The sequence below is a fragment of the Pogonomyrmex barbatus genome, unplaced genomic scaffold (genome assembly GCF_055798465.1).
Source record: "Pogonomyrmex barbatus isolate J1 unplaced genomic scaffold, ASM5579846v1 scaffold25, whole genome shotgun sequence".
In the NCBI taxonomy this organism is placed as follows: Eukaryota; Metazoa; Arthropoda; class Insecta; order Hymenoptera; family Formicidae; genus Pogonomyrmex; species Pogonomyrmex barbatus.
Window position 1 is genome coordinate 264,020 of NW_028297122.1, and position 72,089 is coordinate 336,108.

The following is a 72,089-nucleotide window of genomic DNA, read 5'->3' on the forward strand; positions in this document are numbered from 1 at the left end:
TGACATGATTTTTTTTAAGAACCAAGAAATTTTATTTGTCAGAGAAGTTACGCATAGGCATATTTTTCTTACTAATAAAAAATTATATATATTTGAAAAACTTTTGTCAAATTTTTTCAAATAATTTATGTATTTTCATCTGTATCATCTTTTTTTTTTAGTTATGTGTAAGCCACGATTGCAAGACCTGAATTCGTATTATTTCTTATTTTTATAAGTTTTAGAATACTTTTTTATCTTTAAAATAATTTTTAACTCCAAATTTATTTTGATTTCTTGAAATTTTAATAAGAAAAAATTATTCCTTTTATTATATTTTAATTAAATAGCCGGTAAAAAATTTTTTGTGCAAAGACATATATATAAATATATATAAATATATATAAATACTTATAAATCTATATATAGATAAATCTATAAATAGATAAATATATATAATTATATATGAAATATGTATAATCATATACAAAAAATAATGAACAGGATAATTTTTGTATTGTTTCTTTTATAAAAAATTAAATTAAAAAAAAATGAGAAAACATTATTCACATATAATCATACATATTTATGATTTTTTATATATATATATATATATATATATATATATATATATAATGTGTGTGTGTGTGTGTGTGTGTGTGTGTGTGTGTGTGTGTGTGTGTATACACATACACATACACATACAGGATGTCCCACATTGATGCATTTCTTTTTTATGCAGTTCTTTTTAAGAACAGATTCTTTGGCATTCTAAGACGAAAATTCTAATACAAAAATGTCGAAGCTATAATAGTTTTTAAATTACTGGCGATTAAAGTTCACTAATCACAAAGCTGATATTTCGCGCGCTCAGACATGGTGATATGATAAGTGGTAAAGGTTCTACGAGAGTGCTCTTACAACATCGAAAATATCATAGAAATATACAATGACATTCTTATTAAGAAATTATTTCTATTTTGGAACTTATTTGTATATTACACAATTAATATCGCAATATAACATGGTAAAATATCTGTTTAATAACGACATTGTACCATGTGATAGCTGTCAAAAAAAATTCATAACTATATTTATTTATCTCATATAGTAATATCAAAATGGTCCAACAAATTTAGATGGTAAACTTTTTGTAGTAATATTATTATATATAATATTATATATTATACATTATTATTATTATATATATATATATATATTATATACTATATATTATTATATATATTAATATGTCAAATATTTGACTTTAATGCACTTATATCAAATTATCGATTTATATTTTTATTAATAATTATTTTAATAAATATACATAAGTTTATAAGCGATAAACTATAATAATTGTTTTATCTGAACTAGTTGTACCATTTTGACATTACCATATGAGGTAAATAAACATTGTGATGAATTTTTTTTGACAGCTATCACATCGTACAATATGTCGTTATTGAACAGATATTTTATGATGTTATGTTGCGATATTAATTGTGTAACATACAAATAAATTCAGAAACAGAAATAATTTCTTAATAAAAAATAAATGTCATTGTACATTTCTGTGATATTTTCGATGTTGTAAGAGGACCTTCGTGATCGGCTAATGGACGTCTTCGTTGGACGGCTAATGGACGTCCACCTAGGACGGATGGAATCCTAGAGCATCGTCCACCGTGGAGGTTTTCTGGCCCTCTAATAAACGTCTACCTGACTTTCATCGTGGAGATAAACGTTCGATGGAAGTTTAATAGAGGTTCAATGGACGACAACTGGAGGTTATGTTCTATGTGAGTGTAAATCTACATAAATATATAAATATATATAATTAATTTATAATTAATTATATATGATATATAATAATCATATATAATTATATCATATATAATATATATCATATATAATTAATTTATAATTAATTATATTAATTATATATGAAATATGTATGATCATATACAAAAAATAATGAATATATATATAATTTTTGTATTATTTCTTTTATAAAAAATTAAGTTAGAAAAATTGAGAAAACATTATCTACATATCATACATATTTATGATTTTATATATATATATATATATATATATATCATTGATGATTAAAGAAACACGCACGCACGCACGCACGCACGCACGCACGCACGCACGCACGCACGCACGCACGCACGCACGCACGCACGAAATTATATATAAACTTTTACATTTCTTCGAACTTAACTTTTGATAAAAGAAACAATGCAAAAATTATCTTTTCAATCATTTTTCTTGTATTTTCATTATTACTATTACACTAAACAGGAATTTTATAAAAGAAAAAACATATATGAACATAATATGAATGTATATATGAATGTATATATGAATGTATTTCGTATTTAATTATATACGTATATTTATATACATTTATACATTTTTTTATATGAAGAATTTTTACTGAATAGTGTAAAATAATTGCAAAACTGAATAAATTAATTATTTATTAAAATTTATTTCATATGTTTGTTTATCTTTTTTTAAACTTTTTTTAGTTATTTTAGATGTAATATATGATGTGTAATATATGATGTTAATATTATCCTGCTTGGAAAGCATGCGATCCAGATTCGATCCTTGACTGAGGTAATATTTTTCGCAATATATATTTCCGGTAGGGGAGATAATAAAAGAGAGTTTAATCGATATCAATAATATTGATCATCGAATTATTATAGAACCATTACGTTGAAAATCTGCTAAACCAAAGCAGCACGTAGTTGATAATATAATTAATTGAATTTATTTTATATTAAAAAATTTTAGTAATCAAGATCTTGCTTGCCGAGGAAATACCATGTTTCGTGTTATAGTTTGTCAGTTAATATGTACTCGGGCTATATCTATATATTGTTAATATTATGTTTTCTAAAAATATATGCTAATATAATGTTTCCTACAAATTATATCATTGATTATAATTGTGCCCGCGATTCAGATTCACGCCGAGAAAGCATTTAGCATTTCCGATCGTGATAGAGGCGAGCGAGCGGAGCGAGAAGAAGGGACGACATTCTCTTTCTCGCTCAACACATCGAATTATATTGTTAATCGAGCGCGCGTAGGCACACGGATAGACGGAGCTCTGTGTGTACATGAAGGAGGAAAATCGCCAGCGTGCTCGGGCTCGAATTCGCATCACTGTTGAGGAGGGGTGTTATATTTTTAATATTTATGTAATCCTTTAATAATATTTCTTCTAATGTTTTTTTCATAATAAATAAAATACTTATTTAAAATACGTTTATAATTTTTTAATACTTTTATCGTAAAGTATACCTTTGTTTTGTTTTAATTAAGTTAATCAGTTATAATTAAATGTGCGTGTGCATGTGCACGTACGTATACGTGTGCATGCGTGCATTATTAAATAAAAAAGAAATAGGATTTTTTCTATTAAAAAAACAGGTTTCTTCCTATATAATAAAAAATTTTTCATATAAGTACATGTAACGACGCGCCCGGATCACCCTCCTCCGTAATTAAAATTAATTGTAAAACAGCGTAAAATATTAGGAGATAGTGTCTCAAGTATCAAGTCAACCAAGAACACTGCCCTGTGACTTTACGCAAGTCGGCGAGATACGAGCATCCGAAATTATCGGATCTCAATAATGGCTAAAACTGATCAAGTTCTAAGTAGGCTTGATCGATAGCTTGTGTTCGACTTATATAATAAAAATATTTTTATTTTTCTGCTACGTACCCTACGAGCGGAGATATTGCTACGCAAACTTCGATTTGGAAATTTTTACTTTAAGAAACGTCATCGTCGTCGCCTGGTTTTCACCTACGGTTGCAATTTCTGTCACGAAGGCGCCACTGTTAACGTCCAATGTACACGCACTGACGGGAATGATGTCTGTGCGCGCAGCTGCTACACATACACACGAAGCGCGTACGTCCGTGTTCCGTGGAGTGCGAAGATCGCGGAGCAGAGAGAAAAAATAATGGGGGCAATTCGATGTGGCAATTCGATGTTACCTCCTTAAGGCTCCTGAATACTTAATTAAAAATTCCGCGTTGACGATAGCGACGTACGGTCGCGGTGAAAAATAGAAGCTTATTCATCCTTGTTTATCTCATCTTTGTCCTTGTTCAACTTTATACAAGTGACAAGTGCGGGCAACGAAATTTTACGTTACGCTTTATTACATTATTTTGTGCTTAATCGTGAAAACCTGAATTGTTTCGTGTTTATCAAAGTTGTAACAATAGAACACTACAAAAGTTATCTTTCGATTTTATATGTGAAAGCACTTTTCACCTCTTTCAACAGCTATCAAATTGTGCGTTTTCTGCCGGAATAGGCTTCATTTCACGTGCTTTTTACGACTATTTATTGACTGTCAGGAGGGAAAAAGATTGTAGCGTTCCATTTTTACAAGTGTCTTAAAGCCATCTCAAGTGTTATTTTATTGCAACATCTCTTTATTTACAGGAAAAGTGTAGCAAACTTTTACGTGTCGTTTCTCGTTTATGACATCACGATTCCAATATGGCCGCAGCGACTATTCAGGAGCCTTAACGCGAGACGATCGAGAGAGAAAGCATAATCGGACGTGATACCAACGATTTCGGTGTTTCTTTGCTGTCTCACACACTCGACACTAATGTGAGTGAGAGACCGCATCTCTATACTACATCGCGCTTTTTTTCTTTCTTTCTCGTTCTGATTAATTATTATTGATTATTTAATGATTATTTATTTATTCAATTGATTATTTAAATATGATTATTAATTATTTAATTATCGCGTAATAATCTTTTTATTATATATTTTTAAAAAAATTACGTGTAAAATTACAATTATTTTGTGGATTTGAACATTGAATGTCTTACAGCTATCTGAAACAGCCGATATTAAAAATTATTTAAAAAAGTAATGAATTCTGAAACTGTATTAAAAAATAAGGAAGATTATATTCAATAATAAAATAAAAATCTCAATAATAAATAATAAAAAATTATTAGTAAATAAAAATGTGAAAATCAAAATAAATATTTTTGAAATAAATATTGCGTTTTAAATTTAAAATTTGAATTTGCAATAATGTAATTATAAAAAGTATTATTTCTATACGAAAAAATATTATTTCACGTTACATTATATCGTATTATTTCTATACACTTACATTTAATTGTAAATATAATCCTACAATCTTATAGCACAAGAAGTTTATTTGCACATTGCAAATTTAAAATATAATATAAAATTTAAAAATACGCGTAAAATTGTGTACATGGGTCTCCAAATTATCTGCAATGATAGTTGTAATTTTACACATAATTTTTTATAAAATGTAAAAATTAATTAAATGTAAATAATTAAATCAATAATTAAATAATCATTATATTTAATTATGATTGCATAATAATTCTTCTATTTTATATATATATATATATATATATATATATATATAATATTTTGAAAAGAAATTTAATTCGTTATATTGTTCGTTCGTACCGATTTTATATCTATATAAACTAATAATTCGTAACACGTACTTCAAATTATAAATTATGCTAAGTAATCGGTCGAGTATTCTTCTTGTGCAATTACTTCTGATTGCAATTACTTGCAATCATAATCCATGCACTTATAAATGTTTTTAAATTACTACTAATATATCTCTTTTGATAAGCGCATATTTATCATTATTAATCTTATCGATCCAGCGGATCATTAGATACAATATGTTTCATGAAAAATTGGGAAACGTATCTTTAATTACAGTCTCTGCTCCTTATGTCACGATTCAAATTGACTGATTATTAATAAAAGGTCTCTATTGAATTCAAGATTCCGCAGTCTTCGCAATGATGTGTACGCACAACGAGAGTAAGAAAGTAGAAAACGAAAGAGTGAGCGAGATAGTATGCTTGCTCTTTTTCCGCGCGTCCGATTGGTGATCAACGATGAGTTGAGTTTCGCGGCGAATTTGATAATTTGTTTCGGAATTAAGTGACTCATGTTTGTATCTATTATGTTACAGATAAAGCTAAGAAGCAATATAAATAGTGTCTATTTTATCTCCAGTAAAGCTATAAGTGTTCAGATACTTGCAACTCTTGATATTATATACTTTTTTAAATAATTTTAAAAACATTATATACTTGTCTGTGCTAAGTATATATATATATATATATATATATATATATATATATATATATATATATATCTATAGCTATATCCATCTTTATAATTTATTCTTGTCTATAAAGTTTTTTCATTATTATCTATAATATATATTCATATTGTAAATTATTAACTAAATATTTTATGCAAATTACATTTAAAGATATTAAATTCTCGCAGATTTAAAATATAATATATAAGTAATATATAAGTAAGAAAAATATAATATATAAATATTTAGATTTAATGCATTATAGTTTTTATATCTTAACTAATAAATACTAGTAGATATACAAATAAATTTTCAAATAACAATTTAGTTCATTTAAAAACCTTTTATAACCCTTTACAAAATAAAACTTTATATTCTTCTTTTATTTTCTTATCTTTGTTACATCATAAACTATCTACTTTGAGCATATCTTTTTTACAATATTCGACATAAAATATAATCGACAAAAAAATATTACCATCAAAAGCAATATATACGACAAAAAATGCAGGCATGTATGTGAGTACTGATTGCGTATGTGATAAAATAATGTTAAATCTTATTTAACAAAAATATGGTTTATATAAAGTAAATGTCAATTATATTTGTTATATAAAAGGTGTCAAGCATAGGCGTGCTCCTTAAACAGGAAAAGATGTTTAAACTACAAAATGCATGATATCATTAAAAAATTACCTTTTTAAAAAAAGGGTGTCAAGTATAGGGGCGCGTTTGACAAAAAAAAAAGAAACTGTTGTACCAAGTTAAAAAATAAAATCTAACTGACAATATCTTTTATTTGAAAGAAATAAAAACTAAGTGGTATGTATCTCTGTATATCTAATCTCTGTATATATCTCTGTATATCTAATATTCAACCTTAATATGTATATCCTTTATATAAAAGATTTGATATCAAAAATGTGGCGCCAAGTTATAGTCTTATTGCCTCGAAAGTTAAATGTACAATTGCTTTTAAAAAAATGTAAATCAATTAATGATTCGTATCTTTGCATTCCCATTAAAATCTTTTTATTCTAAAACTCAAGTAATAGTAGCCTTAATTCTTTTTAAAAAATAATGATATCATAAAATTGCGTTTAATTTAATTAATATCATCTACATAAAAGATTTGATATCAAAAAAGTAGTGCCAAGTTATAGTCCCATTACCTCGAAAGTGTTAAATGTACAATTGTTATGATATCAAAATTGCGTTTAACCTAATTTATCTCAAATGATATGTATCTAACATAAGTGGTAGTATCTTTCACTCTATTTCAATATATGTATACATAATATTCCAGCATAACCTTCTGTAAAGAATTTTTAAATACATGTATATTTGAATCGAATGGAAAATTTAATTACAAAGAATTAAAGAGGTATTAGGATTAGGGCATTATGAGAAGTGTTTAAGAGAATAAACAACTCGCGGACGCCACTATAAACTTTGATATTTATATATTATAACATGTTCTACAAAATCTTCGTACACTATACCATACGTATTCCATTAATTAAGTTAAACGCAATTTTATATCATTATTTTTTAAAAAGAATTAAGGTTACTATCACTTGAGTTTTACAATAAGAAGATTTTAATGAGAATATGAAGATACGAATCATTGATTTACATTTTTTAATTGTACATTTAACTTTCGAGGTAATAAGATTATAACTTGGCGCCACATTTTTTATATCAAATCTTTTATATAAATGATATACATATTAGAGTTGAGTATTAGATACTATTTAAGTTTAATAAGATTGTGATATAATAATAAGACTATAACTTGGCGCCACATTTTTTATATCAAATCTTTTATATAAATGATATACATATTAGGATTGAGTATTAGATATATAGAGATTAGATATACAGAGATACATATCACTTAGGTTCTATTTTTTTAAAATAAAAGATATTGTCAGTTAGATTTTATTTTTTAACTTGGTACAGTTTCTTTTTTTTTTTTGTCAAGCGCGCCCCTATACTTGACACCCTTTTTTTACCTTTTTTTAAAAAAGATAATTTTTTAATGATAATTATATACGGGGTCCCCGACCGATCATCCGTCGGGGTGTCGACAGTACACGGCGATCTTCCGCGATCCCACCGTCGGATAATTCGCATCGATCACCAGACACAACAAACAAAATTCAAAAGAAGCAAATTTACGCGAACAACGCGTGAATCATTATAGACCGCGCGCCAAGCCGCTGGTCCCACTACCGATCGCGCCACCGAATGCCTTCGTGGAATCGCCGAGCCCGTTCGGCGAATTTCGTGAATCTTCCGGCGAGATCATTCCTGGAGTCGATCCCAGAATCCGAACTCGGCCGACCTGTCGTACCCGATTATTCTCGATCTACGGCCGACTCGGATATATTAACCGACTCCTGCGAATGATCTTGGCCTATTATCGGCGAGACAATAAACATATCCAATACTGATCTCGATATATCCGTTCCTATCCAAGAAAGCGATCTAGGGCGTTTCCTAGTGAGCTAGGAGCGCTTCTATCTCCAAAGCACGCAAGCTTTCTCTCAGACTAAGGCGCTTCTTAACTTGGGCCCCAAAGCAGGCTCTTACGTGCAAACTTTCATCGCTGGCAGAGCAAGGAGCTTCCTGATTCTAAACCACAGCATTTCTCAAAATCCTGATTCCAGCCCGAAAAATCCATTCGAAAGAATGTGACAAGATGCCTGACAAATAATCAGCTGATCGGCCACGCGACAGCGCGCATTCCAAGATCTCGCGCACCGCACGCCTATTATCGCGACGCGCCGAATTCACAGAGGCCAGCGAGCCGAAACTATTGTAACGATTCTCGGAATCTGCGAAGCTTTTCGTGGAACAGCGAACACGATTCTTGTTAAAAACTAAATTCCGGAAACGAACTGTAAATATTGTAAATAGAAAAACGAAGTTTACCAGTCAGTAGTTGTAAATAATTTCAGATTGTCTAAAATATATAACCTGTACATATTAAAATTCGATATTTCTTTTCTTTATTTTATTTCTCTCCGCAATCCTGACACAACCCGATTGATGCTATCCCGCAAAACATACCGCTCCGCAGACCGCGAAGAACGCAAAGCGTTTTATATATAAATAATATACTTACATATAATATATAATTATATACGAAATTTGTTCATATAGTTTTTTTTTGTAAAGTTTCTGTTTGGTATAAGAAAAATAATAATAGTAATGGGAAGTAAGAAATAATTCAAAAGATAATTTTCGCAGTTTTTCTTCTACAGAAAGTTTAGGTTTGAAAAATTGAAAAAAAATTGCCTATATATAATCATATATATACTTTTAGTCATAAATATTTCTGATTATATATAGGCGATTTTTTCTTCAAAGTTGATTTCTTGTACAAACTTCCTGTACAAGAAATTTTCGCACAAGATGCGAAAATTATCCTTTTAATTATTTTTCATCTTTTCAGTACTATTATATTAATTTTTTATATCAAGCAGAAATCTTATAAAAGAAAGAAACTAATATGAACTCATACCTCAGTGAGAAATATTAATGGAAACGACATCGAATCGATAATTTTCTTTTATTATAGACTAAAGTATTGATTAACATTGACAAAAATATATACATTTACCAATGTATTAATTTTTTATATATTCATATACACATGTAACACATAAAAAGAGATTTTCGAATAAAAAATTGTTTGTATAGGAACATGTATATAAAGATATATAAATATATATTATTATATACGAAATTTGTCCATATCTCAGCGAAAAAAGATAATGGATAGAATAATCTCCTTTTTCATATGTTACATGTACATGAATATATAAAAAATTAATATATTAATGAATGTATATATTTATGTCAATATTAATCAATATTTTAGTCTATAATAAAAGAAAAATTACACGAACGTAAATATATATATATATATATATATATAAAATTATATATACATTCTCATCTACATCTACTATTTGTCGATGTAGCACTCGCATCATATCTATTTTACGAGACATGATTTTATCGACAATACCGCAAAATAGGTGTGACTTGTAGTTCCACAGCTCAATTATAGACGTTGGTAGCGGTAGTGTACGGCGATTTCTATGATGTCACGAAAAAGGCTAGCGTGGCTATTCTCAGGTTCCTCTTTGTCGCCGGGCGGGAGTATTTTATCGCGCTTGCCGGAGGGCCGGGCTAATCACGGTGATTTTTAATAATTAATATCTCGATTATTATATCGTGAATATCACAAAATAGTATGGGACTTTTATGTTCATCTCGGTCCCATCTATTTTTACGAGCAGTGACAAAAGTCTCGCGGAACATCCTCTGTATGTGGTGTGTGTGTGTGTGTGTCTATATATATATATATATATATATATACGTATATATACATACACATATATAAATTAATAAATATAAATTAAACATACATTAATTATATATAAAATATTTATTACATAAATATTATATAAATATATAATATGTGTATATATGCGTGCGTGTGTGCGCATGTGTATTATATAAATTCAAGTCTTATATTTATATGCAATTAAATTATATATATATATATATATATATATATATATATATACATGGTATCACATGACAAATGATTTTACGTCAACGTAAAGAAAGATGTTGAAAAAAGAAAATGTATGAAAAAAATAATTTTTTTATTAAAAAAAAAAAATATATGTATGTGTATCTGAAATTGTGCATGAAAGAATCTAATAAAGAACTTTACTCTTGAATTATTTTTTTTTTTTCATTCCTTTTTCACTTAAATGATAAAATCTCTGAGCAAAGTTTCCAGCAATCCGCAAGTATTAAATTGATTAACATTCTCTCTTTCTCTCTCCCTCTCTCCCGTTCCTCCTTTTTCTTCATTATTTATTTAATCATTTGATTTGGACAAGAGTTCGACTTATTTAAATTCTTACTGATTGTGTTCCAAAATTTACTATCAGTATTAAAAATTTAGTATTATATATGTATATGTATATGTATATATATATATATATATATATATATATATATATATATATATATATTACAAATTTTCAGTACTGATAATCATTTTTGACACACTACTATCATGATTATACTTAAAGCTTCACATATATTGCTTTTATACATTGAAAAATACAAATTATGACATATCCCACGCTTATGTTTTAATATATTCACGACTGAAATATGTACCATGCATTTAAAACATGAATCAAACAAATCACACAACACTCTCCTTTTTACATTCCTCTTTCATCAGATTTTAATCATTAACAATTCGATTAGACTGTTAGCTGCAATTATGAATTTTATATACATATATATCAAATCAATCTTCAACCACATTACTGAAAAGTTACAAAAACTTGCAAATAATAAGATTAAAAAAAAAAAATCTGTATATATCCATCTACCGAAGAGATCACGTCTCTTTTTCTTATTAATTGATTAAATTAATCATCATTTGATAAGAAAATAATTAAAAAAATAATTAAATAATAGTATGAAAAACAGCTAATAAATAATTAGCTGCTAATTAGCCTAGGTAGAATGTGTATATTTGTATTCTTTAAATAAAGTAAAAGATAAAAGAACTGTCAATAAAGTCAACAAAGTTAAAGTAATTATTCCGGAAATGCTATATTCATAAAAAACAGTAACAATAAATATCATGATGTAAATAAAAAATATAACTGCTTTCATTTTGTCAAAGCTTAAAAGTGACAATAATAATAATACTATGTAAACAAGTGATATTATTAACAACAGAAAGTATTAATAACACGAAATGTATATCAATGAGACTGATAATGATTAGGTATGTCATGAGAAAAAGCGTTTCATTACGCCAAAAAAAAAAAAAGATAAATTGCTATAACTAATATTCGCCTATTATAAATACAATAATAATAACAGTATATAACTACTATATTTATGGTATCCATATTGATCCCAAACGGTAGCTGGACATTGTAAAAAGTGAAAATAAATTAGTTGTTAAACCGATGAACTTACTTTTATGAAAAAAGGATAAAAAAATGTTAAAGAGCAATTAAATTAACAAGAACTTCGAACTAATTGTATCGCATGTTGCAAAGCATCAGCGATATTCTGAAAAACAGGTACACCTTCACGCGTTGCATAATCCGATAGGTACATCCTTCCACGGTTGTAATCTTTTCGGGCTTGTTCAGTCAGCTAAAACATATTAAAAATAACTATACTTTTACTATATATTTTTATAATAATATTTCTATTATAACAAAAGAAAATTCCTATAAGTGTCTATAAATTCAAACAAATATATATAATGAAATTTCTTAGTTTTTAATATAGAAGTATTCATGAATTTTTAAAAATTTGTATTAAGTTTATTTCAAATATAACCCTTCAATACATAATTTGATGACCAATTCGAGTTAATAACTAAAGGACATTATATTATTTTATTACATATTTTACTATCCACATTATTATACTCAAAATACTTTAATTATTTTGTATGCTCACGGAAATATGTGCACGCACGCACGCACGCACGCACGCACGCACGCACGCACGCACGCACGCACGCACGCACGCACGCACGCACGCACGCACGCACGCACGCACGCACGCACGCACGCACGCACGCACGCACGCACGCACGCACGCACGCACGCACGCACGCACGCACGCACGCACGCACGCACGCACGCACGCACGCACGCACGCACGCACGCACGCACGCATGCACGCACATGTATATAGAATATCTCCTAAAGATCGTAACAACGTTTAAAGGTAAATTTCCGAGATCATTTTGAAACGAAAACTCTAATACCAAAATAGTGAGATTATAATGCTTTTTGAATTGTAAACATTTTAGAATTAGTATCGAGTCGCCTGAAATTTGTGCATTCAGATGTGATGTAATACACAGTACGAAAGATGAAAGCTGACTATCGCCTCCCTATTAAAATTCATATAAAGATTACAATTTTACAATTATACAAAGATAGTGAAATTGTTTGTACTGATATTCATATGAACTATCTCAACAGATTATATCTTCCTGAAAAGAAGAAAAAATATTTTTACATGAAAAGAGGAAAAAATATTTTTACATAACACGTAAAGCGCAAGCTTTGAGTGTCAAATGACACTCTTTTCAGAAATCTGCTAGTTTCATATCTTATAAATATTGCATACAAATGGATGACGCACAATTTCAACATTTATTATAAATAAATGAAACAAAATAATTTATTATTTAAATTATTTTAAAAATTATATACAAATTATTTTAAAAAATTTGTTATTTTTATTATTTATATATAAAATAGTTATTATTATTATTATTTATATAAAATAATAGTAGTATTTCGATTGGTTTTCAATGATAATAATTCTATTTTTTCTAAAAAATATTTGTAAAATATGAAAATAGCAGATTTCTGAAAGGAATGTCATTTGACAGCTTGCGTTTTACGTATTATGTAATATTTTTTTTTTCCAGTAAGATATAATCTACTCAGACAGTATATTTATGTGAATATCATAAAATAACTCATTATTTTTGCTTTATATCAATTTTAGGGACAATGGAACGACAGTCAGCTTTCGTTTTGCGTATTGTGGCATTATATTACATCTGAGCAAACTTTGGCGACTTTATTTGCTAACTTTAAATGTTTATAATTCTAAAAATAGTACTGTAGCCTCGACATTTTGATATTTATCTCAGAAAATGATTTCAGAAATCTACTCTTAAGCGTTGTTACGCCTTTTATGGGATCTTGTATAAAATGTCTTGTATAAAATCAGTCGTACTTGTTCATCGGACACGATAGAATCTTCAGCAAGAATTTGGACACACAGAACGAGCTTAGCGCGCAATCCAATCAAGTGAGCTGCCAACGCCATAATAGCAATGCCACGTGAATGCTGTGGTACGATTAATAGGATCAATCGAGAGTTCTTTATCTTTTGCAACTCCTGTGGCAATACTCTTACATTATATTCGTTTAGATTTGGTTGATACAGTGACAACCTCAATGACCTGAAAATCATAAATGAAAGCAGGCTATGTTTAAATATGAGATACAATCATCATTAAGATATTGATACTCACTCTATCAACGGTATAGCAGAAGATTCTAACCAAAACAAATCTTTGTTAACTACACCAATATAAATGTCTCTTTTATCATATTCTTGTACAAAGGAATTGGTCCAATCTGAAAAAAATTTAATTTGAATAATTTTATGCAAATTTTGCTTTCAGCCTGCTCTACGAAATAAACGAAATTGAGTGCTCAATCACGGGAAGTAAAAAAATGGAATATTGAGGCAAAGATGTGATTATTGAAGATCGTGGGAAATTGTTGAAAATCAGAAATACCTAGGAAGCGATAAAAAGGATGTACAATAGCTCGGCGTAAGAAATTTGAGGTCTTCCTACGTAATACATTCCATACAGAAGGTATCTCACTTTCACAAGAAATGCCGTTACTCTTCGTCCGTATCCACGATGACTTGCTGGCTAGTATGCAAAATTGCTCGAAATTGATTCGCAATTCAGTCGGGTCATCTTTTGCTAAAAATCCATCGTCTATCAATGTTTTGTATATTTCTATATAACACAAAACATACCATATTTTGAATACAATTTTTTTTAAGATTAAAATACAAATGTGTTAAATGTCATAAAAAAGATGCTCACATATATTCGCGCGAATACGCGCGCATATAGTGAGTATGGATATGTACGAGTATGGATGTGAGCGTTTGTATGTATATATGAGGAGTTTAATTGCAAAAGTCGCTAAATGCACTTTTTAAAAAAAAGTGAGATGGCAACACTGTTGTAATCATATTTAATATGTCTATGGTCGTGTTTAACAATGCCGATGCAAAAGCCTTCCATTTCTTAGTTAAGTGGGCCTAAAATTGAATATTATTTGCAAAACTCACTCAATTTTCCAAAATGTGAGTTGCAAAATGCGCTTATTTCAAACAATCTTGTTTCAATGCAAAACTCTTTCATTTCTGACGAATTTTTTTGGTTCACTTTCAAAACTCAGTTTTTTCCACTTGTCAGTATGACTTTCAGCCAATAATATGTCATCGTTCACATGATTTTTGATGTGTTCAATTTGCACGTGCTTCGCCGGCTTATGTTATTTGATTGTCAACAATTTCTGAATTAATCTTGGATTAGAAGAAATTAACGTCACATTTAATGTTAAATTTTCATCACAATTTTATAGCAGAGAAGAAACTATTCATGAATTTCAATTGAGGCAATTCTAGAATATAAAGTATTTCTTATTTCGGTTTTCGTATTTTTTAAGGCTTTGAACTGAAATATGAATTTTATTTTATTAGTTTTTGTTGTTTAGATACATTTTGCTAGCGTATCCAACGATAATTATTATTAAAATATAATCATTATATTATATAGTTATTTTGGAAGAAATAATGTTTTTGTGATTCCGAGAGAATATTTTTTGTTCCTTCTGATTATGTTCTTGAAATAAATAAGAAAAATAATCTTAGAATAAATAAAAAAAAGATGTTGTTTCCAAAAACCACTCTTTTAAAAGTTTTAATTTCAAAACTCTCATTTTCAGCATTAATTGTAAATTCTACTTTTTGCGAAATTAAAAAGGAAAAAAACTTTAAATGCACAGAGTTTTACCACGCTCGAACACATATCGAATAAGTCCTTTACACGTCCTTGCAATCGTGCTTTAATACTGTTGCTATATTTTAAAGATTTTAACTAAACAATTTTTTCTATTTTTCTCATTGAAATTGACAAAACTGCATTTAGCGAGTTTTGCAAGTGAATTCCGCGCGCGCGCGCGCGCGCGCGCGCGCGCGTGTGTGTGTGTGTGTGTGTGTGTGAAGATATATACATAAAGATTCAATTTAATTTGTCTGAGTTAATTATATCGAATAAAGTGCATCAAATAAAAAACTAAAACAGGAAAATTAATGAGATAGCCTGTAGACAATTTTGAACCAAGTTGCGCAAATTTACGGATACTCTAGAGAGGAGGGGACGAGGGATCAAATTTTTTAAATGACATCTCTCTATAAGTGTCATTCTACAACGAGCCATAAGTGAGAAATCATAAGTCAGAAAATATGAATTGACTAATCATAGGCGAGTATTCTTATTATATTTAATCTATAGTTGGTCAATTATTAGTTTCTGATTTATGATCTATTAATAATAGCTTATTATAGAAAACATAAGAATAACAGCAATCAATACAGACAAATTCAAAAAGTAATACTTTTATATGTTTATCTTATAAATTATGATAGTACTAAATTTTTGAAAATAATTTAGGAAAAATATTGATGTCTGTCCGTTCAATTTACCTATGCAAATATATCTGAAAAATGAGAAATTAAATAAAATATCAAAAACAAATTTTTATTGAGATTGTGTTAAAATTATTTTCAATGCAACAGAACTTTTCCTCACAATATTTATAGAGAAATAAGGGATTAAGTTCTTTTAATGACAACTAAAAAAATATCGCTCTGATACGGTTTTAATAAAGACTCCACTTTTAAATTTGTACAACTTTGACTCAAAATTGCCTACAGCCTTCATTAATTTTCCTTCATCTTAATTTTTTTCATTTAAAGCATATTATTCCATGTAATTAATCCGGACAGATTAAATCGAATATCCTGTGTGTTTGCTTGTGTGATGTTTGTGTGCCTGTGTGGTGTATATGTGCGTGCGTGCGTGCGTGCGTGTGTAAACATTACCAGACTTATTCACAGATTGAGCGTTGAGCAGATCCGAGAAAGACAGGTTATTACACATTGTATTTGCCTGCAACATCATCCAAGCCTAGAAATAGAAAAAAGATGTGTTGGTTTCAATAAATTTCTCAAGATACTATAAATGTAAATATACTTCATATATTTTAATAAGGCATACATACTTCCTCTAATTTTACTGTACCACTATCATTAACATCCATAGATCTAAATATTTCCCGTAACTTTCTGTAAAGAAAACTTCTTTATAAATTATTTGTAACTTATTTTATAATATTTCGAACATTTTTATATATGCTAATTTTTTAAATTAAGAATTGAGAAACTTTCTAAATAATAATAGGAACAAGCAACTATTGTTTAATGATATCATTTATTATTATATTATTTACTTAAGAACATTTTTGTAAATATTAACTCAAAAAGTATGTAGCATGCAAAATAATTTTATGAACACATATGCACGCATGCACGTACAGAGAGAGAAAGAGAGAGAAAGAGAGAGGAAGGGAAGTAGGAAGGGAGGGAGGAAGAGGCATTCCCATTTTTTTTAACAAAAATAGTTTTTTAACAAAAATTACGGGGATTTAGAATAAAATATTAGACAAAAGTTGTAAAATTCCGAGAATATGCATGCGTGTAAATGTATGCATGTGATCTTTAGTGAAGATCTAATTATTAGAGGAAAAGAATGAATACAAGAAAGTATAAGAAAGTAACGCAATTCTGTCAACACAACTCGTAGTCCGTCAACGTAGTCCGTTAAATTTATACTGTATTGAATATCTATTTAGCTATTTCTCAAGGAAGTGATCATAATAAAATGATGTGGATGTACTGTTTGATCATGAAAAAACTATATTTTAATCTTTGTCTCGTTTCATTATACATTAAGAAAGATGTTATACTGAATGTAACTTAATCTAAGACAGATTGGAACATTTGTTATTTATTTAAACAGAATTTTTATTTAACAATTTAATGAAATCCTACTTAGCTCGTATACTTTTTTTACTCTTTTGTTTCTTTAATTTCGTTAACCATTTGAGCCTTTACATATCTTTGTTTTCTTAAAAAAATATTTTACAAAATATTATAAAATTCATGCTATATTATAAATATTGATTAGCGGAGTACTGAAAGTGATATCTTTATAAGCGCAATTATAATGCTTCAAAATATATTTGTTAATTCAAGAAGTTTCAGCTCAAATGTGTTCATAATTATTGTGTTCAAGAAATGAGATATTCTCCAATTATATAGGCTTGTTATTTTAATAAATTTTTTTAACAGCAAAGATGCGAGAAAAAGATCTGTAAATATTTATGTTGCGTTCAAATACAAAAACAATAATTTAAATGCTTACATAAAATCTTTTTTTTGTTTTATATATAAAATACATTATTCAATTATATTTATAAGTACTATCAAATATATGAGGGTCGTCTGGAAAGTTTTGAGCCTAACATAAAAACAAATATTTTTTTAATCAAATTCAGTTTTATTTTTCAACAATCTCCTTTTAAGTTACTTTTTCCAGCGATGCTCCCACCCTTTTAACCTCTTTAACATTCAAATAATAGTTGGCGTCTTGCTCTGTGTGGATTTTCTCATTTGACGAAAATTTCTGTCCCTCCGAGCCAAACTTTGAGCTTAAGAAACAGGAAAAAGTCGTTAGAAGCCAGATCTAATGAATATGATGAATGGTTAATTAATTCGAACTGCAATTCATGAAGTTTTGCCGTGGCGTCCACTGAAGAGCCGGTGCGTTATCTTGATGGAATAGCACTTTCTTCTTCTTTAAATGTGTTTTTTCACAATTTCTGCCTTCAGTCAATTAATGATGCGTAGTACATCTCCGTTATTGTTTTACCTTTTTCAAGATAATCAATTAACACAATTTCATAACTATCCCAAAAAACAGTCGCTATCACCTTTCCGGTCGATGAAACGATCTTCGCCTTCTTCGGAGCAAGTTCACTCTTCGCAGTCCACTGTTTTGATTGTTCCTTCGTTTCAGGAATGAAGTAGTGGATCCAAGTTTTATCAATAGTTATTAATCGACGCAAAAAATCCGAGTCGTTTCGTTTAACTCTCTAACAGGGCCTTGGAAATGTTCATTGAAATGAGTTTTTGGTTCACAGTGAACAAGCGCAGCACTCAACGCGCGGTTAACTTATGCATGCTAATTCTTTAATCAATATATGAACAAACACGTTCTTTCAATATGCCCATAGCCTCTGTTATCTCTTCAAACTTTGATTGGACAGTCGTTCAGTACTATTTAGTGAACTTTTTCGATGTTATTGGTAATGATCGCAGTTGTTGGCCATCCCAAATGTTCATCATCAACCAAGCTGATACGACCATGTTTAAATTCAACTGTTCATCTTTTCATGGTAGCAAATGATGGAGCAGAGTCCCCATAACCATAAACAGCGTCTAACTCGGCTTTAATTTGCGTAAGCGTATTGCCTTTCAAATGCAAGAATTTAATCACGGTATGATATTCGATTTTTTCCATTTTTACAAAAACATTGACATCGACTGGCACAAATAACTATCAAACAATAACTGAGCGTCCAAAATAACTACAATTTTCACAGATATCTTTCAAAGCATGTACAATTGTAATACTAGAATGGTTTTGATGAGTAATTCCATCTTCATGTTGAGACTCAAAACTTTTCAGATGACTTTCGTAATCAGATATAATCAGATATTATTTGATTTATTTCTACAAAAATATTTAATGTTAATATTTAGCACTATAAAAATTTATAAAAATATTTAACTTTGTGACATACATTGCATCAGTAATAATAAAATTTCTGATTTTTTTTTATATTGTATAATTTTTTACTTATATAACTTTACTTATGCTGAAAAAAACTGAATACAAAACATTCATATTAATGTCTTCAACATCTCTATGAATAAATATTACATTTTTTGATCTTTTAATTGGCATAATTTTGACCTTAACTTTTCTTGCATTTTCACATATTGAGCTAACTAATTTATCAATTTTCTTTACTTACTTTACTTTCTTTACTTACTATTTATTATTATTATTTTATTACAATACTCTTTTTTTAAATAATTATATAAAATCAAGATTCTAGATGTTATTGATTCACTAATGAGAGAAATGTAACACTTTCTTAATATTGCCAATTTTACTATTTTTATTGATAACAGCCAAACCTATTTTCGAATGCACAATAAAAAGTAATTTTTCTATTTTGATTATAAAAGTTGGTACTAGTACTAGTATTAGTTTTTGATGATAATTTTTGCTTTAATGATATTCTCTTTCTATTTTTACGAGATTACAAGTTGACACCAATTTTTAATATAAAATCTTTTATAAATACGATAAACTCCTCCTCCAATATGAAAATTTTTCTACAAAATAAATTTTTTGTACAGAACAGAATTAGGAATAACGAGTAGCCAGTGCCGTTCTTTATCTTTTTAAAAAAGATAATTTTGTAGATATATGAATAACAAAACTATTGAAATTTATCCAACCTTTCATTTAATGTAACAAACTATATTATTACATGCCTATTATATTATCCAATAATTAATGAAATCTTAATATGAGTTGGACACATCAAGTTTTCATACATCAGTTTAATTTTAAAACTACTTTTATACAATTTAGCATTTACGAGGAGTCTATAATTATCTGTAATGATATAAATCTTTTTTATGTGGCTGTACTACTGATTGTACGCACGTAAGAGTTACATGACTTTCTGACCATTATAACAATGCAGATTTGACCTTCAAAAGTTAGTTGTTGTTATTATTATTATGAGGTTAATTATGACCGCTCCGTTTTTCCTTTACATTAAAGAAAAGTAACGGTTTTCTTTCTTTCTTTTTTTTTTGGAGGTACATATCAGGGGCCAAATTATTGAAAAACTCTAGCATAATATGGAAATAGTAGATATGCAACACATCACGTATGAATAAATTAAAAAGTTTAATAATCATTGCACAAGTCACACATGAAAAAAGAATCAAATATCCATCCATCACTGACAAACATTAACTCAGTAACATGGTTCTATCAGATAGACGTATTAAAAGATCATCCATTAATCCTCAAATCAAGAAAAGAAAAAAAGCACTACATGCATGACGCGTCTCTCAAAAATGTTATTAATATGATATATCAAATGCATTGAAAAGCAGGAGAATAATGTTGAAAAATGATGTTATTATAAGATTTCTATTATTATTGTAATAAAAATTATAATGATTTCCGAGTGATTGATTCACCCTCACAACAGAATCCGTGGCAAAATAATGTGATTATATTACACGCACGCACGCACGCACGTACGCACGCGCACGCACACAATACACACGCATACGCACGCACGCACGCACACATAATCTTTATAAAAATCCAATTTAATACAATATAATACTGAAAATTACTTAGTTTATGTATTAAAACTGTAATTAAAAGTATTTTTTATGTTAGAAATAAATAATTAAAATTCTTCCAATGTTAAATTTCTATAAGTAAATATAATAAGAATGTTGTATTTTATTAATGACTATAAATTGACGCCAGGTTTTGATATCAAATCTTTTGTACTAAAAATCTTTTGTATAATATTGAATGCATATACCTGACAGGCTTTTTCAACAGTAAATTTTTATAAATTCAAAATAAAATTAGAGGAATCATATTATGTGATAAAAAAATACATAATTCTATTTTTGAAAAACGGTGATCATAAAAAAATATCGATTTCATTAGAAATAAGTCAAATAATTATGTGATAAAATTCTACAACCTTTGTTTGAACTTTTTTGTTAATTCCTTCGTTTTGAAGACATTTCACTGTTTACATTAAAATGGAATACTTTGTATATGTGTGTATACGTGCGTGCATGCATAAGTGCGTGCGTGCGTGCATGCGTACGTGCGTGTACGACTATTCATTATTTCTATGTCAATCTGGATTTGATATAATTTACAACAATGCAAAAAGTTTCAATGCAGTGCTTATTTTATTAATTGAAAAATGATTGAAAATGACATCTTTCAATATTACATAAATTCTTGCTTGGCGAATTAAAGCCTTATGAATCAACAGTAATGTATTTGCAAACAGAAATAATAGTAGATAGCCAGATTGAATCAAGTAAATTATAGCTATATATATTTAATGAATATTCTCTAAACTCAATTTTCTCAAAAACAGAGCTCTATAGGAAAAAATTTTATTTTATATTTTCGACTTATTTCGACTTGAAAATTCACTTCCTTCTTGATTGTACCATGATTTCAGAAACATCCTGTATGTGATATAAGGATCCTGTATATGAGAATCTGATGTAATGATCTTTGAAATTCAACTTATCCGAATTATAGCAAGCAATAGTTGCTTGTTTTAAGTTCCATTATTCTATTATTTCAGACCGTCAAAATGTTCTTAAATTACCTTGTCTACATCGAACAGAAACTTACACTGCATCCGTTCCATTCTGAGTAAGCGAGATTTTTATAGGTTTAATGTCATCCTCGGTATACAAATCCATACAATCTTGCACATTGATCTCTTCACGTAACATCTATACATATATAAGATATATATATATATACATACATACATACATACACACATACATATATATACATACATACATACATATATTAATCACTAATTCCATTTATTTATTAATTAAAATCATTACCCTGGATGTACAGTGAAGGGCAACTGATACACTCTCAAATATCGGTATCCTTTGTCTTTCCGTCAAATATTGAAGTACTAACAATCCATTCATCAAATCGTAATATTCCCTGAAAAATAAAATACATATTAATAAGAGAAAAATCATAGTACTCGAATAATAGCATTAATTTATTAATTTTATAAATTAACATACTGTGTAGAAACTGTCTCTCCAAGTATAGTCTGTCCCTGACGATACGGATAAATGACAAGAACTAAGGACTCGCTACGTGTAGCTGCCAGTTGAGCTGCTTCAATAATGCCCGCGCTGTTGCGCGTTTGGTTGTCAATGACAAACAATAAGACTCGTGCTGTCTGTTTAGCTTCATACTCTTGGGCTATTAATTCTGGGCCCCATTGTGATACTTGCTGCAATACATAGTGATAATCTGATTATGATATCTTTTGTATATATGGGTATGAAAAAAAAAAAAAGAAAAGATAAACCACTTACAGGATTATAATAAGTAATACCAAGATTTTGAAGAGTCGGTATTGCTATATCTGATCTCCACGTAGTTGGATTACAAGACCCGCCCAAAAATACTTCATATGCCATTCTCTCTGAATAATTAATCCATAAGTAATTAATATATTGCCTTATTATTACATCGCTCAAGAAAACTAAATAATGAGATCTGAGACATAAAGATTATTTCTTGACTTACTTGAACTAATTTTAGAATTAGTGCCTTTTCCATCACCGTGTAATGAACAAGATGCATTCATAGGAATAGCTGCTGTTCTAAAGGTAAACAAGAACAAATATATATATATATATATATATATATATATATATAAAATACAATCTTAATCTTTAAATTAAAATACTGATCCAATATTATCACACTCAACATAGCAATTATTATATTTATAATAAGATTTATAAGCTGCTTAATCCTTCGTGTCAAATTTCTATAGAGATTTTTTGAAAGACTTGTATTCGGGGATTTTTCGAATCGCTGATTATGAATCAGAAGAAAAAAATTTTTAAATTCAAAATAGTCGGTTTAATATAGAAAACCAATAATTTAAAAATTTTATTTTCATAAAAATCAATACATGGAATTTTTTTGTGTCGCTAAATCTAAATCTCAATCTCAAAGTTTTGAATTTCAAAAATCCAAGATAACGGAATTAATATGGAAAATCAAAAACAAAAAAATATTAAATTTAAAAAATACAAAAAAATATATATAAAATAAAGAGAAAGAAAAATACAAAAAATGGAATTTCATCACTATTCCCTCGTCTTATATTTTGTTAAGAATGAGACTAGAACTGATAATCGCAAATGTATATACAATAAATGTTATTCTCTCGTATTTTGATTTTTGAAAGTTTTGATTCAACATTTCGCAGTAAAAATCTCCGCATAATAAGTTGAAGAATAATGCAACTATTTTTTTGATTTTTTATTATTTTAATTCTGTCATCTTGAACCTTCTTGAACCTTCAATATTCCAAGATGTTGGCCTCAAATTCGGATACAGCGATTAAAAAATCTAGGAAGTAAGTTCTAAAATAACAAGATTATTTTTTGGTCCACTATATTGATTTGGATTCCATCATCTTGGATTTTAAAATTGGAAAATTCTGATCTCAGATTAGAATTCAGTAACCCAAAAGATCCCCGAACACTATTATAACGATATTCAAATATTTGATAGAAAATACGATAGAAAATATTGATTTTATATTATTAAAAGAGTATTAATTTGTAACAAAAAAAAATAAACGTAGCAAAAATCTAACAAAATTTTGAAATACTTTAAAAAATCCTACATAATTGCCTAAATTGCTGTTTCGATATTATATTGATAATACTTTGGTTTAAAATAAATTTTTATCATAAAAAGCGTAAATTTTTATTGATTTATTTATAATAATTATGAAAGTAAAAATTTATGATATCCTACTTTTTTTACACTTCTAATATAGATAATCCTTATACTTAAAAAAAAATTCCTTTCCGGTAATTTCGAATTTTTGCTGTAGTGACTCTGACTTATCGGTCTGATTTATCCGCTGGGTCAAATTGATTGATGTAAACACGGTAGTGTTTCGGGTATCAATATAATAATAAATATGCGTGCATCCAAAAGGACACATTAACAGTATATTTAATAAATTGCTTACTACTATTGCATAGTATGCTTATTCTTTTTCTGCATGTCGATCGCCAACGTCGGTGGCCAACGATGTTGATATTCGCGGCGAGTTTGACAGTGCGTGATAATTTGTTTCGGAATGTAATAACTCATGTTTATGTCTATTATTTTGTAGGTAAGTTCTATTTTTTATTTTATTGTCTTTTATGTATGTATTTGTGTTTTTCTGCAGAAATGAAAGCAAATGTTCAGATACTACGGTTTGTATAGATTGTTGTGCAACTCTTGATCATATTATGATATATTTGTTTAAACAATATGTCAAAAAGATATATTTAATAATCTAATAAAATTGAATTTTTTAAATAAAACTTTATTAGAGTTATTTTGTCAATGAAACTGTGTTAATAAAAGTATAAAAAAACAAATTGTATTTGTATCAAAATTACATGTATCATACATTTCACAAAAAGAAACTATAAAGCAACATCCTGAAATACTTCAAATCTTAAGCAAATTAAGGAAAAAGTATTGATTATTATTTACACAAACGTTTCTAATTTCCTTGATATTAAAAATTGATATAATTCTGACATATTTTAGAATCAATATGTAAACAGGTAAAAATCTAATAATTTGATCTATATTTTTATCAAGATACATATTAATGTACATATTACTGTCATATATTACATAGTTGTTAAAATTTAATTTAATTTAATTTAAATAATTTAAAAAGATATCAAATCGTAATAAAAAGATATATTTAACTATTATTAATAAAACAGAATCTTCTTAATGAAATGTATTAATAATCATATAAGAAAAAAAGTATAAGAAATATATATTTTAAATATTGTAGTATCATTAATAAAACTGAATTATCTTTTCAATGAAACTGTATTAATAAAAGTATAAAAAAACATATTGTACCTAATCAAAATTATCATTTTTTTCAGGATTATCATTATATTAAATATTTTAACATCTATTTTTCTTACAGGTTTATGTAAAACTTATCAAATACTTAGGAGAGACATATGTTACATGAAAATTATAAACGGTCAAAAGAGATAAATGATATTCTAAATGAACCTGTTATGTGTACAAATAAATCTCTAAATTAACGACGGGATTAATAAAATTATGGATTTAGATGAGTATAAAAATATATAAACGTTACCATTTTATTACATGAACATTTCAATTCAACTTCAGATCTTTTTTAACTAATTAACTAATTTTAGTATTTTTTTATTTCACGATTTTTATAAAAATTTATAAATATTAATTGAATGGCAAAGATTAATGTTTAGAAGAATAGAAAGCCAAGTTGAAAAAATTTTATAATTCTTTTATTTCTTTTTATGAAAAAAAGATATTTATTTATTTATTTCAACGTTTGTTCTTCTTGCGGGTTAAATATAATAAAAGTTATATTATTAAATTACATGTTATATTCTATTTACATGTTAAATTCTATGAAAATTATCAACAGTCAAGAAACATAAATGATCTTAAATGAACTTGTGTATACATATGCAACTCTACTAACGATGGAGTTAATAAAATTATGGATTTAGATGAGTATAAAAATATAAAAACGTTATCATTTTCTTAAATGAATATTTCAATTCGACTTCAGATTCTTTTCAACTGATTAACTAATTTTAGTATTTTTTTATTTCACGATTTTTATAAAAATTTATAAACATTAATTAAATGGCAAAGAATATTAACATTATCATTTTACATAAATGTTTCAACTTGGCTTTCTCTCTGTAACTGTTTTTATAATCGTATAATTAATTCAGTATTTATATATATAATAAACATCACACTCCGAAACGAACTATGACTAATTATCGCCGCGAAATTCAACGATGTCGTCGACCGCCAATCGGACACGTGGAAAAAGACCAAATACATATGTTATCTCGCTCATTCTTTCGTTCTCTATTCTATTTACTCTCGTTGTGCGAATTATAAAAAAGAAAATCTCAAGTATAAAAATGTCGAGATGTGCTTTTCGAATATAAAAAGATGGTTAATACTACAAAATGTCTGGTATCACTATAAAATTACCTTTTTAAAAAAAGATAAAAAAAAGATGTCAAGTATAGTGGACGCTTAAAAAAAGAAAAAAGAAACTGTTGTTTTTAACCAAGTTAAAAAATAGAATCTAATTGACAATATCTTTTATTTTCTTTTTACTTCAATCAATGTGATAGTAGTTTTAATTCTTTAAAAAAAAATTATGTTATGTTAATGAAATTGCCATATCTAATGCAATTTTAGTTGTGATCAAGCTAAAAAATAAAATCTAAATGTAGTAGTATCTTTATGATTTTTGTATTCATTGAAGAGCCTGCCTATTCTAACTCAAATGATACTAGTTTTAATTAAAAAACAAAAACATTTGTTTCCATATTACCAACTCAACTCGAATGATATCATTTGTATAAAAGATTTGATATCAATGGCACCAAGTTATAATCCAATCTTCCTATTCTCATCCAAATGATAGCCTTAATTTTTTAAAAAAAGAAAATTTCGTTTCCACATTGTCAACTCAAATGATTGTAATGTGTAAAATTTATATAAAAGATTCGATATCAATAATTGGTGCCAAATTATAGTCCTACAAACATGGAGCTACAAGTCCATTTTAGTCAAATTATATATTTCAATTATATAAAAGATTTGATAAAGCACTGTTTTAAAAAAATAAACCTCAAGTAATAGTATCTTTAATTTAAAAATAAAACCAAATTATATCTTTCTATCCATTTAAGACTTCTTTTTCTAACTCAAGTAAGTGGTAGTAATTATTTAACTTTAAAATATTATTATATCACAAAATCGCTTTACTCAATCTACCCTTTTTATCACAAAAAATTAAAAAGTAATAGTATAAAATAAATGATAAAATTTTATTTAAATAAAAAAAATTTTTTATGTAAAAACACTTGGCGCTGCTCAGATCAAACAAAAATGTAAAACTAATGATAAAATTATTTAACTAATGATAAAATCATTATTTGAATGTTATAAATAAAGGCAAGATTTATTATTTAATATGATCATTACAATTATATATATTCACTTATTCGTGTTCTTTTTAGAGGTATGAGCAGTACTTAATTGTTTTTACATAAAAATTTTTTTTATTTAAATAAAATTTTATCATTTATTTTATACTGTTACTTTTTAATTCTTTATGATAAAAATGTAGGTTGAGTACAATTTTGTGATATAATAATACTTTAAAGCTAAATAATTACTACCACTTGGGTTAGAAAAAGAAGTCTTAAATGGATAGAAGGATATACATATAATTTGGTTTTTATTATTTTTAAATTAAAGATACTATTACTTGAGTTTTATTTTTTTAAAACAATGGTTTATCAAATCTTTTATATGATTGAAATATATAATCTGACTAAAGTGGACTTATAACTCCATGTTTGTAGGATTATAACTTGGCGCCAATTATTGATATCGAATCTTTTATACAAAGTTTATATATTACAATCATTTGAATTGGCAATGTGAAAACGAAATTTTCTTTTTTTGAAGAATTAAGGCTAGTATCATTTGGGTGAGAATAGGAAGATTGGATTATAACTTGGCGCCATTGATATCAAATCTTTTATACAAATGATATCATTCGAGTTGAGTTAGCAATATGGAAACAAATTTTTTTATTTTTTAATTAAAACTAGTAGAGTACATTTGAGTTAGAATAGGCTCTTCAATGAATACAAAGATCACAAAGATACTAGCATTTAGATTTTATTTTTTAGCTTGATCACAACTAAAATTGCATTAGATATGGCAATTTCGTAACATAACTTTTTTTTTAAAGAATTACCACATTGTTGAGTTGGAGTAAAAAGAAAATAAAAGATATTGTCAATTAGATTCTATCTTTTAACTTGGTTAATAACAGTTTTTTTTTTTTTCAAGTATCCACTATACTTGACATCTTTTTTTTACCTTCATCTATATTAGAAATTAAAAAGGATTCCATAGAAGTATATAATTTAATAATGGAATTAATAAATCGTAATTTTACAGTTTATTCTATAAAAAAATCCTTATTCATAACAAGTTCGAAAAGAAATTGCTTATCCGCGAAGAGTGGTGTCGCCGACAAATAGACGTGGTGGAGTTCTATTTCTTGTAATTAAAAAAAACAAAGGGACAGAAAAAGCACAACATTGATAAATATTTTTGACTCAAGTTTTAATGAGATAATGGTGAAGTAATATAAAAGCCCATAAAATATCTTGGAGATAAATATATTTTGACATAATTCCATTTTTGTGTAGAAATTAATTTAGGAATCTAATATTTTTGAGAAATATATTTGTATTTGCTAGATATATTATCTAAAAATTATTTCGTTTTTATTATGAATTCTTATAAACTAAAAAGATTTCTCTTTTTGTATCTGAAAAAGAACTTAGAATTGGTGACATAAAAGTGAAATTTTGTGAAACTCTTAAAAACTTTTTTAAATCAAAAACGGAATAGAAAAAAAATACATGTCATAATTCGAAGATTTAAAATAAATTATTTCTTTTTGTATTCTCTATGCTGTATTGTTGTTCATATGTTCATATGTTCATATTGTTCATTTGAACTTTATGTAAACAAAAATCGAGACTTAAGACTCTTGAGTAATTGATATGAATATAACATCATAATATTGCGACGCTATTGGAACGCGATGCGCGATGCTGTTGTGATGTCATAGGCGAGAAATAACACAGTAAAGTTTATTGCAACTAATTTGCAAAGAAATAGATATTTGATTAAAACGACGGTTTGAGGTGTTTGAAGTCTTTAAGACACTTGTGAAAATGGACGGCTGCTATCATTTCCCTTTCTGATAGTCAATAAATAAGCAAAAGTCAATAAATAAGTAAAAAAAGGCACGTAAAATGAAACCTGTTCAGGCAGAAAACACACGATTCGACAAAGACTGTTGAAAGAAGTGAAAAATATATTTTATATATAAAGTTCAAAGGTAACTTTAGCTGCCGTCCATTTTTACGAATTTGATAAATACGAAACAAGTCACATCTGCATGATTAAGCACATAATAACAAAATTAGTTGCAATAAAAAATTCGTTGTTCACACGTCACGTAATATAAAGATGAACAAGGACAAGAATAAGATGAACAAGGATGAATGAGCTTCTAATTTTTATCACGACGGTGTATCACTATTGTCAACGCGGAGTTCTTAATTGAGTATTCATCAAGAAATTTGTTAAAATAATTAAAAAGCGGAAAAAGATAGATTGTCGAGCGATTCATGATGCTGCAAAGGATTAAGAAGATATATATATATATATATATATATATATATATATATATATATAATTGCGACAGATTAAAATTTGAATTTTTATTTAATTGAAAGCATATAATATCAAAAAAATAAATAGCGCGTGCGTATTTGTAATGTTTATTATAAATAAGAAAACAATTTTATAAAGCACTTCAAAGATTTTATAATTATTTAAAGTCATTTCATATTTATGATAATGATTCAACCTTTCTTTCTATATTTCAAAATTGTAAGTACAGTACGGTTTAAAATTAATCTATAAAAATCTATTAAAATATATCAATATGAGAATCGTAAAGTTATTTCAAAAAATTAAATTAAAGCAAACTATCGTTTGCCTCGTTATCGTTTTGTCTTCGATTATGTTAAGGTTTATTTTATTTAATCAATTTTAATCTAAAAACTCAAGATTGATCTAAAAATTCGATTCAAAAATCAAAAGAAAATGAATGGAGCAAATGAGAGAAGGCGATTAGCAAAACGCAAAATTAAGTCTTCTATTACATAAGCGGCCATAAATCTTCCCTCTTGAAATTAGTTACCTTTCAGGCAGAAATGCCTCGGAAATATAATCCATTTTTTAAAAAGGCACATAAATTCGATCGATTATTCGAAATTTCCCATACAAAGAATATAAATTTCTTGTTTAATAAATAAATCTACACATTGTCTATCTCATTTATATCTACATTATTAATATAAAAATAATTTATTTATAGTATTTACAATATTATTCTAAACTTGGATAGTGTATCTTGTTGTAAAGCATTCACCTATCTTAATTTAAATCGCTTGGTATTGCAATCAGTATAAGTGATACACTTGTTCTTTCAGAAAAAAGAATATTCTTTTTTCTTGAAACTTGGAAAAACAGTCAGACTTTTAAGAAAAGCATGTAAAGTATATAATATCAATATTGATATACTGATATGCGCTGACTACACTATTCATTTATTTTCTTGTGTTGGCGATTTATATACTGTGACTTGGAATCTTTTTTGGACACCATCCCTGTATCGTCCATCTAGTTACACAACTGATTGATGAAAATATAATATTTTTTAATTAGGATGTCAGAAAACCTTACTTTTGGATCACAGCATGATAAGTTTTGACATGTTGTTTTCGTAATTAAAAAAATATTTGTTCTATTAAATTTGGCTGAAATATAAACCGAAACGTTCGGTATTGTAATTTTTACAATGTTACTACAATAACCTTCATTATTTTATTAAATAACTGTTTTTTTTAATTGTTGCGCTATTCTTTTGTTGCATTACTCCTCATTAGTATTACCTTTCTTTACTTCATGTATTACGTGTTATTTTTTTTAAATTATATCTTAGCATTGCACTTATATTTACTAAGAGCTTCTCATGTCGCATATATTGTTTTATTTGTACGTACATCCGTACGTATATACTTTAACAGCTGTCTTAATTATTCACTACATGCATACATTTACAGATAGCAGTTTGTATTCTTACAATTTTTATTCCGAAAATCATCGTAAAGAGTGTTGTAACTTTTTTGTGACCGATCATGCATAAGAAAAATATGAATTAGTCATTGCGATTGATTATTAGTAATTAAAAATATAAAAAATTACAAAACTAAATGAATATAAATTAATTTTGTAAAATGAATATAAATTATTTTTGTAAAACAATTTAGAAAATAATTCAAGCACAACAGAAAATTACAAAAAGAACTTTTTTAAAATAGACTGGGAGACAATTCCAAACAAGAATTTTAGAAATTATAAAGGAAACACACCACTCATTTGATTATTATTGAACATAGAGTGGATGGTAATTATAATTTTAATTGAAATGTTGAATTGATATAGAATATTTTAAGAGAAAATTAATTTCTGAAATGTTATATAAGAAAAACAATGGAATAGCCTTAATTTACAATGGAACACTTAATTTCTATATTACTCATATGCTTCTATGTTAAATAAATTATAAATATTGCTCTAATGTTCTTGTTATAATTTATTAGATTAATGCAATGTATTTTTATTATTCCTTGCGATTTGGACTTTTAATGATAACATAACTGTTTCCTGTCCGTTATTTTACTAATTGTTTTTAAAAAAGTCATTTTTGCAATTTTTTCATATTTATTTCTATTTACTAATAACCAATCACAATGATTAATCCATGTTTTTCTGATATATTTTTTGATTCCTTGTAAATTAAAACATATTTATTATTTATAATATTAGAATCAAAATTGGATGGTGTATCGCCTCATTTCAGAATGTTTACTAATCATACTAATTTATCATTTGGTTTTGTAAACAATGTGAACGATGCTCTCCCTCCCTCCCCTCAAACCCTCTCACCCCTACCCATCCACTTTCTCAAAAAAGTTTTTTACTTCTACCTGGAAAAATAATGGGATACACTGTATTCTCATTGAAAATGATTCCAAGTTGAGATTCTTAATCGTGCAGATGTGTCTCGTACTTATTAAATTTGTAAAAATGGACAGCAATTAAAGTTACCTTTGAATTTTATATGTAAAAGCATATTTCTCACTTCTTTCAATAGCTATCAAATCATGTATTTTTCTATTTGTATAAGTTTCATTTCACGTACTTTTACGGCTATTTTTTGATTATCAAGAAGAGAAAAAATAGTAATCGTCTATTTTCACAAATGTTTTAAAGTCATCTGAAGCGTTGATTTAATCAAATATCTATTTATTTGCAAATTACATGCAAATTAATAAATTTCACTGTGTCATTTCTCGCTAACATCACGAGTTCAATATAGCCGCGGAGACCAACCTAGGAACCTTAACTATTAGGAGCCTACACCAATTACTATCCAATCTTCAAATATAGTTTTATGTTAAAGCTGGAATTACAGCATATAATTAAATTGACAATCAATATAATAAATATAATTAACTTGATAATCAATTTAATATTATTTATGTACTAATGAATATTTAATAAATTTACAAAGATTTTATTACAACAAATTTATAAAACTATACACGTATATGTTCAACACAGGCACGAAATAAATATATATCTATCTACAATCAATTTTAACATAAAACTGCTTGTAATTGACAAAATTGAATAGTAATCGGCGCGAATAAAAAGCAGATCGAATGTCTCATATCTGGTTAATAATGCACTTTTTGTGAGCAAGTAGAATAGATAATAATCAATAGAAAAGTCCTCTATTTTTCAACTTTCGCAATACTTAACATTTTAAGTTATAAAAATATATATCGGAATGTGCATAAATCCATATGAAGATATAACAGGAAGTCGATGCTTTTTCATTTTTGTAGACAAACTTTGCTCGTAATCAAACTTATGCTTTTCATTCTAAAGGCGATGCTGAAGATACCGATTGAGCCGATTATTTTCAGACAAAGTAATCTTTTCATTGATCATACAGAATTAAAAATCTTTTTCTAGAATTGAAATATAGACAATAACACACTCGGGTCTGTATATTTTATATGAAAGAGGAAAAAAAAATTAGAAAATTACAGTTTTATTATCGATTTTTGAGGTTAAATTGACATTTTTCTATGAATAAAAGTTTAGACTTTGAAGATATAAACAACACAAACTCACCGGGACGGAATTACAAGAAAGAACATTACTATGCTTTTAAAAATGCGCCTAGGAGCTATATATATAAGAAAATACTTTGCCTGAAAATTTCATGGATATGTATGCGTACCTGTATGTATGATATATGTATGTATACATAAATGTATCTATGTATGTTTAGATGTGCATATATGCGAACGTTTCGTCGGAGTTCGCTCGTCAGTCCAGCATCCCCTTGACAAAAAATTCTCGCCGTACGCCTAAAAATCGTGAATGTTCGCAATGTTGGTTTGTCTCTTTGGACATATGCTTATTCATGATTTTTTATAACTTAATATCTCATTAATTATTGTGAAAACGATAGAGGATTAAGCATAATCTGTCTATCTGTCTACGAGAGATACATGAGAAATATTAATTATAAGATACTTTGTATATAATTGTATATATTTGTATATAAATTGTATATAAATTTATGAAAAGTATTCCTAGAAAAAAGTTCTGCCCAAAATGATCAAAAATATCAGAATTTGTTTATACTATTTTATAACATTTCGGAAGATAAATGTTAGCAATATTGTTAAAATAAGATTTATCATTTAAAACAAGAAATATTGCACAATTTTTTTATTTCAATAAAAAATAACAGTTATTCTAAATCATTAAGTTACATTAACCTGTACAACAGAAAAGAAATGTCAATTATATTATTGGTAAATAAAATTTTATTAGAGTGTGGTAATAGGATATACTAGATGCTAGCAGATTATTGTTTTGTAATTGAACGTACTTCCAAATATCAAATAATTTTGTAACAATAGACATCACATTGCGTTTCATTGTTTTTAAACATCCCCCATTATAATCAAATGCTCAATATTTTTGCCTGAAACATATATATTTTCGTTTACCTAATAATTGGTCAAAATAGATATATAAGAAAAAAAAATGTTTAGAAATAATTTTGCGAAGAATAGAAGTTGTTATAAGAAATTATATTTAATACTTTCAAAAATATTGATAAGTGCTTAGCAAACCTGTCAATATACTTTAAAGTTTTTTTTTTGTTACCCTCGCTCGCACAGACGTGCCAATTCTGTGGCAAATAGGCAGAATTCTTCTAACATTATACAGGCATCAATACATTCAGAAGAGTCTTCAGCATAATGCTGCAGCTTGTTGCGCAGCTGCAAGCAACTTGGAAGCAACAGCATCACGTAGATGTCTTGTATCTAAAACAATAAGCAATTTTTTATTCTTTTTGTTTACAGCATCATTAGATAAATCCAAATTAAATGTAGATAAAAAAAAGTTTTGCCATACTTACACTGGAAATACTGATGATTGTTGAGATTATATTCGATTAATATCTGATGATAAATATTAGTCATTATTTAAAACTGTGCTTCCAGAAATACGAACGTATATATGTTCTTCTTAATTGGAACTTTCAAGTTTTTCTGTAGAAAAAAAAACACAAGAAGCATTCAAATTCTCTAATAAAAATAAATGAAACTGTTTCATTAATTAGATAATTGTTTAATTAATTTGTTTTATTTTACACGTGTGTGCGCGCGCGTGTATGTCATGTGTGTGTGTGTGTGTGTGTGTGTGTGTGTGTGTGTGTGTCGTGTGTGTGGATCTATTTTATATTACTATGCTACCAATATAGTGCAAATAATATGTCATAGACATATTAGATATGTAAGATAGAGAGGATGAATATGGCGAAGAATGATTCCCTTGTATCCCTAAATTTTTACTCCTTTCGTCTATTACAATTTTAGACCATCCCTTTAAACCATCCCCCTAAGTCTGTGGTACATGCATGCTGTGCTACATGCGAAACATTTATCGCTGACGAAAATTGGAAAAGGTTATTAGATGACAATATTTTTTAATAGAATTTTTAAATATTTGAACTTTGCATTAAAATAGCATCCATCAAGAGAATAGGACCATCATCTCTCTGGAGTATCGGTCGTGGGGATTCGAAAGAATACATGTATATATGTATATTGTAATATATGTATATATATATATATATATATATATATATATATATATATATATGTATCATTATATTGTTGACGTGTTATTCTAAACACGTTATTTGCGATAAATATCATCACATGCCTCGGTAGTCGAAAGGATAAGATGCCTGTCCGGTAAGCAGGAGAGCCTTCGATTCCTGACTGAGATGGTATTTTTTCGCAAAATAATTACGAGTTTTCACGACTGGTTCGTGGTCGGGCCCCGTCGTGACGCACACCCTCCCTTCTTATTTTTTTCCCTTCGTTCATATTGAACGAATTGGAAAAAATGAAGACATCTTTCTCATTCAAATTCAAATTTGATTAAGCTTCATAAAAAAAATTAATGAATCCAATCATTATTAAGAGCTAATAATCATATCTACAGTCAATTTGACAATTCGCGTATGTTAACACGGAGTGGCTCACCATATACGGATAAATGTTGCACATAAACTTGGCCCAAGTCACTATTCATTGATACAGGATGCATCAGAAATTATAATACAATCGAGAAGAAAGTGATTCTTCAGTACAAAAATAAATTAAAAATATAGAATAATATTTTTTCATATACAGTTCTATTTTTGAAAAAATGGAGTTACATATTTTATCTGATTTACTTTTAAAAAAAATATTAAAAATGATTGTACACATTGCAAAATACTTATTTGACTCAAAAATAATCATATTATCTTATTACACTGTGCATAAAACGATTAAAATAGAATTATTAAAAAATTAATGCATGGAATGTTTTATATTTTGTATCGAAATATATCAGAATAAAATATAAATTAAAATATAAATTAAAGTAATTTTTAATATAATTTTGTTATTTTTTATAAAGAAAAAACAAACAATATTAATTGGAATTTAAAATTTTATTTAAAAAAATATCAATGACTTCAAAATTTCATAAAACGACTGTGAAAAAATGTTTTTTTTAAAGCGAATGATTTTGATATTTCTTCGTATTATCTTATTTGAACACACATAGAATAATTACATTCTAAACATTCTAAAAATTAGAGGAAATATCTTCTATATAAAAGTGGATGTAAATATAAATAGATAGATAGATGTAAATGGTCATATACCGTTTGTAATGTTTTATAAACGAAAGTTTTATTTTTATTTTCAATATTAAAAATTTTAATGCAAAAAAAAATAAATAGATTAATGCAAGAAAATAAGAGAGTATAATTATTTTTTAATCAAATATGCAATATATAATTACATACTCTTTTTTAAAGCAAAAATTTAAAAACATTTATGTGCATAATTTATATGCACGTAATAAAGTTGAGTTTGCTTAATAGACATCTGGTTTACTATAAGCTGATCTGTTTTATTTAATTTAATGTATAAAATATGTGCAATATATGTTTGTTCTCAGACATAATTCCACTCAGGTTTCAAAAGACAATATTTCTATGTGTATAAATTATTTTAACGAAGCATTTCATTATATACTTAAATATTAGAAATGTTTAACTATAGTAACTTATAATTTATAATAATAAAAATTTATAATTATAATTTATAATAATATGTCGCGTAGATAATTTATCATTTGAACAGTATCCATTATGTTTGAGAATTTATATAAACCTTTATTATTATAAACCTTAATATAATATTTAATTACTGTAACCCTAAGCACTAAAATATTTGTAATCATTACGAGCTTTGTAATCGATCACTAGAATTTCTAATACTGTTTTAATACTTAAAATGAATAATTAATTACTAGCGTATTAGTATTAAATTTCTATAAGAAAAAAAAAATATGATTGAACATATGCAAAGTAATGATAAAAATAATGATTAAATTCGTTACCATTTAAAAAATAATTACGCGTTATCATTCTGTTCTGTTATTAATAGAAGAATATAATCATCAATCATCAATTTGTTACTGAGACAAAATAACTGTAACTGTAACAGTGTTATACATTATGCAAAATTAATAACTTTCATAAAATTTTCATCAGATATGAAAAAATATTAAATATTTAAATATTTGAAAGATTTGATCTGACCTATTTTAATTAATTAAAAATATTTCAAATTTATAATACTGTGAACAAAACTTCGAGTATCTCTACATTCTTATGATATTTAAAGCTCCTGAGTACTCACCGCGGCCATATTGGAATCGTGACGTCATAGGCGAGAAATGAGACAATAAAGTTTGTTGTAGTTTTACAAATAAAAAGATATTTGATTATATATTGATATTTGACTAAATAACACCTGATATAGCTTTAAGACACTTGTGAAAATGGGTAGCTGCCCATTTTCCCTTCCTGATAGTCAAATAACACGTAAATAGTAAAAGGCACGTGAAATGAAGCCTATTCAGGCAGAAAACACATGATTGAAGCTGTTGAAAGTGGAAAAAATGCTTTTATATGTAATGTCCAAAGATAATTTTAGTTGTTCATTTTTACTGTAAGTATCTGGTAAGTACGAAACAAGTCACATCTGCATGATTAAGAACATAATAATGATATAGCCGAATAATAATGAAAATAGCCGCAATAAAAAATTTTGTTATCCGCACGTAACTTATAAAGATGAACAAGGGCAAGGATAAGATGAACAAGAATGAATGAGTTTCTATTTTTTCACCGCAACGGTACGTCAACGCGGAGTACTCAGCTGAGTACTCAGGAGCCTTAAGGAAATTCTAAAATAAAAAACAAATACCGACAGGAGAGTGTCTAAATATGCACATCTATATACACATGTATTCATATATATGTACTCAGAGAGCCGTCTGTCGAAAGCAAATTTTGCCAAGTATCTGCTACAATAAATTTTGTTAACAGAATATCTATAGATTTGATAGATGCAGTAATTAATATGTCATATGATCCCAGGAAAATTTTAATAAAAATATAACAGAGCCTGATAATCCAATTAGATGGCACAATGTCAGAAATCAAATAAAATCTGTTCATACAATTTGACGATAGATTGGTAACAGAACAAACAAAGCATAATCTATTACTATAATTCTGATGACAGATTATCGATAGGAGCCGAGCAAAACCTGCGCTATCACTGCATGATAATTTATACAATAATTACACTAAAGCGAAATCCAAGATAGTATCCGTTTCTCATACGTAAAATTTATCAGCATCTCTACATAATTAAAAACTATGTAGAGTTATAGTATATAATTAAAGATTAGATATATAATTATTTACATTAATGCTTTTGTATGCACTTACTCTCTCTGTGTGTGTGTGTGTGTGTGTGTGTGTGTGTGTGTGTGTGTATGATTGTGTTTTCGTAGTTAACAAATATAATACTTACAAAATCAAATTAGTAGAAAAAAACAAGGACCATAATATACTTTTATTATATCTTAAGAATATTCTCAAAATATATTTCTAATGTATAAGTTATATATACATGTACAATAATTGTAAGGAGCAGATAGAACGAGTTAAACTGAACAAAGTACTGAAAAAAAGTATTGAAAAAAGTCCTCATTTTGTAAACTTTAAAATAATTAATGAGACTAATTTATAAGTATCTGTGAATGAGCTATCAATAAATGAGCTTCCAGCTTAAATAGGGATCTCAGTGTTACGCGCATTCACAATTAGGAAATACGACAAAGTATTTCGAAATATGCACTAGCGGATGCTCTATTATTTGTAGATCATATTTCCAAATATTTCATCACGTGCAATTATAGTACGCATAAAGCTGGGTTGTCTGTTGATGCGGACTCACGCTCATTCGCGGACCTTTATAAATCTTTTATTAATTATTTGAAGTTTGTAAAATAAACAAAGATCTTTTTACTCGATTTAATTCGCTTTATCTACCTACGAGAAACAATACAGCTCTAACTGGACACTCCATATATGTATATATAAAACTAAATTAATTTATACTAAATTTAATTTTTAATAAAGAATATATTAATTTCTCCATTAATAAAAAATTGTTCTTTTAAAATAAAAAGTAGAAAAAGAATAAAGACATCATTTTAAAGACGTTGTCATACGAATAACGTCGTAATTTAAATAACGAATACAATAAATATAAATACAATACAACAAATCTGTTGGATTTCTGCTATTAATTTGCTGGCAAGTTATATCGACAGACTCTTCGGTTTCTATCGTTAATCTACCTTTATAGATTATATATATGAACAAGATTTCGCCGGTTGAACGTAAACTAAATGTGAATGCAGGATTACATGTTTTAATCAAATTTGCTGCCAATACTGCTAACTATATCTGCTATTTTGCTTCCAGGATACATACACTCATACATTTATGGATATATGTATATGCAAAAAATTTTCAATTTATGTATCATATTGAATATCTAATTTTAAGAATTCAATATTATTCCTTTGTATAATCTGCTTATCTTAGGTACCAATTTCGTAAATATATACACAATATTTTTTTATAGAACAATCATTATCATGAGTTCACAGATCTAGATATTAAACTAAAAAATGATAAAGATTTAAATTTAAAATACTCTCTTGTTTTTAGTATAAAGTTTCCTCTCAGATATTAATGTACTTTACTATTATTTAATTAATATACTTTAATTATAAAAAAGACTTTTCAAATTTATAAATGCAATACAAAAAATTGACATAAAAAAATCACGTTTACTCAAAACAAACAATTTTAATATCTCCTTAATATAAAGTTATAGATATGAACTTATAATGAGGCAATGAGGGAAAAGGTAGAAGGAAAGGAAGAGATATCGAGGAAGAAGAAAGGATTGGAAAAAGAGGAGAAAAAGTAGAGTATGAATGGAGAAGAGAAAAATGAAGTGAATGGGGGATTAATTATATTAATGTTTTCGTTGTTCAATAATCATGTCACCAATCTACTATCAAGGTATATACACCATGTATATCATGTAATTACATCATAATTTCTAATAAAGAACACATAATTAATTAAATCATATAAATGATTGAAATATTTAAATTAAAAAAATAAATAAATATTCTATTTACATCAGGAAAGTTGTATTTCAGATGCTTCACATGATAAGCATAATAACCATATGTTGTTGCCTCAAGATCGCAATTGATAAATCTCATGTATACACGTATACTATGCAATTACTTCGTTAAAATTGATTTTATATTACAGAATATATTGGAATTCAATATCAAGAATGTTATTTAAGATTGTAAAGTTAAGATGTAAAGTTAAGATGTAAAGTTTGCTCAATAATTTTAATCTAACAGAAACATAATTTACTTTTATTTTTATTACAAACAAAGGAATTTTATCAAACTTTAATAATGTTCGTTGAAGGCATTTACACCCTGTCCTTATATTTACTCCCTGTGTATATTTTCTCTCGATTATTTCTCGCTTTGTCCTATCGTTCTTATTGATGACGATTTGATAAAGTAGAGAAAGTATTGTAGCAACATTGAAATAAGCCGTGTACACTAACCTTGATTGTATTCAGTGTTGCATGCCCATGCACAAAGATCATCGTAGATTGCAATAAGAATGAAAAAAATAACAATTTTCCAAACGCATACAACGAGACGGCACGTACTATTCGTTTATATTCTTGCTCTCATTCACTTGTATTCTTTCAATCTCTCTGTCTGGCGTGCAAAACGCGTGGATAAACAATCGTATATTCGCGAGCGCGCGCGGAGACGAGAAAAATTAACGATGGTGGCAACGCGAGCAGTCTCGCCGCGCACTCCCGCTATTGCTCATACTTATTTATACACTGTTATATTTAAAATGAAAGAGAGGCGCGCCGATGGCTGTGTCGTTGTCGTCGTCGTCGTGCGCACGCTGATTTTTGCTAGGGAAGGAGATGATGACAAGAATGGCTGTGCGGGCGATCGATCATATTTTCACCATGCTTGCCGTCGACAATGCATGTTACAACCAACAAACGCCAGCAAACGAGCGGTGATGAAGTCACTCGGCGTCCAAATTGTGCCAAGTTGTTGATGCTCTCACAGATCTCACTTTTTATACACACACACACACACACACACACACACACACACACACACACACACACACACACACACACACACACACACACTATATATATATATATATATATATATATAAACATAAGAATTTTTGAATTCTTGTGTGACCGATCTTGAATGGTATATATATATATATATATATATATATTGATACGTCGAATGTTGACATATACCTGCACAGTAAGTCCTTTTTACGAAAATTCCAAGTAATTTTTCAGATAGTTAAATCGTTAATAACGTCTATATGCGACACCAGATGCGTGAAAGCCCTTTTTCATTTTATGCACAACAGACACTGAAGCAAGCGTATGAGCGAAACGATCTCACTGAAGTCAGCCACCACAACAGAGTGGGCGACATTTTATCACTTGTTGTCTTTCCCGCGACGAGAAGAAGATAACTGTATGCGTGCATGCGTGCGTACATGCGTGCGTGCGTGCGTGCGTGCATGCTCCGTGCGTGCGTACGTATGTATGTACGTACGTGCGTGCGTGCGTGCGTGCGTACAACATCCGTGCATGCGTGCGAGCACTCTGTCGTCTCCGCGTGTCGACTCAGCGAACAGACTCAGGGAATGACGTAAACTTCCAACAATGAAGCGTGATGTCACACATGGTGAAGTTCGTATAGCTCTCCGAATTGTTGCGATCCGCTCGGCACGCTCGTACGTGCGCGCGCGCATATGTCGTATGTGTGCTTCAAAGACCTTGAATTTTGTGATCACTCGCTCATGTCTGTGACAGTAAGCACATCTACTTCAGCTCCGCGCACAGTAATGACGTCATCAACAATCGCGTCGCGCAAGAACGAAATCGCCCGTGTAGTCATAAGGTGCGTTCCTTTATTCACTCCGAGTGCTCATGCTATGACGTAATGAAAGTGTACTGTGGCTATCGTTCCGTTTTAATTTCGTGCGCTTTTTAACTATCCAAGATTATAAAGTGGAACTCAGTTGCAGTATGTTTTCTGAAGCTCCAACTAAAATAATAGCTGGCATATCTAATATTAAAGAAAATATAATTTTATTGTATATATTAAATATAATATAATATATATATATATATATATATGTGTGTATAAAATAATAATAAAAAATAAATAATAAAAAACTAATAATAATAAATAATTTCATAATATTATATAATATCATAATAATTTTATTATATTATATTATTTCATATTTATACGCTTTATTTTCTTCAGCATCAATCAAGGTTATTTCAGTCTCCATGGAAGCAGCCATTTTTGTGCTCTGACTGCTTTACCTCGTTGGTTGCAGTAGCCGCGACAGGAAGTACGTCAAAATTAATGACGTCATAGAATTCAAGGGATTACACAATTTCCATAAAAAAGAGGGGATAATGTTGGTAGTAACAAAAATCCTTAGACAACACAATTTAATTTCTGTGGATTGGTGATACTGTGTAGGCAATAATCTGTTAGTTGCGGAAGTCTTTTTGACATGTGCATATATGCATATGTCATATGACGTGCATATAAAATAATAATAAAGTATTTTCTAACGTATTTTCTATAATAATAAAGTATTTTCTAAAATAAAGTGTTTTCGAAAAAGTGTTTCCATTTTATAATACTTTATTAGTTACTTATCTGATATTTATCCCTTCTCCATTTGCTTCTCCTTATTTTTCTTTTTCATCCTTTTCTTTTATAATTATATTATTTTTCTTTTAATAATATATTTACGGTTTATATTTTCTAACCGTAAATATAAAATATATTGTAAAAGAAAAATAAGGATGAAAAAGAAAAATAAAGAGAAGCAAATGGAGAAGGGATAAATATCAGATAAGTAACTAATATTCTTATAAAGTGGAAAATAATTTATCTATATACACACACTATGACTATAGATGTGTTGGACCGATACTTTTTTTCGGAAATACTTTATTTTATAAAATATTTTATTATTATAGAAAATACGTTAGAAAATACTTTATTATTATTTTATATGCACGTCAATGACATATGCATATACGCACATGTCAAAAAGACTTCCGCAACTAACAGATTACTGCCTACACAGTATCACCAATCCACAGAAATTAAATTGTATTGTCTAAGGATTTTTGTTACTATCAACATTATCCTTTCTTTTTTTATGGAAATTATTGTGTAATCATTCAAGATAGTACTTTCGTAGTGCACTGCTCTCTATATCGGAACGCTATTCGTAGTACTGGGCATCGATCACATAAGTTTTCCCCTAGAACGAAAGTGAGGAGTCTCATGTAGATTTCATCATTTTGTGATCACGTAATTTTAATTCCGGTAAAAGCGTGACATATTTAGCATGAAACTTTTCATCAGCTGACATAGTTAAACAGTGAAAATCTAGTGTTTCTTAACTTACATAGCATATTAATTGGTAAAATGGCCGCAGTTTTTTTGAATTTTAAATCTAGCAATAAAAATTAAAATTAAAATCAGAAAATTTTAATTTTAATTTTTAATGACTAAGAATGTATTCCGTTATAAATAAATATTTAAATTTTTTACGGAGATAAATTGCTAGTATATATAACACATTATTGTCAAGATGTAAACTAAGAAGATGTAATACTTAAAAAATAGAGTGAATCAGAAAGGAACAAAATATTGTAATTACATTTTTTATTATTTATTAAACTTGCCATAAATAAACGTCATTTAATCAACTATAACATTTTCAGAAAACTTATCTAATATCACATTTAAAATAGTTACCATTTCCGTCATTTATATTTTCTTTATCAGCTTTATTACTTGAATTGTGATTTGTAGTTTCTATGATTAAAGAACGTTTTTTTCCTGCAAAATTTGATGTGTAGATTCGGAGTTCTTTTCGGGCCGTTGAGTGGTTCGGACGTCCTTTGTTCTCACATAAATTTTTATATGCGTCATCACGCTTTTTCTTTGATTTTTATTCACGCATTTGTCGTCTTTCTCTCAATTATATTTTTCGAATTGAATCGTGGCCTGTATTGGTGCCGTATGGCAACCTTGGCCAAATATAAAGTATAAGAAATAAAAAGAAAATGTGTAGACTCTTTTGTTAGATACAGATTTATTTAACGACTCATTATTTATTCTTCGATGAATTGCAGCTCATCACTTGGACATCTTCAAGCGGGCTTAGCTCTCAAAGCTGACTTATCTTTTATGCTTCTTGAAATACAGAAACTGAAATAGAGAAAGTTTTTAAATGAAAGTTTATATATTTCAAATAAATTAATAAATTGTTACAACTTACAATTATTAATAATTGTCTTACTTATTGCCGTTGATGTATTTACTTTCTTTGCACGGATAGCAATATCTATTCCTAAGTTCGTACCTCTTTATTTTGCTAAATATTAACAGCCATGAAGTTGCCTTCAGTATAATTTTCAGTATAATTTTTGGAATATTTTGATGTGAATAAGTCTTCATTCTCAAGTTTTCACTTCTAGTTATGTTATTAATAATTTCTTTCGCTACATGATCGCAGTGAAAATGACAAACGGTGAAACCGTGAGATGGCCACCGAAAATCTAAAAGTGAACTATGTCACTGAAAACGTAATCGTACATGAAATACGTAATCGATGCCCTGTACTGTAGTACTCGGAGTGAATAAAAGAATTAAAAAGAACGCACCCATATTCGTACTCGGACGTGTCATAATTAAAAAAATAATTCCACGTAGATAAAATTATGTTTGATGCGATCAGAAACGATTTTCGATCGATATCATATGCGGATTTTATGAAGTTTTTTTCTTGCGCATACAAGTATATTCACGAATAAAACATCATATTTCTTTGTTTAATTTAATTTAAATTTTCTGCTAATATAAGCAAAAGCGCGATGATTTTTTAATATTGTCATAAAAGTATAATTGTTATCTTTGCTGTAACATTGTAAAAATTCAAATAGTATCTAATATTCAACCTTAATATGTATATTATTTCTATAAAAGATTCGATATTAAAGATGACATAATTATTTTCTTAATACAATTGCATAATATATATTCCAAAATTCCCTTAAAAATTCAAAATAATTAAAAGTTTATTATATTTTTAACAATAAAACATTATGAAAAATCTATTATAAGATTTATCTAAATCGCATTTATTTAAGTATTCAAGATTAATTAATTACCCAAATGACACTAGTATTAATTCTTTAAAAAAGAAAACTTTATTTTCACATTGTCAACTGAACTCATATAATTGTAATAATGTAATAAAAATATAAAATAAAAATATAAAATAATAATAAAAAAATTATCTTTTTAAAAAAAAGTAAAAAAGAGTGTCAAATACAGGGACGCGCTTGAAAAAAAAATTGTTGTATCAAGTTAAAAAATAGAATTTAACTAAGAATATGTTTTATTTTAAAATTTTCTAAAAAAAAATTATATTAAATTGCTATACTTAACTTAATTCTAGTTGTGATTAAATTTAAAAAATAAAATCTAAGTGCTAGTATCTTTGTGATCTTTGTATGTATTTTCATTGAAGAGTCTTCCTATTCTAATCCAAGTGGTACTAGCTCTAGTTAAAAAAAAAATTGTTTTCATACTGCCAAACTCAAATGATATCATTTGTATAGAAGATTTGATATCAATAAATGGCGCCAAGTTATAATCCCACTATAAAAATTGCGTTATTCTACTATTAGGTATACAAAAAAGTTCTGAGTTTTTTTTGTAAAATTCAATCTTTATTCAAAAACAAACAAAAAAATATTAATCAGCGAAATATTCCCCGTTTGCATCAACGACCTTTTGCCATCTTTCGGGTAGCCTGCGAATTCCTTGACGATAGAAGCTCACCGGCTTCAAAGCGATAAAGTCATCAATGCATTTTCGTATCTCTTCAAATCTCACGAAATGTGTATCAGCCAAATGATGCTGCAACGACCGGAATAGATAGTAATCGGAAGGCGCCATGTCTGGGCTATACGCCGCGTGCGGGAGAAGTTCCCAGCCTAACGCAAAGATATGGTCCTGAGTCTCTTTCGCAACATGTGGTCGAGCATTGTCATGAAGCAAGATCACTTTACGACGTCCTTGGCCAGTAAATGGCCTTTTTCTTTTCTTCTAATGCATCGATCAAATTGGTCAATTATTATTGGTAGCGGTCTGCCGTGATTGTTTCACCCGGTTGTAACAACTCGTAATACAACACACCTTTCCAATCCCACCAGATACAGAGCAAAACCTTCTTGGCGTGGATATTGGGCTTTGGCGTCGATGTCGAAGGTTGACCAGGGTCAACCCATGATTTTCTACGTTTAGGGTTATCATAAAGAATCCACTTTTCATCGCCTATAATGATTTTGTGCAGAAAATCTTTTTTCCGGAACTTTGAAAGCAAAGTGAGCGCAGTGTCACACTGACGATTTTCTTCGGACAATTCATACGGAACCCATCTGCCTTCCTTCTGAACCTTTCCCATCGTATGTAAACGTACGGAAATGCTTTGCTGCGTAACGCCAAGCTGTTCTGCAAACTCCTTTTCAGTTTGCGCAGAGTTTATATCCAGCAGTGCTTGCAATTCGTCCGTTTCAATCTTTTGAGGGCGTCCAGCACGCAGTTCATCTTCAAGACTGAAATCTCCTTGGCGAAATTTTTGATAGCATCTTTTACATGTAGTATGATTTACAGCGTTCTCTCCATAAGCAGCACAAATCATTGTAGTGGCTTCAGCAGCATTTTTCTTCAGATGAAACGCGAAGTGGATGGAAAATCGAATATGCTCTTTTGTTATTGCCATCGTGAACACTATTGATTTTTGAGGTTATATGCATCAAACGCCAAACCGTATTTTAGAAGGTAATTTTAGAAGGCATTTTAGAAGGCCAAATGTCAACGCTTTAAAACCGCAAAAGGGCGGGAAGATATATAAAATTTAAATTGTTATTTCGGTTGTATGAAATCTAAAGCTTAGAACTTTTTTGTACACCTAATATATACGCATTGTCCTTTAATTCGTGTGGGAGATTATTATTGCTAATTTTTATTGGTTGGTGGTTGCTATAATATGCGAAATTCGCAGTTAGGATGCATCACTCGACTATTCTTTTTTATACGTATCTTCACGTTGTTTCTATTCAGTATTTTTAATATTTTATGAAGTCTTGTGTAGTGATCTTCAAATTTCCCTGGTTTAGGTCTCTTTAGTAAGAACACGGGAGTAATCTCTGGGTTTAAACATTTTCGGATGAATTTTCTTGTCATAATATTTCTTCGATTTATTCTTTGCTTCCACAATATTTTCTCGGGCGTTTCTTTGTATGATGTGTAATTGTGTAACTAGGTTTACTAAATATTCGTGGTAACTTATTAACTATTCTTCCGGAGCTACTGATTCAAGAGATGGAATCCTAGCTTTTTTCGAAAACTAATTTATAAGGAGTATGCTTAGTAGCTTCACACTTGCACGCTTGTGTTATAATTAAACATCGCGACATCCGATCCATCTATCCCATTGTCTTTGGCGTACTGTTTAATATATAATTTTAAATATTCTCCGAGAGCGTGATGCGATCTTTCCGTTGGACTGTGGGTGAAAGGCAGTTGTATGTAATTTGCGAATTTTAAAAATTTTTGTTAGTTTCTTCATTAGTTTGCTAATGAAATTTCTTCCTTGATTCATTAAGATTGCCTAGGCGCGCCTAAAGATGAATATACAGATGAATTTATTTACAAAAGTTTCTGCTATCGTTTCGGAAGATTGATTAGGCAACGGTATTTCCATGAAAAAGTTGATCTTATAGGATTAAAATATATTCAGTTCCATTCTCAGTTTTTGGTAACGGTCCTATGATATCCATTGCTACTTTGTCAAAAGCAGATCTGGGAGTAATTATCGGTAATTATCATTGGCTGTTTTGTTTTTACATGTACTAGTTTCTCTAACTGACACTGCAAGCATTGTTGTGTGTATCTTTATATATCAAATTTTAAATTCTCCCAGTAATAATTATGTTTAATTTTATTATAAATTTTGGTGACGCCTCTGAGTCCATCTGTTGGTAAACAATGCATCTCGCTGATTATATCTGAATGGAAGTCTTTGGGAGGATATTTTATTAGACTGTGGCAAATAATTAATTGATGGGCGCGTTAATAAAAATTAATTGTATCCTTGCTTTTATATTACTTCACGGTACGTTATTAATCATTTCGGTTTTTGCAATGCTTATAGTCTCTAGTTTCAATTCATCGGTTAGTTTACGTAAGTAATTTTCAAAGCTAGTTTTTCAAAACTAAAGTTATTTGAGTTAAAGTTATCGTCAGACCTTCTTGTTGTTTTTTACTGACTGTTATGATTAAATGATAATATAAGTTCTTATATTTCTTATAACTTGAGCTTCTCCTAGAGTAAGATTGTTTAATTTTGGTAATTCATTTTGCTCGAATAATTTTTGCGAGTCAGAATCTAATGGTTTACTGTTTGTATCAACAAAATACGCTAAATTATCCTTGCGTAAGAAAAATAATTCACGAGTCAATAATATTATTCTTTATCATCTGGTCTTTAATAATCGTAGGCTTGCTTTCTCTTGCTTCACGATCTTCGTAACTGCTTACGTCAGCCTCGTTGTTATCTCTCGTCATTCTCTTCTTCTTCTTCTTCCGTCTCTTCCTTCTTCTTTCTTTCAATAGATGTATCTCTATTTACAGGGCTGGCCTTTCTTTTAATTTTAATTTTATTCCGAGATTTCTGTTTTAGATTTTTAAATAATTAATTCTTCTTTCTTTCATTATTTGGCTTCTTGTTTGTATTCTTTGAAATGTCATTGGATTATGAATTAATGCCTTTTCTTCGGTTTGCAATTTTGGTGGTTTATTTAATTCTTGTTGAATAAACGGTATTGAATCTGAGTTTTCTTGGTCATTATCTAGTAGAATTAGAATTTAGAATTAGAATATTTATTATATGTTTCCCCCAGGGTTACATAGATTTATCATTTATCATATATCATATATCATATATTTATCATATAGATTTATCATACATAGCTTATTCTTAACCTAACTTAACCTACTACTGTGATCAAATATAAACGAGATTTTTAAATTTAAACTGCGCGGGTTCATCGATTCTGATAAATTTTTTTTTTATTAAGTTGGTAGTAGTCTTTGACATCTGTGTGAAATTTCATGTTATTCTCTTCATTTGTTTAATAGTGAACGCTCGTTTTTGTGAATATCCAAAAGTATTTTTTTCGATTTTTACGATGTGTGATTCTGTTGGGCAAAGAAATTGTATTTTATTTTGTTTGCGGAATGAAATTTCTGAAACGTTCAGAATGTTGCAGAAGGCTTTTGGTGACCAGGCTCTATCAAGACCAAGAGTACTTGACTGGTATAAAATGTTGAAAGATGGTCGAGAAAGCGTAGAAAACGAATCACATCAAAGACGACCAAAAACATCAACTGATGAACAACATGTGAAGCAAATCAAGGATTTGGTGCTCCAAAATCGTCGATTGACAATTAGAGAACTTGCCGATACTGTAAACATTTCATTTGAATCAGTTCAGACCATTTTAAAAGACCATTTGTGCTTGAGAAGAGTCAAATCTCGTTTGGTTCCGAAAACACTCAATTTTTTGGAAAAACAGCGTCGCGTTGAACTGTAAAACAATGATTTCTGACTACCAGGACAAGATGAAACGCATGATAACTGGAGATGAGACTTGGATTTAAAACCGTACGACCCGGAAACAACCGACCAATCGAGTGAATATCGTGCAAAAAGTGAGGCAAGACCAAAAAGATCGCGCCAAAGTCGCTCAAAAATCAAGGTTTTGTTAACAGTTTTCTTCGATTATCGTGGTGTGGTGCATTATGAATTCCTTCCACTGGGCCAAACTGTCAACAAGGAATATTATTTGAGTGTTATGCGTCGTTTGCGTGAAGCTATTCGCCTCAAGAGGCCAGATTTATGGACAGACAACTCCTTTAGTTGCGAGCTCGAACATATGCCCAGAACTGTTTTCATAAAGTAAATAATGAAACGTTCCTTACATAAACAAGAGCGAAACAGAGCGAAACGCACGCGCATTGCTCTCTGTCTCTCTATCAAGATCATATCCTCGTAATACACTCACGAGCTGTAATTCTACATTTATGTAATATGTCGTTATCATAAAAATAGCCAAACACTGATTACGTTCTAAAATTTGTTTTAAAATAGTATGATTAATAAAAATAGCTTATGAAAGATGAAAAGATTATTTATATAATATTTTACTTTGATATAGCGCAGTGAATTATACAAGTGAATGCTTTAAAGTTACAGTGAATAGCAAAAAATAAAATGTTTCTTTTTCATACACTTTTTCATTCATTATTTCAAACATGAATTAAAATATTTTGATTTTATTTGGATTAATAATTAATCTGACATGAATGAATTTTAATCCGATTTAAGATAGTTACAAATAATTAGATTTACTTAAAATGCATACATTCTATCTAACATTATTCGAAGCTTATTAGATTTTAGGAAAATATTCCATTTTCTGTACTCACTTTCTTCTCTTTTAAAAGAATGAATTTTCTTGGCGCTGCTGGCGAAAAGCGCAATATAAAATTCAATTCGCTCTACATCAATTACTTATGCCGATTGGCATATAAAATTATACATTTGAGAAGATAATATGAGAAATATTGTAAAAATTAAAAAAAATTTTACTAATGATTCATGTTTAGAGATTCAGGCGTTATAAAAAATGCAAACGTCATTTAATGCATTATTCATAACGTTTCTTTTTAAAATACGCACTTTTAACAATTGTAATCTTTACGTCAATCTTTCATTCATTTATGGAAAATAATGATTATAACGCGTAATACAGAGAGGATTATTTTAAGGGTGGTTAAGCGACATTTTGCGGGGACGGACTATTAGACTACAAACCACGAGAGAAGGTGGTCGAACTCTCGAATGCCGTGTCTTGCCGCCGGTGGTCACCGATGGGAGATCATTCAAAACCCCATGCCTTTCTCCCTGCCCTAACTCCCCCTCAGTTTATTTCTCTGCAATTCCTCCCTTATCATATACCCCGGCGTCCTTCATCCCATCTCAACAACCACCTCATATATCTCTCTTGCATCTTTGATTCCTTTCTTTCCAACCCCAAACCTCCACTCCATACGATATCACCGTCCATACCAATGCGATGAAAAGCCAAACCCTTTTCCCCCAATCCTCCCGGAACCTTCTCTTTCCAATTCCCCATACCTGCCCCAGCACCGCCGCTCCCCTCTTTATCCTTTTCCTTATCTGTGCCTCCTGCTCCCATTTCTTTGGAATATGTATATCCCAGGTATTTGAAAGTCTTCACCTCTTCCATCTTCCTTCCCTCCCAATTCCATCTTATTCTCCTCCTCCCCTCCCCCCACTTTTCCAATTTCGCCATCATCGAGCTCATCCCGTTCTCCTTCTCCGATAACAGCACTAAGTCGTCCGCATACATGTACTGTTTTTCTCCCAACAGCCTCACCCTTCCTCAGCCTCCCCTCTTTATGTATTCCTCTATATCTGCTATCAGGAGATTGAACAGCCCTAGGCTCAGCGGGCAGCCCTAACCCCCCTGGCCGTCCAAAACGCCCACTCATCTCCCCTCCCATCTTCACCCTACATCTTATCTCCCTGAATATATTCTCGCATCTGCCTACCAAGCCTTTCTTTACTCCCCTCTTTTTTCTCATCTCTCTTCCCAATATCTCCCTATCCACAGAATCAAACGCGGCTTTCAGGTCGATGAAGAACGCCACCAATTTCTTTTTTCTTTACTTAGCTGTCTGTTTACCAGGTAATTCAATACATAGATGTTGTCTAGTGTGCCCATCCTCTTCCTGAAACCCGTCTGATTTTGTGGAACTAAGCTTTTCTCCTCCACCTCCCTCTCCAACCTTTCTCCTAAAATCGTGGCGTAAACTTTGTACAAGACCGGCGCCAAGGTCACTCTTCTTATAGCCTTCTACCCTTTCCCCCTCTCTCTTTTTCCTAATTGGCACTATTATCCCGTCATTTACTCCCTCCATATCTCCTCCATCCTCCCTCTGAATAATTCCTTCCCATCTTCCATCTCCATCTTCTTTTCCCTCCCTTCCTTTTCCTTCTTACTCTTCCGTCCTCCCCTTTTAGCCAAACCATCACCGGAAAATGATCTGACTCTACCTTTTCCTCCACCCTATTAATCTTTTTTATTTTCTCCCACACTTCCCGGTCCCCTATTACGTAGTCTAAAACCGAATCCTCCCGTCTTCCTGAATATGTCCAGGTCCTCTCCCCATCCTCCTTCCCACATCTATTGAATATACACTGCCCCACCTTCTCCATCTTGCCTATCAGCCACTTATCCTCCCTACTTACCTTGTCATCCTTGGATCCTTTCCCCTCGCCCTCCTCTCTTCCATCTCACCCTCCCATCCTCCCCGGTTTCATATTAAAATCTCCCCCTACTATCGTCCTTATTCTCTCACTGTTCCGTTCCGCCCATGCCCTCAATTTCTCCCACTTCTTCTCTAAATCCTCATTCACATAAATCCCTACGATTCTCCACTCCTCTCTCCCTAACCTGTTCACCCTAGACATCAAACCCTCCTCCTCATCCTCCTCCTCTTTTACTATCTCAATCCCTCTCCTCATCCCCCATCACCATTACCCCCATCGTCCTTCCTTTCCTACTCTTCCTCTTCGCTACACCTTCCACTTATACCTCTTCGGCAACTTACCTCTTAGTTTCCCCCAACTCTTTTCCTCTACCCATGTTTCCGACAAAATTACCACATACCAATCTTCTAGCCCTCTCCAGAAGTCTCCATCCTTCTTCCCGAGCCCTGCCACTTTCTAGAACGCAATTCTGCAACATTCCTTTCCCTTCCTTCATCCTCTTCCCTCCGTCCCCGCCCCCTCCTCCCTTCCCTTTTTTTCCTCTTCTTCCCTCGCTTTACTCTGCCCTCTTTCCTACTCCCCCCGAACTTTCCCCTCTCCCTCCCCCTTTTCTCCTTCCTGCCCTATCTTTCAAAATCCCTTCTCTTTCCCCTCCGTCACCCTTACAGGAGATCTCGGGGTTATCTTGCTTCTTTGGAAGCATTGTCCCCAGGAAGAAAAGTCTTCCTTCTCCTTTCTATTCGTTCCTCCCCCCACTTTCTCTTTCATTGCCCTTTTTCTCTTCATCATTCATTTCTACCCCCACGCTATTCGTCCTTTCTCTTTCTTTCTCTTTCCCTTCTGCCTTCTTTCTCCTTCGCCACCCCTCCTTCGTCACCTTCCCTTTCACCTCCTTAATTTCCTCCTTCTCCATTCCTTTTTTTCTCCGTAATCGCTCTTCTTTCTTTTGCTCCAATCTTCCGCCTCCTTCATTTTACTACTTATTTTCCCGTCTATATATATATTCCGCAGCTTGCTACTCATGCGCGCGCGCTTTACGATTTCCACGCCGTGTTCTACACGCCCTCTCTTGAACTATTCAATCTCTGCTCACTACTTTTTCGCGCCAAAAATGCCTCTCCCTTCAGCCCCCTCGCCCTCGCCCGTCTCACCTAATCTCTCTCCACTGTCACTATCACTCCACTCGCCCACCCTTCCTCGGCTCTCCGCTCACGCTTCGCACTCCCCAGATATTCTCTCTCTCTCTCTCTCTCTCTCTCTCTCTCTCTCTCTCTCTTTCTTTTTGAGGCAGACGTGTGTTACATCGCTCCGTGAAAATCATAGTTTTTACCTAAGAGGTGGAGGGGAAACAAGAACAAGAGTTTCCACAGTGGTGGTAGTATCGACTATAAATATGTGTGTGCGTTATCTAGTCGGAATGTGTTGAATAGTCCAAGAAAGGTGAGAATTTATATGTGACATTTTGGTGCTTGAAAGACAGGTGTCAATATTAAAGTGCCGACGTGGATTATTCGGCAACCGCGGACGCTAAGATAACTAATTAGTGGAACGCGTGGTGATTTATCGACATTGAGGAGAACAGTCGGTAATGAGGACATGCTTGAATCTGATTATGCAGAGTATCGTTGCTGTGCGTGTAAGAAGGAAATAAAAAACGTTGTGCTGCAGTGTACGGCCTGTGTGAAATTCTTTCATCCGGGATGTGCTTTCAAGCATAAAGTATATAATAAGCAGGATGAATTAGTAAAATAAGAAGGACCATTTAAAGAAATCATTGGCGACAGTGATAAGATAGAAACGAAAAAAATACCTGCAGCGAGTGGCAGTAGAGACAGATTGGGATCAACAGAATCGACGGGTTCGACGGGAACAGCAGTGACTACAGATGCGAGCAAACAAACTGGAATGGAGATGAAAATTGATTGGTTGATTAGAACAGTGAGGGAGATAAAAGATGAAGTAGCATGTAAGAATGAAATTAAGACGATGATCGCAAAAATCATTCAAGGGAAGAGTTGGAAACTTTTAGGCGTGAACTTGAAGAAGTGAAGAGGAATATGCAGGAGAAAACTACTGGAATATCAGGACATGGATTAGAAAGTTATAGTGCGGCAGTAAAAAATAAGAAGAAAGAAAGTATCTTAATTGTCCAACCGTTAAAGGAACAAGAGAGTGAAACTACCAAGAAATTAGTAAAAGAAAAAGTAGATATAAAGAAGATGGAGGTAGGAATAACAAAGCTGAGGAAAGAAAGTAAAGGTTCGGTCATTCTGGGATGTGAGAGCGAGGGAGAAATGGAAAAACTGAAAGATACAGTACGCGAGAAGCTAGGTGAAGACTTCAAGATCACAGAACCGAAAAAAATAAGACCAAAAATAAAAGTTGTAAATGTTGGAGAAGAAGAAATACAGCTGAAAGATGAAATCTTGATACGATCAAGAAGCAGAATACAATCGACGGCAGAGAAGATGAAGAATTTGGCATAAAAATTGTGAAGAGAATTGCTAAGGGCGATTCCTTAATACTAGAAGTAAATGAAATGACTCATGAGCTAATGCTAAGAAGAGAGAAAATAAATATCGGATGGAGGAAGTATCGTGTGTTCAATCATTACAGTGTTAAGAGATATTTTAAATGCTGGGATTACTACCATATTGCCAAAAAACGCGGCAGGAAACATGTCATAAATGTGCTGGGAATCACAGAGCAGGCGAGTGTAAGGCAAAAAAGATGAGATATGTAAATTGTATGCACAAGAATAAAACATACAATTTAAAGATAAATGACGAACACGATGCTTTAAGTAGAAAATGTCCGATTTTGATCAGAGCGCTGGAGGAGGAGAAGAAGAGAACTGACTGGGAGTCTACTAAATAGCAATCACGGAAGGAGTCAATTGTATACACGAATACACAAAGTCTTATGGCGCACAAAGAACGAAATTCAAAATTACATGAAGGGAATGAATCTGGCAATTATGGCGTTATCGAAGACCAGACTCATCCCTGAAATCGAAGATAGTGAATTAAATGTGCCGGGATATGATTTAGATGCGATGGGGAAAACAGAAACACAGGAGGCGTTGTGATTTATATAAGAAAGGATATCAATTATCAGGTAATAGCGAAGAAGAAGATAGAATCTAATTGCTGGTGCGTTGCGGTTGAGATGAGAGACAATATATACAAAGGCGTGATTATAGTTATGTACCATTCACCGAGTGCTTCAGATGGCGATTTTATAAAATTTCTAGAGGATATAGTGGATCTTCTAGTAACGAAAGGTCAATGTATTATGCTAGGTGACTTTAATATAGATTTAATGACGGATATGTTTTATGCGAAAAAATTAATAAATGAAATGTCATGCTTGGGCATGAAGCAATATGTAGATAAGCCGACGAGGATCACAAAAAACAGTCAAACTTTGATAGATTTAGTTTTCGCAAATACCAAGATAAACTTTAAAGTATACGATAATCCAAAAGTATCAGATCATTCATGGATAAACGTTGAAATTAATATAAGTAATAATAAGATAAAGTATAGAGAATTTATTAGTAGGGATTTTAACAAATTTCAAATAAATGAATTTTTATACGAAATAGGGAAAAGATTGGAACAAAGAGGTAATTTAGAGATAAATGAAAGAACAGAGAAGTTTGTTCAGAATATGGTAGTGGCATTAGATATCATAGCACCAAAGAAAAAGTTTAAAATTCCAAAGTTATGGGAAGGAAAGAAATGGTATTCGGATGATATAAGATTAGCTACAAATAAAAGAGATGAAGCATATGTGAGAGCGATATATATGTGCAATGAACAAGATTGGCTGCAGTTCAAAATTGAAAGAAATACGGTAGTTAAATTAATCAGAAATAAAAAAAAAGAATACTATGAAAAAATGATAGATGATAATAAAAATGATCCTGTTCTAATGTAGAAAACCTTAAAAGAAGTTATTAGGTGATACAAAAAAGTTGTGAGCTTTTGTTGTAAAATTCAATCTTTATTCAAAAACAAACAAAAAAATATTAATCAGCGAAATATTCCCCGTTTGCATCAACGACCTTTTGTCATCTTTCGGGTAGCTTGCGAATTCCTTAACGATAAAAGCTTACCGGCTTCGAAGCGATAAAATCATCAATAAATTTTCGTATCTCTTCAAATCTCACGAAATGTGTATCAGCCAAATGATGCTGCAGCGACCGGAATAGGTAGTAATCGGAAGGCGCCATGTCTGGGCTATACGCCGCGTGCGGGAGAAGTTCCCAGCCTAACGGAAAGATATGGTCCTGAGTCGCTTTCGCAACATGTGGTCGAGCATTGTCATGAAGCAAGATCACTTTACGACGTCCTTGGCCAGTAAATGGCCTCTTTCTTTTCTTCTAATGCATCGATCAAATTGGTCAATTGTTATTGGTACCGGTCTGCCGTGATTGTTTCACCCGGCTGTAACAACTCGTAATACAACACACCTTTCCAATCCCACCAGATACAGAGCAAAACCTTTTTGGCGTGGATATTGGGCTTTGGCATCATGTCGAAGGTTGACCAGGGTCAACCCATGATTTTCTACGTTTAGGGTTATCATAAAGAATCCACTTTTCATCGCCTATAATGATTTTGTGCAGAAAATCTTTTTTCCGGAACTTTGAAAGCAAAGTGAGTGCAGTGTCACACCGACGATTTTCTTCGGACAATTCATGCGGAACCCATCTGCCTTCCTTCTGAACCTTTCCCATCGTATGTAAACGTACGGAAATGCTTTGCTGCGTAACGCCAAGCTGTTCTGCAAACTCCTTTTCAGTTTGCGCAGAGTTTATATCCAGCAGTGCTTGCAATTCGTCCGTTTCAATCTTTTAAGGGCGTCCAGCACGCGGTTCATCTTCAAGACTGAAATCTCCTTGGCGAAATTTTTGATACCATCTTTTACATGTAGTATGACTTATAATTCTCTCTATATGCAGCACAAATCATTGCAGTGGCTTCAGAAGCATTTTTCTTCAGATGAAACGCGAAGTGGATGGGAAATCAAATATGCTCTTTTGTTATTGCCATCGTGAACACTACTGATTTTTGAGGTTATGTGCATCAAACCGTATGGCATTTTAGAAGGCCAAATTTAGAAGGTCAACGCTTTAAAACCGCAAAAGAGCGGGAAGATATATAAAATTTAAATTGTTATTTCGGTTGTATGAAATCTAAAGCTCAGAACTTTTTTGTACACCTAATATAAGAGGAGAGACTATGGGTTCAAGAGAAATTAATAATATAGATTTTGAAATATTAGAGAATGTAGGTGAATGTATTTTAGCGAATAAATTTAATATATTTTATATACAGAGTATTAAGGAAATAATAGACTTTATAAGAAAAAATGACAGTAAAAGTACAAAAACTATCTTTGTTATAGAAAGCAGAGGCATAATTGAAAATTTCGAATGCATAAATGTACAGAAATTAGAAAAAATTGTTATGGCGTTGCCACAGAAGAAGGGAACAGATGAGGGGATATCTAGCGATATATTAAAAATAAATTTTCAAATGATAAAAGATGAACTATTAAGAGTAATAAATAAGTCATTAACAAATGGTATATGTCCGGAGGGATGGAAAATATCTACTGATAATACCGATTCCTAAGATAGAAAATCAAAGAAAGCCTGTGAATATAGACCAATTAATATATTACCAATTTATGAGAAGGTTTTAGAATTAGTTGTAAAGGAACAAATTGAAAAGTACTTGCATAATAATGATGTTATAACAGAACATCAGTCGAGATTTAGAAAATATCATTCGTGTGAAACAGCAATACAAAGTGTCATTGATGATTGGAAGTTGATAATTAGTGAGCGAAAAATGAGGAGTAATATTCTTGGATTTAAAACGGGCATTTGAAACGATAGATAGAAAAAGATTATTGGGAAAATTAGATCAATATGGAATGAGAGGGATGGTATTGGAGTGATTTAAATCATATCTAAGCAATAGAACACAACAAGTTAGATTTAATAATCAATGATCAAAGTGTATCAAAACGGAATATGGAGTTCCGCAAGGATTGGTACTAGGGCCTTTACTGTTTATAATTTATATAAACGATTTAGTAGAATTTTGTTCAGAAGAATGCAATATAAAAATGTTTGCAGATGATACTTTAGTATATGTAAGTGGAAAAAGTAGTGCGGAATTAGAGACGAAAATGAACATAGTACTTAGCATAGTAGAAGAGTGAATGAGTGTAAATAAATTGAAAATGAATGCAAATAAAATAAAATACATGATAATCAGAAATGTAAGAAAGGAGCAAAAAGGTAATATTATATTGAGATGTTCGGATGGAATTAAGTTGGAACGCGTCGAAAAAATAAAATATCTTGGCGTAATTATCGATGATAAGCTCCAATTTAAAGATCACTGTGATTATATGCTAAAGAAAATAGGAAACTAGTTTTGTAAATAGAATAGGTAATTTCGTATCAGCGTACACTAAATGTATTGTACATAAGTCGATCATAGCACCTCACTTTGAATACTGTGCTACGCTATTAATTGGAATGGGAGAAACGCAATTGAGCAAACTTCAAGTAGCTCAAAACCGTGCCATGAGAGTTATTTTGCAATGTAATAGATATACCAAAGTTGAGGACATGCTGCAGGCACTGCAGTTTATGTCCGTAAGGCAGCGATTATATTATAATGTGGGGGTATTTATTTTTAAAATTTTAAATGGCACCGATGGCGTTAAGTAATAGATTAGAAATAGTGGGAAGTGAATGTGATAGACAAACGAGACAGGCCGGAAACATTGTATTAATATTTCGTAAAACTAGAAATGCGCAAAAGAGTCTGTTTTACGAAGGAATAAAAATATACAATTCTTTGCCAACCGAGGTAAAGCAGTACGTAAAAATTGAATTGTTTAAGAGAATGTTGAAAGTATATGTGATAAATAGTGTATAATAATTATGTATATGTATATGAAATAGTTGAGAAAGTTAATAAAGTTCAATCAATCAATCAATCAATCAATCTCTCTCTCTCTCTCTCTCTCTCTCTCTCTCTCTCTCTCCTTACGCACTTTCCTCCGTTCAACTACGCCTCTCTCTCGCACTCCACTTCAATTTACACAGCCACTCTGACACACCGCTCTATAAGCACCCGCTCCGGAAACAAAAATCCTGATCATTGTCTAGTAAATTTTTGAATTGTTCGTTCTCTGAAGGACGCAATTCAAAGTCTTCATCTTCAGATTTTTCTTCGTCAGAAAGGTGTACTTCAAAATTTTCATCTTCTTCTTCGTTGAATTCTTCTAATATTTCGGCTGAGATTTTTTTTCAGGATCATTAGGATTCAAAAGATTTTCGTTAATTACTCTGCATTCAATTTCTTCAAAATTTACAGGGTTTCTAGATAACGTGTCGACGTTTACGTTTGTTTTCTTTACGACTTTATATACAACGTCGTAATTATATTCGGCTAACTTTAATCTCCATTATAAGATTCTCATGTTGACATCTTGCGCATTTTTAAATCATAATAAAAGTTTATGATCGGTTACTAGGATAAATCTTCTACCATATAGATACGGACGGAAATGTTTGTACAGTATATTATCGCTTCTTTCTCGATATGTATCATATTTTAATTCGTTATCGGTTAGAGTTCGGGAAACGTTATTGATTGATCTTTATTAATTTCTCCCTGTGATAAAATTCCTTCTACTGAGATTCTGGAAGCATCAGTCGTTAAAATGAGTGATTTCAAAAAATCAGGGTATTGCAATACAAGTTCTTCGCATAATTTTTATTTTAACATTTTAAATGAACTTCTTCTTGTTCCGATGTCCATTCAAAACGCACATTAACTTTTAATAAATTAGTGAGAAGTTTAGCCAATTTTGAAAAGTTTGATATAAATCTTTTATAGTATCCGGTTAATTCTAAAAATTGTTTAATATTTTTCGGTATTTTTGATCTGGGAAATAATCACACAGCTTCTAATTTCTTACGGTCTGGTTTAAAAATAAGTTATTTCTGATTTTAGAAAGTCGGCTGTAATTTTAGATTTGCTTCACGTAATACACTTATTAAAATTAGTGATATTTTATTTTGTGCTCTTCTAGTGACGATGCGTAGAATATCTATCGTCCATGTATACAAACAATTGCTTGTTTTATAGGCCGGATAATACTAAGCCATCAATAATTGAAAGATAACAGGTGCATTTTTTAATCTGAATGGCATTCTTTCAAATTCATAATATCTGAAAGGAGTAAATATTGTAAATATTGTGATTTGAATCCATCTTTATTTGATGAAATCTTGAGACTAGATCGCATACTGAAAAATATCGAGCTCCTCCCAGCTGATCTAAAATGTCAACAATGTTCGGTAGTGAATATGCATCTCCGACTGTTTTATCATTAAAAGCTCTAAAATCTAACACCATTCTCCATCGTTTATTTCTTTTCGAATCTTTTTTCTTTGGTACGATCCATATGGGTGTGTTATAAGGCGACTACAAAGGTTTTACGATATCTTCTTCTAACAATTCTTCTACTTGTTTATTTATTTCATCTTTATGAATTTGCGGTAATCTATACTGATATATAATATTTATTGGTTGGTCATTTGTTGTTGATATTTTATGTTGTAGTATGTTCGTCGCTGTTAATTGTTCACCGGGTATATGGAATCTATCTTGACTACTGATTATGAGATTTATCATATTCGTTTTTTCTTTGTTATTCAATTGATCGAGTCGCAATAATTCTATAATTTGGGTAGTTTTATTTCTTTGTTTTCCTTTTAATAATGTTAAATATTTGATTGAGATAACTTCTTCGATATCGTTCCATGATTCTTGTACAGGTTTTTTTTTACGTTTTGATTTACGCTTGCGTAAATATGCTATACATTTATTTAATATTTCTTGAGATTAATTTTGCGACTGATTTTGACGAAAAAATTCTGGAAGAATTTTTATTATTTCTTATTCATCAGTTTTTTATTATTTATTTTAAATTTGAAATTCTTTCTTTTATTAATTAAATTTGCTTTTTCTATAAGCTCTTCTAGTAATTTGAAAGGTTTCTTTATTTATTTCTTTCGAGAACATTCTAATTCTCGAAAATTTAATATTTTTTAATTGAACCGAAGAATTCTTAATTTTAATTTCCTCTGGATAAGATTGTGTCAAATTACATAGTGAGATTTGGTAACTTTCTTCCTCGCAACCGATGGAGCTGGAAATTATTACAGGAGTGCAGAAACTTTTCTCTACAATTCCAGAATTATTTTCTGAAGTGGTTTCATATTTTCCACTCTTAGATTGTGTCGAATTACGTAGTGAGGTTTGGTAATTTTCCTTCTCGTAATCGACGGAGCTAGAAATTGCTAGAGGAGTGCAGAAACATTTTTCTCCAATTTCAGAATTGTTTTCTGGGGTAGTCTGGTTATTTCCACTCAGGATTTTTTGGATTTTTAAAATTTTTGAATGAGGTTTGATAACTTTCCTCGCCACGGATTTTGGGATAAATTGATATCTCAGCGGAGATTTGATAACTTCCCTCTCGTTAAGTATCTATAATAGATAAAACTTTTTATTTTTATTTCTTCTTATTTTATCTTTGTTTTTATTTTTGATTTCTGGTTTTTTATTTCAGCTTCCTTGATTGTTTCAGGCTTTTTATGGTTTATATGTATAATTTCGTCTTCCATTATATCTATTTTTTCGTTTTCATTTTTAATAAACAATTCTCCAATCTTACTATTCAATAGTTGATCTCCTTCTTTATTTTCATATTTATTATCATCCAATTCTTGGTTAAAATTATCATTAATATCAAAATCTTGAAATTATCAATTTCAAGATTTTCAGGATATAAATTTACTTGTGATTTAATTGATTCTTCTTGATTATTATTAACGTTCCTATTCCGATATTATTAACGTTTTTATTCCGATTCCATGGTTTTCAAACATCTCGTTCAATGATGTAAGATGTACAGTTGGCACTCTAATTTCTACTTCTTCATCCAGAATGTTTATGATATTTAGGTACGCTTTTCCTGAGACATTCTCTACATTATCCTAGGTGAATTCCGTGAACTAATTGTAATTTCGGAATATAACCTATTTTAATATCTGGGTTGCCCACAAAAAATAAAGATTTTGATCTTGGTGGTGCCACGATAGTTTCTGGCGAGAGAAATAGTACGTTAATTCCTGATACTTTATCTTTTATATATCTTTGCGCGTAATCACTTTTCGACGACGTTTGTTTAAAGAAATCGTTACCTAGTATATCGGACTGTGAAATCGGAAAATCTTCTGACGCTACTTGGAAATTTACCGGTTTATAAAAAAATGTTATAGTAATTTCTTTGAGAATATAAACAGGATAATTATTTATGCCATTTAATTTTAAAATATTTTTATAATTAATTGATTCATTTTTTATATAAAATTTTCTTTAATTATATTCGGTCCGGAATCGATGTCTAATATTAAAATTACATCAGGATTTATATCACGGATATTTACTTGAATTGTAAGCACACGCTCTCTCTTCTTATCCTCTTTTTATAAAACTAAGATTACCAAATATAATTATTAAGATAATAAAATGGAAGCTTTGTTATATGCAAATCTAATACCTGTTGAAGGAGTTAGGTGTCCTACTGCTTGTATTGGATTCCGAACTTAGTTTTATAAAATCTGAGACATCTCTGCGAGATAGTTTACTATTCGAGTGTAATCCTTTTTTAAGCTTGAAATAAAAACGTTTCTCAGGGATAAGAATGGCATTGGAGAGTGTCGCCGCTGCGGTCCGATCTGCACTCATCGAGAGAATAAGACAATTATCTCTCTGGAGTACCGGTCGTGAGGATTCGAGAATATACATGTATATATGTATATTGTAGTATGTATATATGTGTATATCATTGAATTGAGACGTGTTATTTTAAACACGTTATTTGCGATAAATATCATCACATGCCTCTGTAGTCGAAAAGATAAGATGCCTGCCCGGTAAGCAGGAGGTTCAGGTTCGATTTCTGGTTGAAGTGATATTTTTCGCAAAAATAATTATAGATTTTTACGACTGATTCGTGGTCGGGCCTCGTCGTGGCACACGCTCTCTCTTCTTATCATCTTTTTATAAAACTAAAATCACCAAATATAATTATTAAAATAATAAAATGGCGTGTGAAGAGAGGGCGTGGCTGTGCTTACTGAGGTTACTAAGTGTATCTCTCTGATATTTCTCTCTATTTGGTTTCTTGAGGTTTAGTTGGGTGTGAAATCTTTTCGGCTCCATTTTGCACACCCGTTTTCGAGGGCCTGTTGAAGTTTTCCGGATTATTTAATTTTCTTACGATTATTATTCGCGATTTAATTGGTAATCTTCAAGAAGCTGTCCTTATCTTTTATAATAACGACAATTTAAAGTGCCTTTGACTCAGATATCGGTTGATTAAATTTTAAACGGCAATCTTTGGCAACATGTCTGAAATTATTGCAATTTTGACACGTGATTTTATTTTTATTATCCATAAATCATTGTTCGTTTTGTTTTTCCCAGCAGTTATTTGCGGTGTTACCCGATCTATCACACTATTGACAGAATTTGTTTATTAAATTGGGATTTTACATTATTATTTGTTTGGCACGTTTTTACATTGTGACCGGTTTTGGAACATAATTGATAAAATTTATAATATTTTCGCGTATTACATTTATCTGTTGACATGATTGAGAATCACGAAACCTGCATTTATCGGTGCACGTTTCTTACAAATTTGGCATATTAGAATTTCAGTTCTCAAACTGCGGAGTTGTTAAGAAATCAAATTTAATTTTCTGCAATTAAAAGCTGAGCCTTTCTTTCGGAATCTGACATGTTTCGCGTGCGTCTTGCTCTCTTTGTTAGCTTGGCCTGGCTAGAGACCGTTTCCTTGTCGTAAGTCTGTTATCGCTCGAAGCTCTCTTTTTATCCTTAGCGCATCAGATCTCTTGTACGTTTAATTAAATTTAGTTAAGTTTCTATTGGGTTGTCGGAAAAGTTATGACGCATTTTTGTAACAGATGGTGCTAGTTCATTTTTGAAAATACTAGAGTCATTTGCATTTATGTTATTGTTATTGTCATTTGACAGCTGACAGTTCTAGCTTCATTCTAAAAAAAAAATTGAGCGATTTGATTGAGTTTTGGAAATTTTATAACAAGTTGAAGATGGAAGTCCAAACTGCATTTTCCCCATGTATTACTGTTTTTCCCCATGTATTACTGTTTTTAAAGGGAAGAACGCGCGTCAAGCTTGTGAAAAGTTGCATAAAGTTTACAATGACAATGCTCTACAAGAACGTCAGTGCCAACAATGATTCATGAAATTCCATGCTGGTGATTTTGACCTCAACGACACTTCTCGGTTAGAGAGACCCACCGAAGTTGATGACGACAAAATAAAGACATTGATTGAGTCAAACCCACGTTACACGACACGAGAGATTATAGAAACATTGAACATTCATCATTCAAGCGTTCACGAGCGACTACCTGAAAAAGCTGAGATACGTAAGCAAGCTCGATATTTGGGTTCCTCATGAACTCAAAAAATTTTATTTGACGGCGCGTAAACATCTGCAATATGTCATTAAATGTGAGGAAAACGATCCTTTTTTGAAGCGACTGATAATTGTGATGAGAAGTGGATTGTCTACAACAATGTGGTGCGTAAACGGTCTTGATCCCGACGTGATGATTCATCTCAAACGATATCAAAAGCAAACATTCATCAAAGGAAGGTTATGCTCTCAGTGTGGTGGGATTGTAAAGGTATCGTGTTTTTCGAACTCCTACTAAGGAATTAAACAATCAATTCGAATGTATACTATTGGTAATTGGACAGTTTGAACGAATCCATCATCCAGAAATATCCAGAATTCATTAATCGTAAAGAAGTTGTGTTCCACCACGATAATGCGAGACCACACACAAGTTTAATCATCCGTCAAAAATTATTGGAGCTTGAATGGGATGTGTTCCCACTATATCGCCTGATCTTGCACCGTCAGACTTCCACTTGTTTCGCTCTCTTCAAAATTTCTTGTATGGTTTAATTCATGAAGCTGTAAATCAGCACCTTGTTCAGTTTTTTGCCGATAAAGACAGGTCCTTCTACGAACGAGGAATTATGAAATTCACTGAAAGATGGCAAAAAATTATCAAACAAAACAATATATCATTGATTGATCTTTGTTCTTTATATAAATAAATGACCTTTGAAAAACATAGAAAAAGTACGTCATGACTTTTCAGGCAAGTTATTCTTTACTTGATTTCGGGTTTCAGGCCCCTAATGAAACATTTGCACATATCTCTTTTTAAGAATATCTTGATATTTTGATCTGAGAGAGTGTTTGCTGAATTTTTGTAGGCTTCTAATATTTGTTTTCTTAATAGTTTTACTCTATTAGCACTATTTATTCCATTTTACTCTATTAGTAACATTTACTCTATTAGTTTTATTCTATTATGTTATAACATCTTCCTCATATTTTTGTGCATTTTTTAAATGCAACCTAGTTCTCTCTGAAGTTGATAAACATTTTTAGTTGATTCATAAAGTTGTTTTAAATATTTTGGTAATTGTTAATTATAGATACGTTATTAAAATTTTGGTCTTGAATAGTACGACACACCAACTATTCTGGTTTTAATTATTTTGTAAATTGTGGTTCGGGTTCATCCGGTAGCATAAATTTAGTTTCTTCACAACCTTCAATAAAATAATTTACTGGAATATTTATACCGTCGAAATAAGGTACGGCTTCGACCACCTATTTTAGTAGCGAAAGGATTAAGATGAGCCATTTTTAGATCTTCAATTTTATTTTCTTGTGATTACCGTTTGCTATCTCGATTTTGTTATTATCAAATATATTTGCCTGTAATGTGATATCGTCGGAAGCAGTGGAATCCCCGGGCGATCCAAGAACAGTCACAAATCTATCTCCCGAAATTATTGTTTCGTCTTTCTGGAAAGGTGATGTGCTTAGGATCGGAATTGGAGGTTCTTATTGAAGTAAAAGTGTATGGTGTATCTTATGTATATGTTTTGGATTTCGATTTTGCTTTACTTTCTAAAACAAATTTGTAGAGATTATCTATCTCTCTCTTATTCGAATTAGATCTCGTGGTTTCCGAAAGATCGCACTTTTCATCCCGAATGAGCTCCCAATAAATGTTTAAAGAGTTCTGTTACGTCCAACCTGAAGTAAATTGAAAATTGAGAATTAAGAGTTAAAAATATGAACGGAATACAAAAAGGCTCCGAAGGACGCGAACAGCTGCTCTCTCGAAGGCTAAACGTGGAAACGTGATCCCTCGAGTCCGAGCGCACTGATAAGTCTCGGCACTAGGTCAGCGATAACGCTATGACGCTATTTCATAAACGTGAAAGCGATCCTCGCGATCCAGCGGTTTTCGCACATTCGCTGGTCAGTCATTTTCTAATCAAGAAACTTAATTCCTCTTATCAGGAATCAGTAGGATGGGAGGCATGAGACAAGGGCGATGAGACGATTTTTTTAAGAAAAATAAAGAGAAATTAAAATAAAATTAAATGTTTAATATAAGAGGATGCTGGACTCGTACTGACTGAATATATATTTAGTACTTTTTTATTTTCTTCGCTTTCCTTACATTGATTAAAAACTCCTTTTACAGAATGAGAGAAAATATCCAACTAAGTGTGGAAAGCTATTAAATGGTACAATAAAAAATTTTGTATTATAGTTTTCTGTTATTGTCTAGGTTACATTCATAATAAATAATGCCAAGTAACTATTAATGCCAAGTAATTATTTGAAACTATCTGCTCACAGCTGAACATTTATTCTAAGAATTTCATTTCATCTACAAATATTTTGAGACCTTCAAAATAGAATTTGAAAACTTATAGGAGAAATAAATAGAAAAGTGCTATCTGAATGCTGGCATCAGTTATCATGCATGGTTATCATTTAGGCGAAATTTAGAATATAGCAGAGCACGAAATTAATTTTCGAATATTGCAAGGCGTTTCAATTTACTACATAGAATAGAGTAGATGAAATAAAAATCTGATTGTGATCACGACATGACGGCAAAATTGCGGCAGGTATATGATGCAATCAGCTTTATCATCTGTGTCGGCAGAAACGCAGCAAAAATCGAACATAGTGTGCCGTCACGATATGATGGCAAAAACATAGCAGAAATCGAATAGAACCCGCGAACATAACTTGGCAAATTAATAATAGAAATCGAGCAAATTCTGTTTCGTAAATATTTAAATTGTGACATTGTTATTACTAAAAAATTTTGAAAAGTAATGTCTCTATTATTTTTTTATCTCTTATTTTAGAAAAATAATTTTTAATTATTTTATTAATGATGAAATTAATATATTTTTTATAGCACAAATAAGTTATAAAAAGCTTTTCAAAGATATAAGTTATATCATGATTCTTTTGATTCTTATATAATGTACAATGTATCAAACATTGTACATTTTATATAATGTACTATTTCGCAAGTACTAAACTTTGTTAATTACCTTGTCGAATAAGTACGTCTTGCATCAAGCGCATAATATAAAAATACACAAATAATAAATGCATGTTTAAATTTTGATTATGATTTTGCTTATATAGAAAGTTCAATAAATTTTGCATGCGAGAAACGGACGCAATCTAGCAGTAGTTTTCGAATTATTATGTTTTAGTAACAGACGCAGAGTTTTGTACGATTTCTGTTGCCGATTTGCTGGCAGATTATGCAGCAGGATCTATTCGATTTCTGTTATAATTTTGTCGTCACGACGTGATGGCATATTAATGTTTGATTTTTGCTATCTTTTTATTCACAATAGCTGATAAAGCAGATCGTACCGTATACCTGCCGCAATTTTGCCGTCACGATATGATAGCACACTGTACTCTATTTTTGCTACGTTTCTGTTGCCTGTATCTGACATCATAGATCGTGTTGCATTCTTGCCGCATTTTTGCGGTCACAGTGTGAAAGAATAGATAAGCTAGATTTTTGTAACATGTCTTGATGACATATCATGTTAAATTTTGGAGTACTTTCTCTTGAATATTAGCAACACAAAATATTTGAATTCTGATGTATTTATGATGACAAGTTTTGTTCAATTTTTACACCATTTTTGCAGCATGTTATGATGCAGAGCTTGCTCGATATGTGCTGTATTTTTGCTAGCAGTATCTGTTACAACAGCCCATGCTGGATTGCTGCTTGATTTTTGCCGGCATAATATATAGCATAACTTCGTAATTTGTACTTTTGGCACATTTGCTATCTAGATGTAGTTAGAGAGACATATTGTATTATGATTGCAAGTAATTGTACAAAAAGAATACTCAACCAATTACTTAGCATAATTTATAATTCGAAGCACAACATTTTACAAAAATTATTTATGTTTATATAGATATAAAAATTGATACGAACGAACAATACCCACATAAAACATAACCTTCAATGGACGTCCATTGAACTTCCATGGCATTAAACTTCCATCGAACGTCTCTATCTTATCTCTACAATAAAAATCAAATAGATATCCATTAGAAATCCAGCGAACCTCCACGGTGGACGGTACTCTAAGATTCCACCGTGTACGTCCATTAACCGCTCAGCGAACCTCCACGGTGAACGGTGCTCTAGAATTCCACTGTGGACGTCCATTAGCCATCCAGCAAACTTCCACGGTGGACGATCCTCTAGGATTCCACCATGGACGTCCTTTAGCCGTCCAGCGAACCTCCACGGTGGATGATGCTTTAGGATTCCACCATGAATGTCCATTAGCCGTCCAGCAAACCTCCATCATGGATGATGCTTTAGGATTCCACCGTGGATGTCCATTAACTGTCCAGCCAACTTCCACGGTGCTCTAGGATTCCACCGTGGACGTCCATTAGCTGTTCAGCAAATCTCCATAGTGGATGGTGCTTTAGAATTCCACCGTGGACGTCCATTAGCCATCCAGCCAATCTCTACGGTGGACGGTCTTCTAGGATTCCACCGTGGACGTCCATTAGAAATCCATCCAACATTGATGGTGGACGATGCTCTAGGATTTCATCATGGACGTCTATTTTTATGACAAATGATCTCTTAGGAAAAAATATTGCAACGTGGATGTCTAGTTAAAAAATTAAACAACCTTTATGATAAATAGTCTTTTACATACTAAGTTGGAATCTTTATCCCTTTTCTACAGTGCACTACCTTATGGTAATAGAATAATATTAACCAATCAGGGAATTTCTTGACAAAAAAAGCGATTCCAACTCGCACATTGCCTTTTTTTAGTAAGTGAGACATCCCCACTCCTTGAAAACTCACTCCAGTATACTATATAGCTCAATATATCTGATCGAATTCCATACCACTCTAAAGAGTTAGAGGATGAAGTAAGGCAAATGAGAATCACTCTAAATCAGCCACACTGGAAAACTAATCCAGAATCTTCGCGCGAGACATAATGTTGACCGAACGCGAGACATAATGTTGATCGAAATATTAGAGAGTATGTGAACGCTACATGAGCACTCCCATTTGGTCACAATCCCGTTTTACCACCATCCCGATTAACCACCGTCCCGATTGCTCACAGTCCCGATTTATCACCGTCCAGATTGGCTGTTTTGAAATTGATCATATTTAATGTACTGTTGTTATCACTGCGATTAATAGTATTTTTTATTTTATATCAAGTAATATGTGTAGTCTACTCTAGTACGCGGGATATTCGTTTTCTCCTAACTTTGCCAAATCTTACATGTTGCAATAACAATTAACCTCAAATCTTGGTAATATGTAAAGAAGAATTAGTTTTCCAAAGGTTATAAAATATATCAGATGTATATAATTGTCACTATATCTATATTCATCATTTCGTGTAACGGATAATAGTGTAAGTGTTTTACTTAAAAATAGTTATTCAAAAACCTACGTGGAATAGAATAATCGTGGACCTCGTTTCGCCCCTAAGCGTCGGAGGGAGGGGGGGAGGACTTCGCAAACTTATGTGGAAACGCGATCTTTTCCCCGACAGCATACATAGTCGTTGGTTATTTAACATGTGCGCTATCAGGAAGAAACGCCCGATATTTTTCCCGCTAGCATACATTACCTGATAAATTAACAACAGTATATTGAATATGATCAATTTCAAAATAGTCAATCTGAACGGTAATCAATCGGGATGATGGTCAATCTGAACGGTAATCAATCGGGATGATGGTCAATCGGAACGGTGCACAGTGGTCTGGATTTTGGAAAAGATGACCAAAAATAGAAAGAAGCTTTAGATTTGAGCGAAAATATGTATATAAAGGTTTTCGAGGTCGCTGATTATGAATTTGATATGAAAATTTCAAAATTCAAAATAGCGGATTTAATATAAACAATTGTTCTAAACAATTGTTCGGAATTTCATATACCAGGTGTATGCATAAGTTTTTTCCGGTTTAACTAAGAGATGTCGCCAGCGAAAAGTACGCAGCGTATTAATTTGACACATACATCATTTTGTTCGTCTGACATTTAAAACTACACACAAGTTGAGTCCGCCAAAAACTAACGTCTTTGTTTTATCGTTCAGTGATCATGTCGAGTTTTGTGCCTGAAAAAGAACATTTGCGGCACGCATTGCTTTTTTTATTTAATCAAAAGAAAAAGGCTGTTGAAAGTCATCGTTTGCTGGTAGAAACATATGGTGAACACGCTCCA

General features: G+C 30.6%; 1 protein-coding gene and 1 pseudogene across 11 annotated transcripts; one reads left to right on the forward strand and one right to left on the reverse strand.

Moving 5' to 3' along the window:
• Window positions 1-11,791: 11,791 nt before the first annotated feature.
• Window positions 11,792-42,669, reverse strand: LOC105423820 (uncharacterized). 11 transcript variants are annotated; one of them, XM_089078623.1, is made up of 15 exons: window positions 42,039-42,661; window positions 41,406-41,666; window positions 35,120-35,252; window positions 34,864-35,024; window positions 23,398-23,474; window positions 23,184-23,293; window positions 22,884-23,098; window positions 22,689-22,797; window positions 22,462-22,565; window positions 17,129-17,204; window positions 16,950-17,034; window positions 14,560-14,790; window positions 14,290-14,395; window positions 13,989-14,217; window positions 11,792-12,374 (listed from the first exon to the last, which is right to left on the reverse strand). In XM_089078623.1, exons 4-15 carry the CDS (start codon window positions 35,004-35,006, stop codon window positions 12,234-12,236), a joined length of 1,626 nt encoding a protein of 541 aa, XP_088934749.1. In that variant the 5' UTR covers window positions 35,007-35,024; window positions 35,120-35,252; window positions 41,406-41,666; window positions 42,039-42,661; the 3' UTR covers window positions 11,792-12,233. The 11 variants fall into 11 exon arrangements, with proteins under 11 accessions (XP_088934749.1, XP_088934752.1, XP_088934753.1 ...); XM_089078626.1 differs by having other exon boundaries at window positions 17,129-17,192; window positions 41,298-41,666; XM_089078627.1 differs by having other exon boundaries at window positions 14,650-14,790; window positions 41,298-41,666.
• Window positions 42,670-54,157: 11,488 nt separating this feature from the next.
• Window positions 54,158-57,160, forward strand: LOC148936270 (uncharacterized; annotated as a pseudogene).
• The last annotated feature ends 14,929 nt before the right edge of the window (window positions 57,161-72,089 follow it).

Coding starts and splice junctions, on each gene's coding strand:
- LOC105423820 (XM_089078625.1), bottom strand. CDS start 35,006: ATGCTGTTGCTTCCAAGTTGCTTGCAGCTGCGCAACAAGCTGCAGCAT. Junction 23,475..34,863: donor GCACGTCTGTGCGAGCGAGG/GTAACAAAAAAA, acceptor GTTTACCTTTAG/AACAGCAGCTATTCCTATGA. Junction 14,791..16,949: donor TCAATCTGTGAATAAGTCTG/GTAATGTTTACA, acceptor TGTGTTATATAG/AAATATACAAAACATTGATA.